Source organism: Humulus lupulus, chromosome 5 (genome assembly GCF_963169125.1).
Source record: "Humulus lupulus chromosome 5, drHumLupu1.1, whole genome shotgun sequence".
NCBI lineage: Eukaryota > Viridiplantae > Streptophyta > Magnoliopsida > Rosales > Cannabaceae > Humulus > Humulus lupulus.
Genome location: NC_084797.1, coordinates 149,703,252 through 149,775,340, shown reverse-complemented (window position 1 = coordinate 149,775,340; position 72,089 = coordinate 149,703,252). Strand labels below are relative to the sequence as shown.

General features: G+C 37.6%; 1 protein-coding gene across 8 annotated transcripts; it reads left to right on the top strand.

The window, feature by feature from the left end:
- Positions 1 to 18,415: 18,415 nt before the first annotated feature.
- LOC133777743 (phosphomevalonate kinase, peroxisomal) lies at positions 18,416 to 61,638 on the top strand. Of its 8 annotated transcripts, none has more exons than XM_062217474.1 (13): positions 18,416 to 18,638; positions 18,725 to 18,875; positions 19,099 to 19,208; positions 19,305 to 19,379; positions 19,470 to 19,579; positions 19,681 to 19,733; positions 19,961 to 20,323; positions 20,514 to 20,618; positions 20,914 to 21,141; positions 22,614 to 22,736; positions 25,565 to 25,594; positions 57,466 to 57,717; positions 61,229 to 61,638. In XM_062217474.1, exons 1-13 carry the CDS (start codon positions 18,631 to 18,633, stop codon positions 61,361 to 61,363), a joined length of 1,743 nt encoding a protein of 580 aa, XP_062073458.1. In that variant the 5' UTR covers positions 18,416 to 18,630; the 3' UTR covers positions 61,364 to 61,638. The 8 variants fall into 8 exon arrangements, with proteins under 8 accessions (XP_062073458.1, XP_062073457.1, XP_062073460.1 ...); XM_062217473.1 differs by having other exon boundaries at positions 61,217 to 61,638; XM_062217479.1 differs by lacking the exon at positions 61,229 to 61,638 and adding an exon at positions 58,001 to 58,253 and having other exon boundaries at positions 18,420 to 18,638.
- Positions 61,639 to 72,089: the final 10,451 nt, after the last annotated feature.

Sequence of the window (72,089 nt, the reverse complement as noted above, 5' to 3'; positions counted from 1 at the left end):
TGAGTTAAAGCAAATGCAAAGTCCATGGCCCTTCGTAGTATGGGGTATTGATTTAATCGGCTCCTTGTCGACAGGAAAAGGTGGGGTGAAATACGCAGTTGTGGTGGTCGACTACTTCACCAAATGGGCCGAGGTTGAACCACTCGCAACCATAACGACAAAGAAGGTACTTGATTTTGTCATTAAGAACATTGTTTGTCGATATGGATAGGCAAGAAAGATTGTCTCAGACAATGGCACCCAGTTTGATAGTGACATGTTCACAGACTTCTGTGAAAGGCATGGCATCATCAAGAGTTTTTCTTCAGTTGCTCATTCGCAAGCGAATGGGCAATTCGAAGCAGTAAATAAGACATTGAAGGATACTCTGAAGAAAAGGCTCAAAGAAGCTAAAGGAGCATGGCCAGAACAGCTGCCTGAAGTACTCTGGTCGTATAGAACTTCTCACCGAACAGCAACAGGTCATACCCCATTTTCCTTGGCATATGGGTATGAAGCTATGTTGCCTGTCGAGTTAGATCCGCCCTCGCATCGCAGAATCACATACGACCAAGACCAAAATAGCCAACTGTTGATGGAGTCCCTAGACCTGATTGAGGAGAAACGAGAGAAAGCCCAACTCCGAGTAGCTGCGTCCCAGCAAAAAGTCACTCGATATTTTAACTCCAAAGTAAAAGAGAGAAAGTTCAGCGTCGGAGACTTAGTACTTCGAAGAATTTTCTTAAACACCCGCGACCCAGCTGCTGGAGTACTCGGACCAAACTGGGAAGGACCTTACCAGATTGAAGAAGTCCTTCATCCAGGCACCTATAAACTTTCACGCTTAAATGGAGATCTCGTTCCACGTTATTGGAATGGAGAACACCTGCGCAAGTATAATCAATAAACAGTCCTTCTTAAAGGACTGGCTTGTATTAATTTTTACTTTTTACAAGTTTTGAAAAAGGGTTAGTCATGTTATATGGCTAATCGCTTATAAGTGTAAGATCTTTCAAAGATCACTCGTAAAGACATGTTTAGTCCATTTAAATACGAGAATTAAAAGGGACTATGCGCAGCCAGTCATTGTTGCCAAACTTTGTAATTTTTTACAAGTATTTGTTCATTACGTGTGTTATTTTGCTGTATTATTAGTTTTACATTTTATACCAAGCAGTAATGTTTGTACAGGTTGTGGTCAAGGCAAATGACCAAGGACCTAAAGCTCCTCGATCACTTGGGGGGCATATAAGGCACATAGAAAGCAAAGCATACCAAGAGGTATGTAAACACATGAACAAAATAAGTGAAAGCGTACTACGGTACTTAGAGTATTTTTCAAAATTTATATTTTGTTAAATCAAGCCAAAGTACTATGCTAGGTTCGGTCATGCGAACAGATGTTATAATAAAGCAAAAATATTATAATGTCAAAGGAATCCTTTTACACCGCGAGCAGTACTGCTCGGATGTAACTGTTTAAGTAAAAGTAAAATAGCTGCCCTTGCAGCAATAAAAAATATTGTCTTTACATCACGACCCATGGGTCGTGTAGTTAAGATAGCAGGGGAAAAAAAAGATTAAGGAGCTGGAGGGTCTTGAGGAACGTCTTGGTCGACGGCTGTGCCAGCTTCAGTGTCTGCACCATCTATCCCTGCTGCCAGGAAAATCTCTGGGGAGGCAGGCACTTCAGCCCTTTCTTCTTCTTCCAGGCAAATGGCACACTGCGACATTAAAGTCCTCCTCAAGCGTTCTGACAGATAGTTGAAGTTAGCCTCCCGGTTGTGCTTCCAGAACTCGTAGAAGCAAAGATGAGTGGCTTCCTTATATTTCTCCAAGTTCTTAGCTCCAGCTTCCTCAAGCTCTTTCACTCATTTTTCGAGTTCCTCCGCCTCCTGCCTGCTCGTGATCAGATCAAGCTCGAGTTGTACGGCTTGTTGAGTGTGGAGCTTTCCCTGAATTTTTCCCTGGCTTCGTTGGATTTCTTCAGGGCGTTCCGGGTTTCCAGCAGCTCCTCAGTCAGAGTAGCTTTTTGCTCGAGCAGTTCTTCTTTCTGCTGAGACAGCTATATTTTCTCCTCAAGAAACTCGTCATTCTGTTTAGTAAGCTCGTTGTTTTTAGCTTCGAGCGCTTTCTTAGCCTCGGCGAGCCTGGTATCGAAGTTCCTGCCCCGAGACACCAGCGCCCCAGCACGACGCCAGCCAACGGTTATGGTCATTAGTCCCTGAAGTCAGATAGAAAAAGATAAAGTAAAGGCAGGGAATCAAAAATAAATGTTACATTATCAGGAGTTGACTTACGATAACTATCTCGTTCAGACCTCTATTGAGAACTTGATCAGCCTCCATAGAGGTAGTTTCAGTAATAGTGGCCTAACTGCGTTTATGCTTGGAGAGCTTGTATGTTCTCTCCCTGGCAAAGCTGCCACGATACTGGCCAGGGAGCCTTCAGGCGGAGTGCGCAAGGTTTGGCTGCTAGGAGCCTTAGGAGAAGGCTGCTGGTCGACGGGTGTTGCAGGATTGGAAGATTGATTGATCGAAGGAGTTGAGGCCGGCTGCTCAAGTGGCGATGGAGGTGGTGAGTTCTCCTTCGAAGGGGCGGTGGCCGGAGGGTCATCAGTTCGAGCCTTCTTTGAGGCAGTTTTACTGCTCTCCCCCCGAGCCCTCTTAATGTTCTTCTTCTGGCCAAAAGAGGCGGCAGCAGCCCTGTAATGCTCGAACACATCCTTAGAGTCCATATCTACACAAAAGGAAACAACGCGGGCAGTACGACAAGATGGTCACACAGGGCCAAAAAATGAAAGTGAAGAGATTACAAGTAAAGTACCCGCGCTCCAACTATTGGTTGCTACATTATTTACTGAACTAGTTACTACCTGGAAGAAATCTGAATTTAAGATTGGAGCATTCTTAAAGTTGCCATCCCCGTCGAACTGATGACAGGGAATTGGCAAATTGTTTAAAAGCGAAATTACTATACCATTATCATCTTATGAGTCATCAGAGAGTTCGGCAGGCTCGGTGGCCTTCTGCTTTCCTTTTCCTTTGGGAGCCGAGGGCCTCTTTGCTCGAGGGGTGCTAGCAGGTTCCCTGATTGTGACCCCACTTGGTCTCCTCTACGGAGGAGACCGCTGAGGTTGCTGCTCAGGTTCCCCTTCGGCGCGAGCACTCCCTGTCGAAGGCCCCCTCGTCCCTGATTGGGAGGCCCAAAGGCCGGCCAACCTAAGGTTAGCCTCAGTAACCAGAGCCTTGACACTCTTTTCAGCATCTGACATGCCAGCTAAGAGTGCTGCCCTCGACACCATTCCCGGAGTTGGGTTTGGTCGCAGCCACGGGCCTGGAATACATCAAGAGTTTAAATATCTTGCGGAGGAAAACACCAAGAGAAGAATTCAGCTAGTGATAAGAAAGTTTTACCTCCACGAGCGAACGCCAAGTTGTCTGCGACCAGGTCAGGCGTAAGGAAGTACTTCTGGTGGTACCTCCCCACATTTGAGATGTGGGTCGTGTCAGTCAGGAAAGTGCGCCTGGTTTCCTGATGACACAGATGGAAGAACCCCGTGCCTTCTTGGTTGGGGTTGGACTTGAGGTCGAACAGGTGGTTGACTTCATGTAGCGACGGCACGGGCCATTTTTTCTGGCTATACAGGATATAGAGTGCAGCGAGCATTCTATATCTGTTTGGGGTAATTTGGAAGGGGGCAACTCCAAAATAGTTGGCCACCCCCTGAAAGAATGCATGAAGAGGCAAAGTGGCTCCTGCCTCAACATGAAACCGCGACCAGGCGCTGTAAGCACCTCCAGGCATATTAGCCCTTTGATCTGGGTTAGGTTTGACTAGGGTCACCCCTGTCAGATTGTATTTATTTAAGTAGTTGGCGATCATTCTAATCGTCACCCTACTTTTAGAGACTACATGCCACTCGACATCCGGCTGAGTAGCGTGTCGAGGGCAGGCATGCCTTTGCACATTTGGATCGGGGGCATTTTCGTCTCGACCACTGGTCGAGGGAGCATCAACAGTAGGCTAATGAGAAGTGTTGGAAGTTTTTCTTTTTCGAGCTTTGGTTTTGGTACAAGCCATGTTTTGAGTCAAAACTGGGGAAGTGTTTAGGTTAATGCGAGAAAAAGGAATATCTAATATCAATGTCGAAGGTTGTTTTTCGTCTTCAAGCAGTTGAACTAGGAGGTCGTCGTCAATGGGTCTTTCTCCTCCCCACGGGTCTTGCATATGAACTGCAAACAGACAAAGGAGGAGATAAGACGCACAGCCTGGAAGCTTATGTTGAAAGTTGGAATAACGTTGCTCGCGTCTATTGACCAGCAGCATTCTAACCGAAACACTAAGTTTTATGCTAGCAGTTTGAAAGCCGGATCAAAAAGTGAAAGTAAAAAGTTTTCTGAAAAGAAGCTTTTTCAACTCCAAAGGGGCGGGAAAAACTCACTTTTTCAACTAGCCTAAAAATCAAATTTTTATGTCGATTTTACGCCATAAACCTATGATCCTGACTATCAAACTGATTCCTAACTTATATAGAGAAAAAGTACACTACCCTATCAAGCATCAAACGGCATATACAAAATCCTCACAAATTTCTACTCAAGAACGCAAAAAGTTTCAGAGCACAAAAGCATCATACATGGCATCTCAAAAGGTCAAACGTCAAAGAAGATTTACCTGAACGAAGATTGGAGATCCTAAAAAATAGAAGCTTTGGGTTTGCAGGCGAAAAATCCTCGGCAGAGCGTCTAAAAACTTCGAAGTTCTGGGCTCTGGAATATGGTTCTTGAAAGCTCTTAGCAAAAAGATAGCGAGTAAAAGGTTGGAAGAAGAAGGTGGGGGTTACTTATAGAAACCGAGGTGTGCCAAAAAGGAGTAATCATGAATTACCTTTTTCGAAGCATGGGGGAGTGTAACAGCCATCGGAATGGTTTCTTGAAAACTGAAAAGGCTTGATTAGACGTGATTAGGTCACGGTTTTCAAAAATGCAGGAGGGCTCTAACAGATTTCGTGGGGCATATGAAAAGTTGTTTTCCTAAGTTTACTTATTACTGGTCGCAATAAATAAACTTGGGGGGCAAATGTTATCCAAAGAGCAGGCATGGATGACGTGGCAAACATTTTTAACACGTGGTTGACACCTGGCAGAGGTCCTGTTCGACCATCGACCAGGGAGATTCCCCTGGCATAACATTTGGATTTTATATACGACCAGCTTGGTCGTATACTCCGTATATTTTGAGAAGATCTTGTGCAATTGTAATCATATCCGAGATTATCTCCCATGATTATTGATTATCCAATTATTTAGGAAAGAATATCTGTAACAAATTCATGTAATCCTCCTTGAGCCTATAAATAGAGAAAAAATAGCTCAAGGGAGGGACCTTTTACCTTTTGGCTAATTTGAGTTTATACTTTACAAGAGAATTATAGCTATTATCTTCTAATTGTATTGTTATCCATCTAAGGCTTATGAAACTCAAAGAACCCTAGTTCTTTGATCACTCCTTTGAGAATAATATCAATAATAGCTTAAGTGGACGTAGGTCATTACCAATTCGTGGGGCCGAACCACTATAATTTGTTGTGTCGTTTACTGTTCTTTCCATTAGATCTATTTCAATACTTCTTGTCGCATCAAGCATTTGACTCCGTGTCAGTTGACCAAAACGAGGGTCAACAGAACATATAATCATATTTATATTCCACTGTGATTACGTCACTATAAATAAGATTAGCTATATGCTCGGGATTTAATAGAATTTTATATTAAACAAATAATCATGAAAATAAAACATGTGAGCAAAGTGATTGACCAAGTGAAAAAATGATTTCTATTCTTTTATTGATAATAAAATAAGATTACAAAGAATTTGGGTTTTAATTAAGGTATAAAACCCCAACAAACTCTCACTTGCACTAATTGAAACTAATGCCTTAATTCTACTAATCCCATTTCCTTGATATGCTTATCAAATGTAGCTTCTGGTAGTGTCTTTGTAAACGGATCCGCAAGATTGTCTTCAGTTGCAATCTTCATAACCTCACATCTCCCCTGGCCACATATTCTCGAATAATGTGATACTTCCTTTCTATATGCTTACTCCTCTTGTGACTTTGAGGTTCTTTCGAGTTGGCCATCGCTCCTGTATTGTCACAAAACAACAAAGCGGTTTATCCATTTCTGGAATAACACCAAGATCTGAATAGAACTTCTTTAGCCAGACTATTTTCTTAGCTGCTTCTGACGCAGCTATGTACTCAGCCTCCATGGTGGAATCTGAGATTGCAGACTGCTTTACGCTTCTCCAAATCACAGCTCCACCCCCAAGAGTAAACACCATTCCAGAAGTAGACTTCATGTCATCGACATCAGTCTGAAAATCTGAATCGATGTAGCCTACATGGTTCAGAACACCACCCTTGTAGACTAACATATAATCCCTAGTCCGTCTCAAATACTTCAGGATATGCTTAACTGTTATCCAATGTTCCGGTCCTGGGTTTGACTGATACCTGCTCACTACTCCCATTGCATCGCAGATATCTGGTCTAGTACACAACATGGCATACATCAGACTTCCAACTGCAAATACGTAAGGAACTTTTCTCATTGCATCTTCCTCTTCAGGAGTCTGGGGAGACTGCTTCTTTGAAAGATGAATTCCATGGCGGGACGGTAGACACCCTTTCTTGGAATTTGTCATTGAGAAACGTTCAAGCACTTTATCTATGTAAGCTGCTTGAGATAGAGCTAAGAGAGTGTTCTTTCTATCCCTGATGATCTGGATACCTAGAACATAACTTGCTTCACCCAAATCCTTCATCTGGAATTGAGTGCTCAGCCAATTCTTCACATCTGATAATTTCTTAGCATTGTTTCCAATGAGTAAGATATCATCTACATAAAGAACCAGGAATACCACTATTTGATTTGCCTTCAGTTGGTAAACACAGGGCTCATCAATATTTTGTTCAAAGCCATAGGTTTTGATTATTTCATCAAACCTAAGATTCCAGGAACGAGAAGCTTGCTTAAGTCCATAGATGGACCTATTCAACTTGCAAACTTTTCTTTCTTGTCCAGATACTTTAAATCCTTCTGGCTGATCCATATAAATGGCTTCGTCATGCTTTCCATTAAGAAAAGTTGTCTTGACGTCCATTTGCCCAATAAAACTTCTATTCACACATATTTCAAGAAATAGCACAACATATATAAAAAATATGTAAGATATGAGAAAAAATACCAAAAACAATCATATCTATATTTCTTTAGGTTTTTAACTAATCTATGATATCTTTGTCCTTGTTGGCGAGAGTCAAAAATACCACTAGTTAAATAAAGTTGTAAACTCATTTAATAATGGACACCACTATTAACAACCTACCATTCGATCAAAATAAGAAAACAAAATCTCTTATTTTATGAGCTAGACTCACGGTTTCAATAATCATAGATTTAGTCCTAGTAGTCATCGTAGGGATGAGTCTAGTAGAATTTGACATATAATTATCTATCTTTCGAAATCTAACATTGTCAAAATAACTAATGAACACCTTCCGTAGGGGGGCAAATCAAAGCGCCTTGAGGCCCCATTAAGTGTTAGAGAATATATTTTTATACTCAATGGAAATATGGAAAAACCAAAATACAACTCTATGCAAAAATACAATAGACAAGATAATATTGATTAAATAAGTATTACAACTCAATTGCTCAAAATACAAGTAAATAAGAAGATGTAGAGGAAGAAGATTACAAGCTCAATACTATAATGATACAAATAAATAAGAAGAACAAGAGGAACAAAAGAATGAAAATACAAACAAACTCTCACACAACCAAAGTGTAGAGTAGTGGGGATCACCAACTTGAACAAGGTTCAAAACTTTTGTCCAAAAGCTTATTTCCCCCTATTCTCTAAGCACTAAGGGATCTCTCTAGGAAATAGCTCTCTGGAATTATCAAGCCTCAAAGTGTATTTTCTAGCCAAGTGCTTTGTGGATGGAAAAATGGTGTGTCATACAAGTGAGCATTAGGCTCCTATTTATAGAGTTTGAGATACCCCTTTGAATTTCAAATTCCACCAACCCCCATGGCTGTTACCAATGTTTAATTGGATGTTTATGGAATTAAAATGGAGATTTGAGAGTTATTTGGGATGTTAGAACCGTTCAATTTGGAAAAAATTGAAAATTCACATAGGCTGTCAGCCTCACCGGCCGCGGCCACTGAAAGTCAGTGGCCGCGGCCACAAGCCATTTTCAGCACAAAAAAGTCATTTTTCCAAAACGTTCCAAAACGTCTCAAATCCTTTCCCACATGATTTTGTAACCTCCAAACACCTATTGGGAGTAAAAAACATGTCTCCAACAGTCATATACCATCATGACTTTATGAAATCCAATCTCAAATGTGTAACATATAATATACACATTATTGGGTAATATTTGGGAGTTACAAATTTGTAACTGATTTTGTAACTCCAAAATATGTCACATTTGGGCACACACATTAGTCTAATTTTGTGACTCTCAATAATATGTTACAAGGTGTGACAAATCACATTTGTGTGACAAATCACATTTTGTCACATTATTTAATCTAATATTATATTATATGAAATAATATAACATTAAGCTATTGACTATGTTAAACCAACGGTGGAGATCGAATAAAATTCTTAAAATAAGCTCATTATAAAATTAAAAATATTATTTTTATTATTTATTTTTAGAAAATTAATGACTATGATTTTCCTAAAAAAATTAAACAGATTAAAAAAAAATTAAAACCAAAGTCCTATAATTTCCTATTAATTCTAAAGTGTCACAGTGAAACAAATTCAATTAATTTAGAATTGATTTGTTGCTAATAAATATTTTGGTTTAACTAATATAATGAACATATACAATTAAGTCCAACTCAAGTAAATGGGCATTAACAATTGAGCTTGTATGGAGGAGGGCTGGGTCCAGTATATCGTTCCCACTACAAAGACCCCTTATCTTCCATACAAGGTCCAAAAGACAGGAATTTAAACCTTCGTTTTATTAATTGTTATTAATTGATTATGGCTACTATATTCATGCAAAGCAAATGGGCATTCACAAGTGGAATCACCCATAAGAGAGGAATTTAAACTTTACATTTTCTAATGGGCCCAAATAAAACCTATCATTTTATGAATATTTTATTTGGCAAAATACTATATATCTAACAAACATATGGGTCACTATATGCATCTAAGCCCAATTTCAAAAATACCACATATAGTGCAAACATACATATTATAATTGGATGGGCCTAATCATGTTACTATATGAGCAATTCTATGAATTTATTGAAAAATACCACAATTTATTTCATTTGCAAAAATACCACAATTAACTATCTAGAATTTATCAAAAAATTAAATTAATAATTTTTTTACAAAAATAAGTCAATTTAAATGAAATTTATCAACAATTAACAATAGTTAATTTAAATTTCATTTATCAACAATCAACTTTGTTTTAGGTTAATTTGAAAAAATATATATTAATTTAATTTAAATAGGATTTATCAACAATTAACCAAAGTTAATTTAAATCTCATTTATTAAAAAAATAGTTTATTAATTGGTTGAAAAAAATGATATTTTTCAAAATTTAACCAATTTAAAATTTTAAAATCAATATCTTAACTATTTTCCAAAATATCTTGTGTTGTTATAACTATTAGCTAATGTTTTAACTATTAAAAATAAATAACATATAAATAGTTATAACAATCCTAAAATATCTCAAAATAGTTAAACAAATTCAAATATCCATAAAAATATCTAACTAAGAATATTCAAATTTCAAATATTAAAAACTATAGAATAAAAAGATATTTATATTTTCAAATAAAGATTTAATAAAAAAAAATCAAGAATTTAGATGAAAATATCTTAAATATCTGATATCATAATTCTAATATTTTAATATATTAAAAGATTTAAAATTAAGGTGTTAGTCTATTTTTAAATTTGAATTTGAATATTTGTAGAAAATATCTAATTATTTAAATCTCAACTAACAAAAATATCTTATTTAAAAAAAAACAATTTAAATAATAAAACAAAAAAGATATTTTTGGTTTTGATTATAAATAATTTATTTCCATAAATTTTATTTTTCTTTAATTTAAAAAAAACAAAAATTTTTTGGATGAATAGTACCCGTGGGTACTGTTCACTGTGCTGGTGGCTGGTGTGCGTGGGCGCGCGCACACATGGGCAACCAAACCAAATTTTTCCAAAAAAAAAAATGTTGAGCGATTTTTCAAACCAAAACTATTTTCTAATTAATTTTTAACATATTTTATACAAAATAAAGCATATATAAAAATTAATAGCATAGAAAACACAACAAAATAATCTAAAAATTGCTAATAATCACATAAAATCAATATGCTTCGTAAAAACATTCAATTATTCAAACATATCAAATAATCCAATTTTAAACATGTTCATGCATGAAAATAAAGATTATCAAATGCTCTGATACCAGTTGTTAGGAAAACTTATACATAATCTTTATTTATTTTCATATATATCTAATATTAAACAAATTAATACGAAATTGCCTAAAACATGTTTCTAAAATTGAATTCAAAGAGAAACAAAGAATAGAATACTTACAGTATACGCAGCGGAATTAATGAGTCCTTCCTTCAGTTTCTCTAACTCTTGTATCCTCTCTGTCGCAGAGTATTATCAAGAAACTGAACCGATCTTCTATTTTCTTCACAATCTTCCAATGTATCCTTAGAACCACCTAGACTAGTGTGGCCAATTCTCAACACATGAGATAGATATAGAGACAACAAGAGGAAATAACAAAGAGGCTTAGAAAATGACTTGTGTTTAGAGATAATCTAAAACTATCAGAAAATCTGACTTGTGACTTATGTTTTGACTTCTCTCTAAGCACTCATTTTATAGACTCAATTAGGCTATTTAATTTAATTAAAAAATCAATAAAATAATAGTCCTTTTGAAGCCCTAGGTCAAAATTATCATGGGTTATAGGCCCGTGAAATTTCTCATTTGATTATAAGCCCATTGGACTTAAAATCAAGGCATGTATTATTTTCTATTGATTTAATTAATTAAATAATTATTTAAATCATTTATCAAATTAATTATTTATAATTTGAACCTTGATTTAAATTTATTTATTAATTTAGATACCAATTTATCTTAATTAATAAATCTGCCATAATTTCTCTTTTCTTCTCAAAATTACACAACTCTGTGAAACTATCCAAAATTGACCTGGTCAACTTTGATAATTCTAATTGATGATTAAATCAATTAATTGAGACTATCTAGATGATTTTATCCAATGTTCAATGAGGACCATGGGCCTATGAAATCAAGCTCCAATAAGTTATCATAAATCTAACAAATAAATTTACTAACTTATTAATTCCTCGTGACTCTACTATAGACTCGGAATTGCACTCTTGAATTCATAGAACGCTCTATAACAAATATAGATACGCTATTAATTATCCATTGTTACAACCATAATTATCACTCAATCCTCTATAGACGGTCTACAATGAGATAGGACTAAAATATTATTTTACCCCTCATTGTATTTTATCATTAAAACACTTAATTCTTTGTAAATGATATTTCAGTAAACTAATTTAATTACTGAAATGAGATCTCTATCACTTAACACCATGAACCAAACTAAAAGGAAACCATCGTCTCACTTCTTCATCAGAAGCTATAGATGTTCATATCTATGATTAACACTCCTACTCAATTATACTACCGAGTTCCCAAGATGTAAGTATGGGCTAGTCCGTAGGGTAAGCTGGTAACGAACAAGTCAAAGAACTCAAATAATACAATCAGTTAGAATACTAACCACTCAGAATTGAGATTGAATTGACATATGGTCAACTATATGATATGACTATAATAGATAATAACAGTATATTTACTTATCTTATCAACAGCCAATATCGCTCCTGTCCGATGTAACAAATACATCCGATCTTATCTACTTTGCTAATGTTCTGGAAAGAACATAACGCTGTAATGTGTAAGTAGATCATATCGTAGATTGGCAAGTCAGTGTAAATCCTGTGCACTGACTAATCTTAGAACTAACCACTTATTTTGAACATATAATCATATTTATATTCTACTGTGATTACGTCACTATAAATAAGATTAGCTATATGCTCGGGATTTAATAGAAGCTTATATTAAACAAATAATCATGAAAATAAAACATGTGAGCAAAGTGATTGACCAAGTCAAAAAATGATTTCTATTCTTTTATTGATAATAAAATGAGATTACAAAGAATTTAGGTTTTAATTAAGGCATAAAACCCCAACAGTATTTAGCATCATTATATGGGTATTATACTAATGAAATGCCCATGAATATTATAGTTGTGTATTCATTAGTTATTCTTCTACTTTATGATCGTGAAAATATGATACGCAAGTGCATGCAATCGATTCAAGTAATATAGATGATAGATAGAGTATCATTCCCACGAAGACTATTTTCCAATTACCAACAATTGTTCTTTTAATTTCTATTTGGCGAACAAAGTTTCAATGAATGAATTTTAATTTTAAAATTATAAATAATTATGAACAAAATTAACTAAAGATGGAAATCAATATTAAAAAGACCTAGGGTGTTAATTTCATCAACTTTTCATTCTACTAATTTTATTAATAAATTATAGAATTCTTCCTTCCTATTCTAATAGCAGGTTAACATAAATCGATTCCTATTCTTTTTCAAGATATAAGATCTCAGCCTAGATGCATGTTTTCTACATCTCTGTGATAAACTTAAACATATAGAAGACATTAAGCATGGAAACCTAATTACTACACAAGTCATACAGGTACTTTCGTCCAATATGCAACATATGTCTATATAATGATAGCATATTCAATTTTCATCTTTCGAATTTTGAATCAAAATCATAAATCAAGCAAATATTGATCAAGTATTTACTAGCATTAAACACACATTATATAGATTAGAATAAGGAATAAAAATCAATAGAACATCATAGTTAAATTAAATAGAAATCCAAGTGAATACATTAAACCCTTGAAAAGAAAATTAGTTCATGAAAAAGAAATAAGAGAAGAAAGAGAGGAAATAGAGAGAGGTCAAGAAGAAAGAGGGAGATAGATGATGATCTAAAATAGTCTAAAGCATTTTTTTTTATAGTGACAAGGTTGTTAAAAGAGTTTTATAGATGTTTTCATTTGTTACTTGATAATGCTCTAAAATATCTTTATTTGAATTTCAAATCACGTAACTCTAGCTTGTGTAATCTTGTAGGTCAAATATCATCATGTAAACGTCCGAATTTGACTTTTCTTGTGAAACAAGCTTTCGTAGGTCTTTGAATAAGCTTTCTAACGCCACCAAGAACACATAAATCGGATAAGTGAGTCGGAAGATATGGTTAAAATATCGAAACTATCTCAAATTCAAAATATCTCAGATTTTTCCAACAATTTAAGTTTGAATTCTCCTTTACTTCTCCAATCAATTCAAATAAATATCTTTTTATTGTTTTTCTCTTGATTGAAGATAATATTTCAAATAAATTTTGAAATATTTCTTAAATATCCAATTAACAAATGACAACCTGAAAAATACAACAACCACACATAAAAAAAAACTAAAAATATAAAATAATAATAATAAAACTAAATAAAACTAAGGCGAAAAAGTATTAAAAATCTATCCTATCACTTTACTTAATAGCTCTAGCCTTCGATTAACATTGTAATGCACTCAAAAGTATGAATAAAATATCTTGTCTTATTTTTCATAATTGTTATAATGCATTTGTAGAAAGAAGTGGGAGTTACACAAACTATCTAAAAGCGAGAGATCAGTACTATTCTCATCTGAAGACTCGTCGATTGGTACAGAGGGTTCGGAAGCCTTCTTCTTGCCCTTCCCTAAATGGGCCTAAGGAGCCTCTGCTCGCGGGGTGTTGGAGGGTTCCCTGATTGTCACTCCAGTTGTCGTCCTCCTTGGTGGTTGTGACACATCTGGGTGCTGCTCGGGAACTCCTTCATTAGTGGCACTCCCCGCAGTGGTTTCCCTCACATCCTGGTGAGGTGCCAAAAGCCCGACCAGTCTTAGGTTGGCTTCAGTGACCAGCTGTTTGACGCTTTTTTCCACGTCAGTCATGCTGGCCAGCAGCGCTGGTCGAAGCTCCAATTCTGGAGTAGGAGTTGGTCGCAGCCATGGACATGAAGAGAGCTAATTTTCTAAGGAAAACGCAGATAAAATAAAAGAAAATAAACGACCATGAGAACGAAGAGATTACCTCCTTGGGTGAAGGCTAAGTTGTTGGCAATCAGGTCGGTGGTTAAAAAGTACTCTGGGTGGTACTTTCCTACATTAGACTTGTAGGTAGTCTCACTTAGGAAGGTGCGGTTCGTTTCCTGGTGGCAGAGATGAAAGAACCCCGTGTTGTCCTGGTTGGGGTTAGATTTGAGATCGAACAGGTAGTTGATCTCGTGAGGAGAAGGGACAGGCCATTTTTTATGGCTGTAAAGGATATAGAGTGCGAAAAGCATTATATACCCGTTTGGAGTTATCTGGAAGGGAGCGACCCCGAAATAATTGGCCACTCCCTGGAAGTAAGGATGAAGAGTAATCCTGCCTCAATGTGGTACCTCGACCAGGCGCTGAAGGCGCCACCAGGCAGGTTTGCCCGTTGGTCGATGGTAGGAAGAAATAAAGTAACCCCAGAAAGTCCATACTTTCTGAGGAAATTACTTATCATCCTAGCAGTGATCATGCTAGGGGGAGCAAGGTACCATTCAACGTCTGGTCGAATGGCATTGCGAAGACGGGCCTGTGTTTGGATTTTGGGATCAGTGGTTTCGGCTCTACCACTTGTCGAAGGAATCTCAGCCCGAGAAGCAGGTCGATTTTCGGAAGGTTTTAATGTTTTCTTTTTCTGGGCAACATATTTTACTCTACCCATTTTTGATGGACTAGAAAGAGGTCTGTTTGGGGGAATTCGAGAAAAAGGGATTTTTGGAACTAACAACGACAGTTGTTCTTCATCCTCGAGCAGTTGGGCTAGCAGATCATCGTCGATTGGCCTCTCACCTCCCCACGGATCTTGCATGAAAATCTACGAACAGAAAAGGGGAGATGAGAATCTAATGGCCAAAAGGATCAATGTGTTTAAAAGTTGGAATAATGTTGCTCGTGTATAAAAGTGAAGCTTTTATACGACCAGCAGCATTCTGACAAAAAACACTACATTTTAAGCGAACAGTTTGGAAAATGGATTAAAAAGCAGAAGTGAAAAGTTTTTCAGAAAAAAACTTTTCGACTTTGAAAGGGCGGGAAAAACCCAGTTTTTTCTACAAGCTTAGAAATCGAATCTTTACTTCGATTTCACGCCCTAAAGTTATAATCCTAACTACCCAACTAATTCATCATCCCAACAAAGTGTTATTTTCCTACCAAACTTAGCACAAATCAATATACCCAATTACCCCGAAACCATTTTGCAAGAACTGACAGGAATATTCAAGAACTCAGAAATAAAAAATAAAGGGGAAAACAGGCACAACATAGCATAACAGAAAAGAAAAATTGATTAGAAGACTTTCTTGGATGAAGGATCGATAAGATTTCAGAAAATCGGGCAAGTTCACCGTGGATCAACAAACTTTTCTGGGTTTAGTTTTGCTTTGTTCTTCAGAGTTCTTGAAGGTAAAGGGATCGGTAAAAGGTAAAAAAATGAGAAGGATAGGCTATTTATATTGATCGTGGCACTGTAAAAGAGGTAATAATGGGAATTACTTTTTCAAGACATGGGGAAACACAATAGCCATCAGACAACTTTTTGGAAACTGAAAAGACATGATTGGTTGCCTTTTTCGAGAAGGCATGGGCGACTCTGACAGATTTGGTGGGGTATGTGAAGGATCAGTCTCCTAAGTTTACTTTATGCTGGTCGCAGTAAAATAAACTTGGAAGGCAAATGTTTACCCAAAAATGATTCCTGATGACGTGGCAAGAATTTACTACATTCGATTGGCACGTGGCAGCGTTAAAGTGAAGGGATGTTGTTCGACTATCGACCAGATGTCTATTGCCTCATCAAATCTCACGATTAGATGCAACCAGCCTGGTCGCATGCTTCAGTTTATTTCCGTTAAAGATATGTAATTTTGTAATAACTACATTTATGATCTTTTTTCTTTATTGCCTTGATACGCTGATATTAAGGATAATTAAGGCACATTGGCCCATGTAACCCTCTTGAGCCTATAAATATGCATGAGAGGGCTCAAGGAAGGGACTTTTGACTTTTGACTCTTGAACATTGAACCTGAATACTCAGAGAGAGAACATAGTGTGATTATCCACCGAAAAGTTATAATTCTCCTAAGGCTGGTGAAACTCAAGAACCCTAGTTCTTTGATCACGACATTATGATTCAACATCAATAAGAACACTAAGTGGACGTAGGTTATTACCACGCAGTTGGGGCCGAACCACTATAAATTTTTTGTGTCACCTTCTTCCCATTTGATTTTATTCTTAATTTCCTTCTTGTTTCTTTGTCGTTATTTTGACTCTGTGTCATTGGCCAAATCAAGGGTCAACAAGAAGGTTTTAAGAGAATCCAGTAACACCCTAAATAAGAAAATTAGTTCATGCTAAACATAATCAAATCCATCAAACTAAATATAAACATCACTACAAGAGAAAGTAAAAGAAGAAGAAGAAAAAGAATGATAGAACTAGTGGTCTCCAAGCTTTTGCCTCCACAGAGTGTTTCCTTCAGTCTCTTCTTAGGGTTCCTCTATTTTAAAAATCGTCATCATATTACTTATATAGTTGTTTGTGTTTTTAATGTGAAATTCCACTTTTGCCCCTACGTAAAATATCATGATTCTCACTCTGATCACCTCAAGCGTCACGACCCAATAATGAAGCACTGCGACCCGTGTCCAAGAATCGAAATCTGTCTTGTCTCTGCCTCAACAAGCGTCACGGCTCTAATGCAGGTGCGCTGCGACTCTAATTGACCAATCAATAGCGCTGCGACCCTCAACTTCTCAGGATTTGGCGTCTCTGTCTAATCGCAACACCACGACTCTAATGCTTAGTGATGCAACTCAAATACCTTTATTTTTTTCCACCAAATCACATCTTTTCGAGGCCAAACATGGTCATTTATCAATTTTTCCATAAATCCTGAAATATTATCATACACAGGCAACAAAAGTGTCATATTGCACAAACATAACTAAATAATCTAAAAAATTCCCTAAAATAACTCTCTAAAACACTATAAAAACTACTCTATCAACCCCCAACACCACTTCCTCCTTGGCACGAGAACAATTAACAATGAACTCAGTGGTTGTAAATGAGAGATACTAACCAACCCCACTATGGTTCAAAGTGAACCAAAAGTCATGGCAACCAGAAATGCAAGCCTCACTTCACAAAACCTAATCTGGTTGAGTTTCGAGAACAAATATTTGTGGCAACTGAGGCCTTGGTACCATACAAATGATCAACACGCACGACCCTTGAGGTTCCTGAAGTGCAACGTGAGATTCACTGAAGTGCTCAAGAAGGAAAGAATAATAGTTGTTGATTACAATAACCAGAGTTTTATTAGTTTGTTGTATTTTTAGTTTTTATAAGTTGATTTGTATAAGTAACCACCCTTTAGAACCATTCGATCTTGTTGTGCGTAAAAATGAAATAAGTAGCTTCACCTTAGTGTTGTCTTCATCAAGTATTATGAGGGTTTTCTTGAAGACATCCTAAGTGACGTGAGCATTGTTATTAAGTGCTCTGCAACAAGGAAATAGTGTATTCATTAAGCGTTTACTATAAGAATGACTTGCATAGCTTGTTAATTAGCCATTAAAATTACCTTCACCCCATAAGTAGGGGAAATTTATTATTAAGTGTCCTAAGCTGTATAATTAATGTGAGCATCGTTGTTTGGTGCTTCGAAAGTGTTATTTGGTATTTGGTAGTACTCGGTAGGCCTAGCGAACTTAGTCCTTCGTGCATAGAGCTCGAGCAAGGACTTGGAGGCAAGTATATTAAGCATGGGTTCTGAAAAACTCAAATTAGGGGCAAATTAAACATAGACCATTTTTATTTTATCTAAATTTTGTTTAGGGTCAAAGATGGAGTTGGTTGTTTTTTTTTATTGAAACATTTGGTAGTAGTTAGATTAGTGTCTAGCTTTTTTTTCCCCACACATATGGGTTTGGAAGTATTCGAACCCTTCTACTCCACACCTTGACAGGGAGTCAAGTCAAAGTGGCCAACTGAGCCAAGCCCTGAAGCCCAATTGGTGAGTTGGTTGCTGGAAGGGTCAAAATTACCCCCAACGTCAAAACTAGACAACTGCAGCATTTTAAGTAAATTTGAAGTAATCTAAAGAGACTGTGCTGTGCCTTGTCTTCTCTACTACCTGCAGACTCTCGGAATCTATTACTAATTCTCGTATTCATACAATCATTAAAAAAGCTCCAATTCTTCATTTCAACTCTCTTCTCCATTTTCCCATTTTTGCTTCACAGATTTACCACTTCGACAATGGCGGTGTAAGCTTTTTTTTGTCTCCTCCATTTTCCTTTTCAATTTAGATTTCAAATCATAAAAGAAAAATAATGGCTGTCTTTCGGTGCAGGGTTGTTTCTGCTCCTGGCAAGGTTTTGATGACTGGGGGATATCTTATTTTGGAGAGACCGAATCCAGGGCTTGTTCTCAGTACAAGCGCTCGTTTCTACGCCATTGTTAAACCTCTTCTCGAAGAAATTAAGCCCGATAGTTGGGCCTGGGTGAGTCTAATATTGATTAGCTGTGGCAATGGATCCACAATCTACTTCTTAATTTTCTGCTATGAGTGATACTAAATAATCAAAGCCCTATGATGAATTTTACATCTATTGCGATTTTTGACTCACTGGTAGCCTGAGTTCTGCAAAGTTTTAGGACTAGCCTTGGTTTCGGTTCGTACTGTGTATGGCTTCCCTTTGTTCAAGAGTGTTAAATTGTTTCCAGGCATGGACAGATGTGAAAGTGACATCTCCTCAGCTTAATAGAGAAAGCATGTATAAGTTGTCAATGAAAAATCTGACGCTTCAGAGTGTTTCAAGGCAAGTTTATACTGGGTAATGTTAAGTTTGTATTTTATTTGCTTAATCAGTTTTTTTTTTTTAAAAATCTAGACATGGCTATATATCTCATTGCCATCTCACTGGTTATAGGATCACAGAGAAAACTGGCTCTGGTTCAAAGATGTCAACTTTGAATGATCATCCCCCACTCTGCTTTGTTACTAAGTGCCGCTAATAGAATTATCATTCAACTAGCATTAAATTGTTAATTAAATCATGAAGATCTCACTCGCTATATCATGATTAAAAATTCAGGGAGTCGGGGAACCCTTTTGTGGAGCAAGCAGTGCAGTACTCTGTGGCAGCTGCATATGCTACAGCTGACAAGGACAGGAAGGAAGTGTTACAAAAACTACTACTGCAAGGTAATTTTTACTTTCTTCCCCCCCCATAGCTTACCTTTTTACCAACTGGAAGGTTATGAGAACACCAAGATTCTGATATTTCATCTTGATTTTTCATGAAGGTCTTGATATCACCATTTTAGGTAGCAATGACTTTTATTCATATCGGAATCAGGTAATTACCTTTTCAGTGTTCTATATATTACATGGTTTTCTTCCTGTCAGTGCTTGGTATGGTTAATGAACATGTTTTCTTGATATTGTCAAATCCATAATTTACAAAATCATCGGATATAACCTTTGAGCACATTTCAACATGCTGCTAAAATTTATTAGGGTGCTTTTTCTCTAAATTATTTTATGAATCTAATTGAAGATGTTAATGAGGCTTGTTGGTTGTAGATTGAAGCACGTGGACTCCCTTTGTTGCCTGAATCATTGGCTGCTCTTCCTCCTTTTGCATCAATTACTTTCAATTCTGGGGAATCCAGCGGAGAAAATAGCAAGCCAGAAGTTGCAAAAACTGGATTGGGTTCATCTGCTGCTATGACATCTTCGGTGGTTGCTGCTTTGCTTCATTACCTGGGAGTTGTTGATCTTGCTCACGTGAAGGGCACTGCAGATCTGGATGTGGTGCATATTATAGCTCAAACTGCTCATTGCATTGCACAGGGGAAAGTTGGCAGTGGATTTGATGTTAGCTCTGCAGTTTATGGTAGCCATCGTTATGTCCGTTTTTCACCAAAAGTAATCTCTTCTGCTCAGGTCTTTATCTTGTCTCCTCTTTCCACAAACAAACCTGTTGCTGCTCATTAATTTCATAAGGGAATATGTCATTGTTACAAATTTTTTGTTCTAACAAACATTTATATGAAAAGATACAGAATTTAAAATGCAATTTCATCCTTTTAGAATAACAAACATCACATGTAAATTTCTAGTTCTTATATTGCAGGTTGCCATAAAAGGTGCTCCCCTGGGAGAAGTGGTTATCGAAATTTTAAAAGGAAAATGGGACCATGAGAGGACAAAGCTATCCTTGCCACCATTAATGAATCTTGTAAGCATGCGTTTTATACTATCCACTTGTTGCTATTTGAGGTGTATTTAATCTATTAATATTAATTTTCAGTTTGCCCATGATGATGTACTACTTTTTTAACTCTCTAAATCAGTCTTATTAGTTGGAACCGTTACTCATGTTTATCTAATTGATTGCTGTAAAGGGATTTTGGTTGCATTTTGGATCCTGTGATTTTGGTTTATAGCATTGATGTGCACCTTTGAAAGCTTTTTGCTAAAAAGAGATGCAGCTCTTGTGAGTCTTGTCCCTTAAGTGATTGGTGCTTTTACAGTTACTTGGAGAACCAGGAACTGGAGGATCATCTACACCATCAATGGTAGGTGCTGTTAAAAAATGGCAGAAGTCTAACCCCGAAAAATCACAGGAAACATGGACAAAGTTGTCAGAGGCTAATTCTGCACTTGAAACACAGTTAAATACATTATGTAAATTAGCAGAAGAACACTGGGATGAATATAAGAAACTAATTAACAACTGCGGCTCACTTAAACCTGAAAAGGTATGAATCGAGCTGCTCTTTTTTCTTTTCTTTTCTTGTCATTTTTTTTGAAACAGAACTGAAAATATTGATAGAAATCAATTTTATAGCTGAAATTCCCACTGGCTGAAACTTTTCTGGGGAAATTATATTTGAGCAAAAAAATTTACATTTTCATCTTGGTTGGTTCCATTAACCTGAAAAAAGAATTAAAAAACAAACAAACTTTGTCTTCAATGGTAACCAAGTATAGCTTTTATGAAATATATAGCGCTTCTTGTTTATTCACATTTGGAAACAAATCTGTCCTGAGAATGCTTGGACACAATTTTTGACAATTTAAAGGTTGTTAAAAAGTAAACATATATGAGTCAGAATGTTTTAATTCTGAAGTTCAACACCTTGAGTTTTAAAAAGAAATATTGCTGCTGGTACCTCCACCAATTTTCTTTTGTTTCACTTATTGCAGTTATTTTCTAACCTAATGAGAAACAGTTTATCTCCACAATCATGATTTTTGGTTTATAAGGCTCGAAAAGAAAATTTGTAGATTTCTTTTTCATTTTTTGTATTTTTTTTTCTTTTCAAATAGAGATGCTACTTTCAAGTATCGGTAACCATATGTTGTGGTGAAGAGTACTGAATTCTCAAATATTGATTGGTTTTTGTGGTGGGCGTCACTTAAAATTTTGCCGTGAAAATATAGTAACATTAACTCTAATGTAAATTACATACTTAAAAGCTCTCTGATATATACAATTTCAGTGTATATACATATATTTTGCATTTAGGTTTCATTAATAAAATGCAAATCACGTTTGTGAAGAGATAATATTGTGCCCACCGGGTATGTTAAAATGGTCATCTGAATGCAACAATCTCTATTTGTTTTTTTTTTTTTAAAAAAGAAAAAGAAAAGAAAATTAACAACATTATGATTTAAGTAGTGTTATACAGTGCTACATTTGTATTTTGCCAGTTCATTTGGATGTGTGTTTTAGTTTTGATTTTAGGGGTGACAGAAAGGTATACCCCTTTGTGCTGGTTTGTGCTTTATCTGCACTTCATTTAGTTATATTTTCATCAGAACTATTTTCATTGTTGTATCAAAGTTGTTTCCTGATAATTGAAGTACACCAGAGATATTCTTAAGAATGAAAAATGAGATGAAAGATGGTCACATTAATTGTTTCTACCGTTGAATAAGAGGTTACAAAAACTTTTGGGGCAGCATTCAGACTAAATTTATTTACTTGATGATTTTAGACATCCAAAACTGCCTTATGATGATTTATAAGTCTTGTTTGAATTTCATGAAGCAAACTATATAATGTTATTTTCAGGGAGATTTTTTTCATCGTCCTCTATTTAAATGTTAGAAAGTTTTTTTGTTGATTATGTCAATATCATATTGGATGTTGCATGCTGTTTGTATGTCAGTTCATTCTTACTGAAACTTAGTTGTCCTTCAAAAAAATTTACACATGTGATAGTGGATGGAGCAAGCCACTCAACAAAGTCAAGAAGTCATTGCCAAAGTTTTATTAGGCGCCAGAGTTGCTATGCTTGGGATCCGGTATCATATGCGTCTGATGGGCGAGGCTGCAGGCATTCCGGTATATTGATCTGTCTTTGATTGGATTCTAGTCAGTTCAATTGTTACAGTTAGGGTTTCAGTATAACTTTTATATTTATTATTCCACTTTTAACTGTTTTAGTAAGAAATCACCAAACAAAAGTGTACAACTTTATTCATGTTAAACTTTCAAGTCAGCAAACAGCACATATACAAATGGATACACCGTTACACACAAATGTCATATATGTCTTGGTCCATAGAACATATATGGATGGTGCTTGATTTTTTTTTTCCACAGAAGATGGTATTTAAGTACTTAATTGCATAATACTATAATGCTGTTGAAAAGTTTTTGGAACTTAGTGTGTTCATGATAACGGGGCTGAGGCAGAGGTCCCTGCCATGAATAGCATGTCCATGTAATATCTTTCTCTTTTGAGTGACAATAATCTTTTGTGAGAGAAACTAGTGCACAGTATATGGAATGATCTCTCAAGTTATATGACAATTGAAAGGATGCTATACCTAGTAATTTGTTAAAGTTTTGGAAAAAAAAAAGTGTACAAAAGTAGTTAAATGTACTCGTTTATGTACATGATTGGTGTTCTGAGCTCGCTCACAATCCTTATAAGTTCTTGTAGACAGATATGTTAAGGAAATCAAATCAGAATAAAATAAAATCAAAATGATTTGATTATAGCTGTAATATACGTATAGTTTTATGTACTTTTCTTGTTTATATGATTTAGTATTTATGTCATTTATTCTGTACAACCCTATAAATGTATACTATTCTTCACATAATAAAATAAGAGAATTATTTTCTTAGTTTTTAGACAGTGTCAGCACCACCCATGGTATTCCTTCGCCAAAAGTGAGGGTTCTCAATGTTATTGAGAGGTGGTCTTTTTTGACCTCTGTCACTTTAAAAAAAAAAAAGACTGTGTCAGCACCATAGTAGTTCAGCATTGGTTTTTTTTTTTCAATCTTCTTTCTTTCTACCCTTTTCTCATAAAAAAATAAATAAATTAGGGTTTGGTGCTCTTGAAGTTCAATCTTAGAAAACCTTTTTTGGAGTGGTCTTTCTATTGTCACCTCCTGCACAGGGAGATTGCTCAACCCTCGACCAGCAAAACCCCAGCGTCCGCCCTCCAAATCATCGATGAGTAGGCCCCACACGCGGGACTGTTCACGCGCGATATTGTTGTCGTTTTTTTTCTCTTTTTCTGGCAGTTCTGGGCTCCATCGGTTGATTTCTCTACTGCACCACTTCCCAGTCATCTCGTCCAACATGACTGCTCCATCCGACTTCTCTTTCTCAAAAATTCAATCTCAAACTCAATCCACCAGTGATGGTAATACTTCGGCCAATACAACTCCACCGTCATTCAACAAAGAACAAGTTGAGCACTTATACGAACTCCTCAATCAGTCCTCTTTGGGTTCCACTTCGTCCTCTATTCCCAATTTAGGTTCATTTTCTGTTGCTCACTTCGGTAATTGCTATTCTGCTTTAACTTCCTCAGTAGCATCTTAGGTACCATGGATGATTGATTCAGGTGCATCTGACCATATGACAAGTCATCGTTTATTTGATTCATACACTCCATGTCCTACTAAATTTAATGTTCGAATTGCTGATGGTATACATTATCCTCTGTTGCAGGCATAGGCACCATTGGATTATCTACTGGTCTTCTCTTTAAAATCGGTTCTTCATGTTCTGTCTTTGACATGTAAATTGATTTTTGTTAGCAAACTTATGTTTGATAATCATTGTGTTGCAAAATTTGTGTCCAATTTTTATCAATTTCAAAAACTATCATCGGGGAGAATGATTGGCCGTGCTAGGATTCATGATGGACTTTATTTCTTTCAGAGTCCACATTCATCGAGACACCCAAGTTTTTCTTATTTAAAACATTTGTTTCCCTCGTTATTTACTAGTAAAAGTTCAGTTTCTTTTCACTGTGATATTTATCAACTTGCAAAGCACACAATTTTTTTCCTCCAAAATCCTATACTAACGAAGTATAGGATACCACACCACTGTGTGCGAACTGTACCACTATCCAGCGACAACAATTGGAAAAAGAACGAGTCTTTGAGTTTCTTACAGGGTTAAACAACAATGTTGATGAAGTACGAGGCTGCTTGGTTGGTCGTTCTCCATTCCCTAACGCTGAAGAAGCATTCTCTAAGGTTAGATGTGAAGAAGCACGTCGTCGCATCATGCTCACTACTCCTGACGTGCCTCCCATAGAAAGCACTGCTGTTGTCTCAAAGTCTGGACCACCACCATTTGCCCGATCCAATCCCGACCCTCGGCCTAATCGTAAGGGTGATCATTGTCAGCGTCATGGTCACACTTGATCCACCTGTTGGGAAATTTATGATAAACCACCAAATTGGACTTCTCGTCGCCAGAATGACAAAAATGCCTACCAAACTCAGACTGAGAGTAGCACTGATCAGAGTATCACTGCTGCCCCTTCATTCAATAAGGAACAATTCGAACATTTATATACACTCCTCAGTCAATCTTCCATGAAACCCAAGTCTCATAGTGCCTCAGTTGCACATTTTGGTAATTTCTCTTCCGCTTTCCAAACACCATGGGTCATTGATTTAGGCGCAACTGATCAGATGACAAGTTTGCCTCATTTGTTTGATTCTTATTGTCCATGTTCTACTACCTCTAGTGTCACGATTGCAGGTGACTCTTACTCACCTATTGTAGGAATTTGCACCATTAAATCAATATTTTATGTTCCTTCGTTAAAATGCAATTTAATCTCTGTTCACCAATTAACTTCTGATAATTGTTGTCTTGCTAAATTTGTGTCCAATTCTTGTCAATTTTAGGATCTATCATCGGGGAGGATGATTGGCAGTGTTAGGATTCGTGACGACCTTTATTTCTTTCAGCATCCAATAAAAGAGCAACCTTCCTTGCATTGTTTGACTTCAAGTTTTATTTCTGTTTCTGATTCAAATTCTCAAACTATTATGTTATGGCATTGTCGACTTGGGCATCTAAGTTTTTTATATTTAAAACATTTGTTTCTTTTGTTCATTAATAAAAAGGTTGCTGATTTTCAATGTGATATTTGTCAACTAGCTAAACATACTTGTGCTTCGTTCCCTAAAAAAAATGTATACACCATCTAGCCCTTTCTCTCTTCTTCACAGTGACTTATGGGGACCCTCAAAGGTCACTACCTGTTATGGTAAGTGTTGGTTTATTACATTCACTGATGATCACACACGAGTCACTTGGGTCTATCTACTTAAGCATAAATCCGAAACTTGTCAGGTCTTCCAAAACTTTCACAAAATGATCCAAACACAATTGCAAACATTTATTCAAATACTTCGTACCGACAATGGTACCGAATACTTCAATACCATCATCAGTCCATATCTTCTCCAGAATGGCATTGTTCATCAAAGCTCGTGTGTAGATACTCCACAACAGAATGGGGTAGCCGAGAGAAAAAAATGTCATCTCTTAGAAGTAGCCCGTGCTATTATGTTCAAAATGCATGTTCCAAAATATCTTTGGGGCGATGCAGTTCTTACTGCTAGTTATCTCATTAATCGTCTTCCCAGTCAGCGTCTCCTGTTCAAGATACCTTATTCTATTATTCACTCTCTATCCACACATCTCTACAAACACTCTGCCACTCAGTTTTTGGCTGCACTGCTTTTGTACATGTTCACTCCCAACACCGAAGTAAACTTGATTATAGAGCCATAAAAACAGTTTTCCTGGGTTACTCCTACCCAGAAAGGCTATCGTTGCTACTGTTCCGTCACCAAGAAATCATACATCTCAAGTGATGTAACCTTTTTTGAAATTTCTCCATACTTCACTCCCACCTCGCTTCAGGGGGAGAACAACCATCACGAGCAAGAAGCTCAGTGGTCGTGGGGTTTAGAGTTATCCCTTTACACTCCATTCCCTTCAGAACCAAGAAACCCTCCGTCTCTTGGAACAGAAATCGATCACTCTTCTTAACGCCCATCTTCTAAGGAAATCTTGGAAATAGTAAGACTTCCTCCTCAAGATCAAAACATGCAAAAGCAAATTCGGGTGTATTCCTGAAGAAATAAACAAGTTATGAATCGTCACAGTCAAGAGTCCGATCTGGTGATAGAATCAATTCCTTCAAATGATCCAGGTACTTTCCCTTCAAACAGTCAGTCAGATCTATAGACATTCCTATTGCATTAAGAAAGGGAACTAGATCTTGCACTCAACACCCTATTTCAAAATTAATTTCTTATTCAAAATTATCATCTCCATTTAAAGCTTTTACCTCTAGTCTATCAGATGTTGTGATTCCTAGGAACATCAACGAAGCATTTGGTACTCCTCAATGGAAGACAACCGTTCTTGAAGAGATAAAAGCACTTGAATGGAATGGAACTTGGAGATGAGTGGAGTTACCACCAGACAAGAAGGTAATAGGGTGCAAATGGGTGTTTACAGTCAAATATAATGCAAATGGATCTATTGAGAGGTACAAGGCTCGATTAGTTGCCAAGAGTTTTACTCAAACTTATGGAATTGACTACACTAAAACATTCGCTCTAGTTGTCGAACTCAATACTATCAGAATATTGCTCTCGCTAGCAGTCAGCTTGGATTGGGAGTTGCATCAACTTGATGTAAAATATGCATTCTTGAATGTTGAGCTAGAAGAAGTGTACATGAGTCAACTTCCAGGTTTTGAAGAATCTGCCAATACAACTAAGAGTTTGCAAGCTAAAAATATCTCTCTACGATCTAAAACAATCTCCTCGAGCATTGTTCAATCGCTTTTTGAAAGTAGTCAAGGGGCTTGGATACATGCAAGGTCAGACCGACCGTAATCTTTATCAAACACTCAGGAAAAGGGAACATGTCAATACTGATCGTGTATGTAGATGAAATAATTGTCACTGGAAACCATACTGAAAAGATTAGTCTGATCAAAGAAATGTTGGCAAAGGAGTTCGAAGTCAAGGATCTTGGTGCACTCAGGAATTTTTTGGGAATGGAATTTGCTAGGAGTAAAAGGGGGATTTCTGTGTCCCAAAGAAAATACACTCTAGATCTCTTAAAGGAGATAAGAATGCTCGGTAGCAAGCCCAGTAAAACTCCAATCGAGCTCGGAGACAAGATGAAAATATTTGGAGGAAGTCCAATTGACAAAGGGAGGTACCAACAGCTAGTAGGGAAGCTTATCTACCTCTCACATACTAGACCCGATATTGCCTTTGCGTTAAGTCTGGTCAATCTATATATGCATGAACCATGTGAAGGACATCTCAATGCTGTATATAGATTTCTGAGGTATCTCAAGTAAACACCAGGAAAAAGTCTTTTTTTCATAAAGACAACCGAGAGGAAGGTTGAAGTGTTCACAAATGCAGATTGGGCTATCATCAGATGATGATAGAAAGTCTACATTTGGGTATTGTACTCTTGTGTGGGGTAATGTGATAGAATGTTCTTAGTTGAGAAGTAGACTATCTATTCTTGAACACAAATGTATGAAATCTCTCACAGAAAACCTCCTTATTGATGATGAAAATTACAAAACAATCTAGCTTTTGAGATGCTAATATCTCCAAACGCAACCTTTCGAGAGGGCTGCTCTCTCCTAGAGTCTATTCTCTTCTAACTTCCTTCCTTTACAAATGAATCTCAACCCCTACTTATAGAAACTGAACAATCTAAAGAAAATGCCAGCTAGGATCTAAGAAGAATTAATACAACTCAGCCCCCTTACAATATAAAATACAGCTAGATAAAAATAAACAAACACATTGAAATAATACTGATACATTGAACTAAAATATAGAGTAGTCCTGGGCTTATGTGTCCCGTGGCCCCCCCAACCTTCACTTTGCTCTCAAGGTGAAAAGTTGGAAACTAGTCTTGAATAGTGAGGAAGGGCTCCCAAGTAGCTTCAAACTCTTGATGAGAACTTCCGAAGGAACAGATGCAACGACAGTGGGAAAGCAAATATCTAAGACAGCCCCGAGTTCCACTTGAAGCTCTAACTCAGCAGTCAACTGTGGTGGTATAGTTGGTGTGGCTGATGATGTCCCAATGGCTCGACGGAGCTGGGAAATGTGGAAGACAGGATGAATGCGAGCCTGGTCTGGTAATTGTAGCTTGTAGGCGACTAAACCAATTCACTGTATGATGGGAAAAGGGCCATAGTAACGGGTGGACAACTTCTCATTGGAGCGTTTGGCAAGGGACCTCTGGCGGTGTGGGCAGGGTTTGAGGTAAACATGGTCTCCTACAGCAAACTCGGCTAGCCTCCTCTTCAAATCAGCTTGCATTTTCATTCTATGCTGGGCGCGGAGGAGATGCATTCTGAGGTCATCTAAAATGTCATCTCGGGCTAGAAGTAGTTCATCAACAGCAACTATGGCAGTACCTCTTCTACAAGGTATGAGTGGTGGTGGATCTCTCCCATAAAGAGCCTGAAATGGGGTACATTTGAGTGAAGTATGGTAGGAGGTATTGTAGGAGTACTTAAGCCCAAGCAAGCCATTTTGACCACTGTTTTGGTTGCTGGTAAGAAAAGCATCTTAAGTAAGTCTCAAGGCAGCGATTTAAAACTTCCAATTGGCCATCGGTTTGTGGATGATAGGCTGTGCTTTTCTTTTAAGTTGTACCTTGTAGCTTAAAGAGGTGCTCCAAAATAAGCTAACGAAAATCCGGTCTCAATCGGACACAATGGATTGAGGGAGGTTGTGCAACCAGACCACTTCTCGTGTAAATGCTTCAGCGACTGTGGGGGCAGTAAAGGAGTGCTTCAGCTTGAGAAAATGGGCATATTTGGACAAGCGGTCCACTACAACAAATATAGTATCCCAACCTTCTGACTTAGGTAGGCCTTCGATGAAATCCATTGTCACCTCGTCCTAAACTTGGGCTGGAAGGGATAAAGGCTGAAGAAGACCTGCTGGGGAAGTCGTGAGGAGTTTATTTTGTTTACACGAAACATTGCTGGACAAACCTGTGGACATCCTGTCGTAATCCTTCCCAAAATAATTCGGCAGCCACTCTTTTATGTCTTTAGCTCTCCGGAATGGCCACTGAATGGTGGTGTGAAATTCCTCCAAAATTTGTGGAATTAAGGTGGATTTCTTAGGTATGACCAGTCGGTTCTTAAAATAGAGAATGTCGTTGCAGAGCTGGAAATGGTGGTGGAGCTTGCTGTTGCTTTTTAAATCCTGTTGTAATCAAGAGGATTTAAAAAGCAACAGCAAGCTCCATGGTTACTCAAGAGTCTAAAGTTGCTGTCTCAACTTGCCTTGACAAAGCATCAACCACTTTATTATGCAATCCTGGTTTGTACTCTATTTCAAAATTCATTCCCATCAATTTTGACACCCATTTTTGATATTCTGAGCCAATTACTTGCTGCCTAAATAAGTATCATAGACTTTGCTGGTCAGTACGCACAACAAATTTGCTTCCCAGCATGTAAGCCGCCACTTAGCTACTGCATACACGATAACCATCAGCTCCTTTTCATAAATTGATTTCTTCCTAGCTTGAACCCCTAAAAACCTGACTGAAATAAGCAATTGGGCGTTGATTTTGAAGAAGTACAACCCCTAATCCATGCCCTGAAGCGTCAGTTTCAATGACAAAAGGCTGAGAAAAATCTGGAAGTGCCAGCACGGGTACAGTCGTCATAGCTTCTTGTAGCTTACGAAAGGCTTGTTTTCGGGTTCCGGGCCCCATTGGAAGTTATCTTTGTTTAACTGATCAGTTAAAGGTGCTATTCGGGCATAATTAGCCACAAACTTTCGATAATACCCTGTGAGACCCAAGAATCCACGTAGACCTTTAAGTGTTGTAGGAATTGGCCATTCTAGCATAGCTGAAATTTTTTTGGGGATCGACTTCCACTCCTTGCTGAGTTATAATGTGCTCAAGATACTCTACCTGCCCCTGCCCAAATGCACATTTTTTCTGGTTTGCATACAGTCAATGCTTGCAAAGGAGTTCGAAAATTTGAGTCAAGTGTTGCTGGTGGAGCTCCCATGTCTTGCTGTAAACCGGTATGTCGTTGAAAGAGACGAGCACAAATTGACGTAGAAAAAGCCGGAATACGTTGTTCATTAAGGATTGGAATGTGGCGGTGCATTGGTCAACCCGAAGGGCATCACGAGGAATTCGCAGTGGCCGTCATGCATGTGAAATGCTGTTTTGTGCACATCCTCTTGTCGAACTCGGATTTGGTGATATCCCGATTTAAGATCCAATTTAGAAAAAAATTAAAGCACCAGTGAGTTCATCTAATAACTCATCAATAACAGGTATTGGAAACTTATCTAGAATTGTAACTTTATTAAGAGCGCGATAATCGACACAAAATCTTCAAGAACCTTCTTTTTTTTTTTAACAAGCAAGATCAGGCTAGAAAATGGACTGGTAGTTGGCTGGATTATTCCCACAATAAGCATCTCTAAAATTAGTTTCTCAATCTCTGATTTTTGAGAGTAAGCATAGCGGTATGGCCTCACGCTTATGGGTGCTGTTCCGGGTTGTAGATTGATTGCGTGCTCATGGGAATGATTTGGGGGAAGTCCTACAGGAATATCAAACACATTAGAAAATTCAGCAAGGGTTTTAGTAAAAAATTCTGGTACCTGCAGTCCTGTATTGCTGTTGTCTTGACGGATGTAGTTGAATTCTAGAATGATGCCTTGCTTCTCCATTTGAAGAGTCTTGGCCATGGTTTTCAGGGACACCGAAGATATGTCCAGCGATGGGTCTCCTTTAATAACTACCGTACGTTTGCCCATTTGGAACTCCATTGTCTGCAGTCTCCAATCAATTCGAGTCATGCCCAGCGTTGCCAGCCACTGTAGGCCCAGAATGATGTCCACACTTCCTAGAGGCAGGGGCAAAAAATCATCCGTTACTTCCACACCTTGGAAGTAAATATGCAGGTTCTTGCAGATGCCTTCACACTTCATGGAATCGCCATTTCCCAATGTAACTCCATAAGCTTTTGTTTCAGAAATTGGAAGTTGTAATTGAGCGAACAAGGTCTTAGAAATAATATTATGAGTGGCTTCTGAATCAAGGAGGATTATTACTTCTTTGGAGCCGAGGGTCCCCTTTATTTTCATGGTGGTATTTGTAGATAGTCCAGCCACGGACTGGAAGGAAACAACCACGTTTTCTTGCACTTCTGTGGAGTTTAACACCAGATCTTCCTTCCTGTCTTCATCAGATTCTTGGTCAGAAATATTGTCTTCTATTTCTTCAGGTACAATTAACACTTGCAGCGATGGCCTGGGGACCACTTGTCATCACATCTAAAAAACAACCATTAATACAACTCAGCCCCCTTACAGTATAAAATACAGCTAGATAAAAATAAACAAACACATTGAAATAATACTAATACATTGAACTAAAATTTAGACTAGTCTTGGGCTTATGTGTCCTGTGGCCTCCTAGTGTAAACTAACTTAACTGGAGGCTTATCTGATAGACCCGAGGTCCGATTCACTTACGCTAGGAGGGGTAAACGGGTCGATGGGTCGGCTTGAGTGTGTTGGCTTGGCTGTTTATGAGTGTGGGCAGTATGGTAATTTTTGGGTTAGTTAGAGTTGAGCTGATATAGCGTCTGTAGGAGGAGAGAGAGGGCATGCTAGATTTGTATTCCTTTTCTTGCATCAGGAGAGACCCAGGCTCTCGGTAACCTGTGGGACTTGTACTTGGTGTTTGGGTCCTTTGGAGATTTGAATAACAACTCCCTCATTCTATTATTGTCTGTGAATTTGGTACTGTTCTATTGCTTCTAACATTTTGTAGGTAGTCGGGTTTTATCAAGTGGTATCAGAGACGGTCCGGTTTTATGGATCCGGTGACTCGGATGGAATCCCGAGTTGATTCTGTGGGGATGTGGGGGTATTGAAGGAAACTGTTCAGACCCATGCTCACGACTTGACTGTGATTAGAGAGAAGCTTGACTTGGTCCTCAAGGGCCAAGCCTTCATTGCTACAGAATTGGCTCACTGTGGTTTCAGCCCAGGTTATTGTGGACCGCCGGAGGCTCCACTTTCGTCGGGGTCGACGCAGGGCAGCGACAACGGTGGTGGTCAGCGTGAGGGGATGGAAGGTCGACGTTCAGACTTTCGGGCTCGTAAAATTGAATTACCTGTGTACTCAGGTGGGGACCTGGATGAGTGGACCTATCGAGTTGACTGTTATTTTGGGCTGCAGCGGCTGTCAACGGCGGAGCAACTTGAGGTGGCAGTGATGTGTTTGGAAGGGGCAGCTCTGTATTGGTTTCGTTGGGAGACACTTCGGCGACCGATTGGCACTTGGGATGACCTCAAGACTCTGCTCATTCACCGATTTCGCCCAGCTCATGAAGGCTCAGTGTTTGATCGCTTCCTCAGTCTTCAACAAACATCCACGGTGCAGGAGTACCGGCGACAGTTTGAGATGATCGCCTTCGCCATGGGAAACGTCTCGGATTCTATTATGGAGTCTACTTTTGTAAAGAGCTTGAAGATGGAAATTTAGGGCCCATTAAGAATTTTGGAGCCCACTGGTTTAGTTAAAACCATGGAGTTAGCTGAAGCCATTGAGGCCAATCAAACCCTAGTTAGAGCCCATCGTTCCAGGCCTAGCAAGGGAAGCCTAAACCGCCCATTAGGAACATTGTAAGTGGCTGGGTCGAAGGGAACGTTCTCCTCATCTTCGTCCAAAGCTTCTTCGCCGACAACTCCCACAACCTATCGTCGCTTGACAGAGGCGGAAATCAAGGATCGGAAGGCTCGCGGTGTATGCTTTAAGTGTGAGGTAAGTAGTAGTGGTAGTGGTTAGTGGTAGTGGGGTCATGAATGCTAGTTTCCCGAACTCCAGATCATTTTGTTGCAAGATAAGGCCTCCGTAGATGATAGTGATGAGGACCCCATTGATGAATCATTGGGTATACCACCTCCGCCCACACCAGAAGCCAAGTTGGTGGAAGTCTCACTCAACTCAGTGGTCGGACTGACGTCGCCAAAGACGATGAAGCTCCTTGGCAGCATCCATGGACACGAGGTGGTGGTCCTTATCGATAGTGGGGTCATGCACAATTTTATCACTTCCGAGCTTGCATCCAAGCTAGCTCTTCCTATTTCTACTACTGAGTCGTATGGTGTGCAAATGGGCACGGGTCAGGCTATCCGAGGAGAAGGCATATGTCGCGGGGTACCACTGATTTTGCAAGAGTTGGACATTCTTGTTGACTTTCTTCCTTTACCTCTCGGCAGTACAGATGTCATTTTGGGAATACAATGGCTAGAGACCTTGGGTGGCACCTATCATCATTGGAAAGATCATGTTATGAAGCTCAAGGTAAATGGGAAGGCCATCACTCTCCATGGAGATCCTTCCTTACACAAAATTCGGGTTTCCCTCAAGTCGATGATGTGGCTTCTTCAGCATGAGCGATAAGGGGTTTGGGTCAAGCTGGGTAGCGCGGTGGTGACTGCTGACTCTCCTCCAGTTTCGGAGTCCATGATGAGCATTGTGCAGCAGTTTTGGTCGGTGTTTGAGGTGCCGACATCCCTGCCACCTTTACGAAGCCATGATCATGCTATTTCCTTGCGAGAGGGTGCCCCACATGCGAGTGTTCGACCGTACTGCTATGCTCAAATTCAGAAGGTTGAAATTGAGCGATTAGTGGGGGAAATGTTGGCAGCGGGCATAATCCAACTGAGCACCAGTCCCTTTTCCAGTCTAGTCTTACTCGTTAAAATGGACTGCAGTTGGCTTTTCTGTGTTGATTACCGGGTACTGAATCGAAAAACGGTGGCCGATAAGTTTCCCATTCCTGTTATTGATGAGCTCCTCGATGAATTGCATCGGGCGAAGGTGTTCTCCAAGTTGGATTTACGATCGGGTTACCATCAGATTCATGTGAGGGTTGCAAATGTGCACAAAACGGCGTTCTAGACACATGAAGGCCATTACGAGTTCTTGGTCATGCCCTTTGGCCTTACCAATGCCCCCGCTACATTCCAGTCACTCATGAACGAAGTGTTCAAGTCATATCTTCGTCAATTTGTGCTCATTTTCTTTGATGATAGTCTGGTCTACAGTCCAGAGGAAGCCACTCATGAGGAGCATTTGACTATGGTTCTGCACACCTTGGGCGATCACCAGTTGTACGCCAACTTGAAGAAGTGTTGGTTTGGCCAGCGGCGTTTGGAGTATTTGGGGCTTATCATTTCAGGCGACGGGGTAGCGGTGGACTTGTCAAAGGTCCAAGCTATGATAGATTGGCCACTGCCCACTACACTTAAGGAGCTTCGTGGGTTCTTCGGTTAACAGGTTACTACCGGTAGTTTGTAGCAAGGTATGGGGCCATTGCTCGCCCTCTTACAGACCAGCTCAAGAAGGACAAATTCGAGTGGACAGAGGCAGCCACTCAAGCGTTTAATGCCCTCAAACAGGCCATGATTTCAGTACCGGTTCTTGCTCTTCAAGATTTTTCTAAGACTTTTGTGGTCGAGACTGATGCTTCGGGGTTTGGCATTGGAGCGGTTTTGATGCAGGAGGGTCGACCCAAAGCCTACTTCAGCCAAGTCTTGAAACCACGCGCCCAACTCAAATCCATCTGCAAAAAGGAACTCATGGCCATCGTTCTTGCTACTCTTAAATGGCGATCATACTTGTTGGGATGCAGATTTGTAGTGCGCACGGATCAGCAGATCCTGAAGTTTTTATTGGAACAACGACTGGTAACTTCCGACCACCAGAAATGGCTGGTCAAGTTGCTTGGCTATGACTTTGAGATACGGTATTGTCCGAGGGTCGAAAACCGAGCGGCTGACGCATTGCCCTGTGTGGGAGCCACGGAGTGCACTGTGCTTACTTTCAATTCCTGGCTGGATTGGGATATCGTAGATAGGGAAGTGCAACAAGACTATTTTTTGTCTGGCGTCTTGAACGATTTGGCAGCTGGTAAAGAAGTGGTTGGCTTTACAATTGACAGGGGGCGGTTGATGTACAAGGACAGGTTGGTTTTGGCTGCCACTTCATCCCTTATTCCTCATTTTTTGAATGATTACCATCGCTCACCAGTTGGAGGCCATTCGAGGGAGTCTTGCACTAATCAACGGTTGCGGGGAGACGTTTATTGGCTGGGCACAAAGAGGGCGGTCAGTGAGTTTGTGCGGCGGTGTGAGGTGTGTCAACAGAATAAGCATATGGCCATGTCTCCAGCTGGGTTATTACAACTGTTGGGGTTACCTGAACGGGTGTGGGAGGATTTGACTATGTACTTCATTGAGGGGCTGCCTAGGTCGGATGGGGTGGATACTATCCTTGTGGTGATCGATTGTTTGAGCAAGTACAGTCACTTCATTCCCCTCAAGCATCCCTTCAATGCTCGCATTGTGGCTGAAGCATTCCTTCAGAATGTGATCAAGTTACATGGAGTGCCATGCTCCATCATTTCTGATCGGGATAGGGTGTTTCTGAGTCATTTCTGGGCAGAGCTTTTTCGCTTACAGGGTATGGAGTTGCGACATAGTATTGCGTATCACCCATAGACGGACGGGCAGTCGGAAGTGGTCAACCGTTGTCTTGAAACTTATCTCCGCTGTTTTGCTTCGGATAGGCCAAGGACGTGGGCCAAATGGTTGGCGTGGGCTGAATATTGGTACAACACTACCTTCCATTCCTCGTTGGGCTGTACACCTTTCAAGGTTCTCCATGGACAGGAGCCTCGTGCCTTAGTGCGCCACTCAGCAGGGTCTACTTCAGTCTTGGCTGTGGATTAGTGGCTGGAAGAGCGTGACTCTTTTCTGGATGATTTGAAGATGCATTTACTGTGTGCTCAGCAGAAGATGAGAGCTACCGCTGATTCGTCCCGTCGTCATGTGGAATTTCAAGAGGGGGATCGGGTGTTTGTCAAGCTTCGACCTTATTGACAAAAGACTTTAGCAGTCCGCAAGAATGAGAAGTTGGTAGCGCGCTATTATGGTCCATTCAAGGTGTTGCTTCGCATCGGGGCAGTTCCCTATCGCTTGGATCTCCCCACTTCCTCGGCTGTCCATCCAGTTTTTCATGTGTCACAACTCCGAGCTGCAGTGGGTTCAGCCCACTCTTCTCCAACTTTGACTGAAGACCTTGAGCTCATTGTAGAACCGGAGAAGGTTTTGGATGTTCGTCGTCGTTCCACAGAGTCCGGCCAACAAATCGAAGTGCTCATCCACTAGCAAAACTTACCCTTGTTCGAGGCTACATGGGAGTCGTTTGACACCATTCGCTTGAGGACAAGGTTAAGGATTTTGGGAGGGTAATGATAGACCCGAGGTCTGATTCACTTATGCTAGGAGGGGTAAACGGGTCGATGGGCAGGCTTGAGTGTGTTGGCTTGGCTGTTTGTGAGTGTGGGTGTAGAAATATCATTGTAAATACATTTTGTACAGCTAATTTTAGGTTGTAATTGACAGCTAAGTTTAGGTTGTATTTTTTCCTTATATATTGTCTAGCTCTTTGTATTCAGCCTATATATAGGCCATACTATTCATCAGTAAAATCAGATTAGAAGTATTATTCACACAACTACATGGTATTGGAGCATTAGTAGTCTAAAAATTGGAAAATCTTTCCAATTTTTTTCTGCCCTCTTTTCAGTAAAAAAATTAGGGTTTTGCACTCTTGAGCTCAACCTCAGAAAATAATTTTAGGGCAATCTACTACTCGCACCTCCTACACAGGAAGCTTCCTGCACCTCTGGCCAGCAAAACCTTGAAGTTTGGCACTCAGCAAAGCCGCGCGTGAGCCTCACGCGCCGCCTCCATCTCCGGCCCATCTCCCACGCGCATGTAGGCGTGTGCAGCACCCCGACGACGAGCTTTTCCGGCGACGTCCTCCTCGGCACTCCTTGCTGCATTTCCCTGTTCTTATCAATGGCTGTTATAGCCAACTCCTCATCTAAAAGTCAATCTCAAAAATATCAGCTTCTCAAATCAATGGCTGCTCCTCAACTTCTCCAATCAGCCAAATCTACTCCTCAATCAACTGCTCTTGTCACCAATTCCTCTCATAAAGTCATCCATTTTCAGACTTGGAAGTCAACCACTCCTCAAAGGAAAAAATCGATGCAACTCTAACACCTCTTGGGCAGTGTATGCAGCAGCCAAATCTATCTTCCACCGAGGCAAATGTCAGCATAATGTGTCATCAAGGATCTACGTCTCACACATTTACTGCAACCTGCAACAAAGGTACTTGGATTGTTGATTCAGGGGCTTCCGACCACATGACAGGTGATTTACAAGTCTTTAGCACCTTCAAACCATGTGCTAAATCCCACACCGTTAGAATTGCCGATGGTTCTCTCTCAAAAGTGATAGAGACTGGCTCTGTAACATTATCAGATGACCTTCTCCTTTCATCTGCTCTATTTGTCCCAAAACTAATTTGCAATCTTCTTTCAATAAGCAAACTTACTCGAAATCTGAATTATGTCACTAAATTCTATCCAAATCTTTGTGAATTTCAGGTTGAGGGCTCGGAGAAGGTGATTGGCAGTGCTGAAATACATGATGGGTTCTATATTCTCAAGGATTCTCCTAAAAGTAAACAAGTTCACAAATTCAGTTGTGGTAACCATTCCAATTTAGATTTTGTTTTCAATTCTGTCTGTTTCGAATGAAAATTTTGCCATGTTGTGGCATTTTCGACTAGGATATCCAAATTTTGGTTATCTTGAAAAACTATTTCCTCGGTAATTTGTACACAAAAGACCAAAATTCTTTCATTGTGAAGTATGTCAACTTGCTAAACATACTCGAAACTCTTATCTCAGTCTTCCTTACAAACCTTCACAACCTTTTTTTGATGATGCATAGTGATATTTGGGGACCCGTGTAACAAATATTAATAGATCTAAATGGTTTGTATCCTTTATTGATGATCATACTAGGACAACATGGACATTCCTTATGAAAGAAAAATCCGAAACTACTATTTTTAAAATTTTCCATTCCATGATTCAAAATCAATTTCACCGAAAGATCCAAATCCTGAAAACTGATAATGGAAAGGAATATTTTAACTCCATTCTTGGTCCATACTTGTTAGATCAAGGTAGTGTTCACATTAGTTCATGTGTTGATACTCCGCAACAAAATGGAGTGGCTGAGCGAAAAATAGACATTTTCTTGAAGTTTCTAGATCTATCATGTTTTCAAATCATGTTCCTAAACAGATTTGGGGTGAAGCCTTACTCACAGCCACCTATCTCATCTATCGTATGCCTAGCCGTGTACTACAATTCAAAGCTCCCAGAAATCTGTTACTTGCAACATTCCCTCATATCTCCGCCTTCTCCTCCGATCTTCCATTTAAAGTCTTTGGATGTACAACTTTTATCCATATTTATGATCACAAAAGAACAAAACATGATCCAAAGTCTCACAAGTCTCTTCATCTTGTATTCCAACACTCAAAAATGGTACAAATGTTACTCCCCAATTACAAAAAAGATCTCTAAGACTACGGATGTCACCTTTTTTGAACATCAATCTTTCTTTCCCAAATCTGGTATTCAGGAGGAGCATTCACAGGAATATCAACTTTAGGAAACTCTTCAGGATCATCAAGCAGCATTTCCTCAACCCAATGTTGTGACACACAAACATCATAGTGCTCAGTCTTTGCCCTCTTCGCCTATCTAGCCAGATCAATCAACTGGTCCTTCATGACCTTCTTTTCCTATCCAACCAGATCAATCAACTAGTCCTTCCTTGCCTTTTTTTCCTGTCCAACCAGATATCAGTCCAGAAAACACACCCAACCCGTCCTTCTCTATAGTCAATCCAACCCCACCTTCCTTAGAAAATCCAAATACTCCTTCAAACTTACAACCACCTCAAACTCAAGCACATTTTGATATAGGTAACAAAGAACTTCGTGTTTATAGTAGGAGAAAAGTTGGAAATATAGAGGTCAACATGCAAGACAAGAACTGCTCAAACACTCATCAAAGCCCTCTCAACCTCAAAAATCATGAAGGTAAGGATTCCGTGACTCATGAGTTAGTTTCCCCTACTATTGATGATCTCGACCTACCTATTACTCATCGGAAGGGTGTTAGACCTATGTACTGAGCTTTTGTATTTTCTTGATTTTGTTTAGATTCCCACATACATTTATGAAGCCTTGAAAGATCCTAAATGGAAGACCGCAGTCGATGAAGAAATGAATGCTCTTGAGAAAAATGGTACTTGGGTTCTCACTGAGTTACCTCAAATATACAGTTGGTTGCAAGTGGATTTTCACCGTCAAATATAATTCAGATGGGAGTATCAACAGATTCAAGGCTCGATTAGTTGCCAAGAGATTCACTCAATCATATGGTGTTGACTATCAGGAGACCTTTGCTCTTGTAGCCAAACTTAATACAGTAAGAGTTTTATTGTCACTTGTTGTAAATTGTGACTGGTCCTTATATTAGTTGGATGTGAAGAATGCTTTTTTGAATGGGGATCTCGAAGAAGTCTATATGGAAATTCCACCAGGGGTGAAGAAACACTCCAGTGGTCGAGTAGTGCAAACTTCTCAAATCTCTTTATGGCTTGAAACAGTCACCTCGGGCATGGTTTGACAAATTTGCAAAGTTAGTTGTCAAACATGGATATACTCAAAGCCAGGCTGATCATACTCTATTTTTCAAGTTCTCTTCAACTGGGAAGCTAGCAATTCTCATTGTCTGTGGATGACATAATCTTAACTGGAGATGACTTTGGAGAAATTTCAGATCTCAAAAGACTTTTTGCCTCCAAATTTGAAATCAAAGATCTAGGAACCCTCAAATACTTTTTTGGTATGGAAGTAGCCCGATTGAAAGAAGGAATTGTTTTATCTCAGCAAAAGTATATCCTAGATCTTCTAAAAGAAACTGGAATGATTGGGAGCAAGCCGGTTGACAATCCCATAGATCCAAACTTAAAAGTTAATCGAAGAGTGGATTCAACTCCAGTAGAGAGGGGGAGCTATCAAAGATTAGTAGGAAAGCTAATCTATCTCTCTCATACCAGACCTGATATCGCCTTCCCTGTCAGCATTGTTAGTAACATATGCACAATCCTTGTGAGGAGCACTTGGAAGCAGTGTATTCGTATTCTAAGGTATCTGAAAATGACACCAGGTCTTGGTTTGCACTTTAAAAAACACAACCGAGACTTGGAAGTTTACACAGACTCTAGTTGGGCTGAAGAGTTGATCGATAGACGATCAACTAGTGGTTATTGCACCTATGTATGGGGTAATTTAGTTACTTGGCGTAGTAAAAAGCAGTCTGTGGTCTCAAGGAGTAGTGCAGAGTCAGAATATCGTGCTTTGGCCTTAGGTATTTGTGAAGGGATGTGGATCAAAAGGCTCATGAATGAATTGAGGTTTGACTCTTCTGAGTCCTTTAAAATGTACAGTGATAGTCAAGCAGCAATTAACATTGCTAAAAATCTAGTTCACCACGATAGAACTAAACATGTTGAAATAGACAGACACTTCATTTCTGAGAAGGTGAATTCAAAGATTATTAAGCTCAACTACATTCCTACAAAGAAACAGATTGCTGACATCCTAACAAAGGCCCTACCAAGAACAAGTTTTGAAGAATTTAGTTCCAAGTTGGGTTTGTATAACATATACAACTCAGCTTGAGGGGGAGTGTAGAAATATCATTGTAAATACATTTTGTACAGCTAAGTTTAGGTTGTAATTGACAGCTAAGTTTAGGCTGTATTTTTTCCTTATTTATTGTCCAGCTCTTTGTATTCAGCCTATATATAGGCCATACTATTCATCAATAAATTCAGATTAGAAGTATTATTCACACAAAACTACAGTGGACAGTGTGGTAATTTTCGAGTTAGTTAGAGTTGAGCTGATATAGCGTCTGTAGGAGGAGAGAGAGAGGGCATGCTAGATTTGTATTCCTTTTCTTGCATCAGGAGAGACCCAGGCTCTCGGTAACCTATGAGACTTGTACTTGGTGTTTGGGTCCTTTGGAGATTTGAATAACAACTCTCTCATTCTATAATTGTCTGTGAATTTGGTATTGGTCTATTGCTTCTAACATTCAGCAAGTAGTTGGGTCTTATCATTATCATAATGTGGTAACATGGCGAAGTAAAAAGCAATTAGTGGTTGCAAGAAGCAGTGCAGTAGCAGAATATAGAGCCATGACCCATGGAGTGTTCGAAGGAATATGAATCAAACGCCTACTAGAGGAGTTGAAGATTGAGTATGAAGCCCCTATTCAGTTTTACTGTGATAATCAGTCTACCATCATTATTGCACATAATCCTTAAAAACTCGGAGGAAAAAATAAAATTAATATTTTGATAGAATTAGAGCCTTTAAATAGGCAAATACAGGGTATATGACATATGTCAATATTCTACAAAATATTCTAGATTATTCTAATCCTAAAAGTGAGGAATAAAATTATCTAAATTGGGAAATTAATATCTTTGTTGATAATTACAAATAATTTATATAATTTCAAATCTTTGTTGATTTGGTTTTGATTTTCAACACTCTTCCTCAAGTTGGACAGAAAATATATTTCATGGACAGCTTGCCAATTAAGTATTCGAACTTCTTGGTTGGTAACCCTTTAGTGAGAATGTTTGCAATCTGATTTGTAATGGGAACATAAGGCATACAGATGAGTCTGTTCTCCAATTTCTCTTTTGTAAAATGTTTGTTAATTTCGACATGTTTGGTTCAATCATGAAGAACGGGATTGTGAGCTATTAAGTTAGCTGATTTGTTATCACAGTAAACCTTCATTGGTGATTGAATTCCCATCTTTAGTTCTTAAAGAAGTTTTTTAATCCATATTATCTCACAAATGCCAAGTGCAACTGCTCTAAATTCAGTTTCAGCGCTACTTCGTGCCACTAAACTTTGTTTCTTACTACGCCACGTAACTAAGTTTCCTCCCACAAAAGTGCAGTAGCCCGAGGTTGATCTTCTGTCAGTGACGCTTCCTGCCCAATCAACATCTATGTAAACTTCTACTCCAAGAGTATCATTCTTTCTAAACAACAACCCTTTTTTCTGGAGTACCTTAGTACCCTCTTGACTGCATCAAAATGTTCTACTGCAGGAGAATGCATGAATTGACTTACAACACTTACTGCAACGACAATATCTGGTCGGGTGTGAGACAAGCATATGAGTTTTCCCACTAATCGTTGATACTGCTCTTTATCCACATGTGCATCTGAATTTTTAGGCTGAAGCTTTATACTATATTCTATTGGTGTTTCAGCAGGTTTACATCCAAGTAGACTTGTTTCTTTTAACAAATCCAGAACATACTTGCGTTGTGGGACAACAAGCCATTCTTTAGACCTTGCAAACTCCATACCAAGAAAATATTTTAGGCTTCCAAGATCTTTGACTTCAAAATCTTTTGACAACAATTTTTTAATCTCTGCAAGTTCTGTGTAGTCATTCCCTGGCAAAACTATATCATCAACATAGACGATAAGCACTGCTATTTTTCCACTTCTCGAGTGTTTGTAGAACATGCTGTCATCAGCCTGACTCTGGTTATAGCCATGTCTTTTTACAGCCTTCCCAAAACGTTCAAACCAAGGCCGTGGTGACTGCTTAAGGCCATTCAAAGATTTTTTTAGTTTACATACCTTTCCATTTTCAAATTTTCCTTCAAATCTTGGAGGTAACTCCATGAACACCTCCTCTTCTAGTTCACTATTTAGAAATGCATTTTTAATGTCAGGCTAGTTATGATGAACTGCTAGAGAAAGTAAGATGCGGACTGAGTTTAACTTAGCAACAGGAGAAAATGTCTCCTGGTAATCTATGCCATAGGTTTGAGTAAAGCCTTTCGCCACCAGCCTCGCTTTGTATCTCTCTATGCTGCCATCTGCTTTGTATTTACAGCCGACTGTTTTCTTCCCTTGTGGTAGATCGACCACTTCCCATGTCATATTTTTATGGAGAGCTTTCACCTCTTCTAAAACTGCTATCTTTCAATCCGGATCATCTAATGCTTCCTGGATGTTTCTTGGTACAAACACATGAGAAATATTAGAAGTAAATGCTCTATGAGTTTCTGATAGTCTATGGCAGGATAGGTATTTTGCAATAGGATGTTGGGTACAGGACCTAGTTTATTTTCTAAGTGCAATAGATTGATATAGAACAGAAAGAATAGGATTATTGGAATTTTTAGAAGAATCACCTGAGGTATCCAAGAGACCAGTTTTTGGAGGAGATGATTGGGGTGGTGGAATAATCAATTGATCTTCATTAGTTTGATGAAATCGTTGTCTAGTGTAAACACGAAGTTCAAGATTATTTGGTGGTACTTCCGCTTGTGTCTCAACATGCGGATGACTTAAATCATCAACATTTTCATGGGTTGGAACATTGGAAACATCATTTAGAATCTGGTTGTTGTTTTGGTAATGAGTAAATCCTAGGAATAGGAGTAGTGGTATTTAAATCCCAAAACTGATCTTCATAACTTTTCTCCCCCTCAAGATGAGTTTTTCCAAAATAAGGTTGTTTTTCAAGAAATATTACATCCATACTGACATGAATTTTTTTTGTTACTGGATTCCAGCATTTATATCCATTTTTATTTGAAGCTTACCCCAAAAAAATGCATTTTTCTGCTCTAGGATCTAACTTGGAGCGAAATGGTGTAGGAATATGAACAAAAACCATGCAACCAAATATTTTTAAATCAAGTTTAGAGGTTAAGCGACTTGCTGGAAAATTCTTTTGAAAACAACTCAAGGGGGTTTGATAGTTCAAAACTCGGCTAGGCATCATTCTATTTATTAAATAACATGAAGTTAAAACAACTTCACCCCACAAATACTTGGGTACTGTTACAGCATGTGTATAGTTGTCAATTAGTTATCAATTAGATTAATTGTAGAGATCTTAATTGACATAGTTTCCTAAGATAGCTATACTAGTTTGTATATAAATATGTATCATTTTTCAATGAAAAGTAAGAGAATACAATTCTTTTCATCTTAGATAACATGGTATCAAAGCAGAGCCGGGTTCTGGGTTTGAGATTCGAAATTAGAGTTCATCACAAATTGGGGTTTGCAATTATGAGTTTTTTGGCTGGCAAGATAGTGCCAGATCTCCTCTCTCCAAGATGTCTTTAGTCGCCTTTTACGCACAGAAAGTTCTCCATGGTGCTTTAGTCGGTCGGAATAATACTTATGCTCTTGGGAGATCAAATAATCATACTGGCAACAAGGGAGGTGGCTCGCACGGATTTGAAACTCGAACGTCGGACTTTGGAACCATTATGTGCAACTACTGTAAAAAGCCAGGCCATACGAAGTTTGAGTGTCGAAAGCTTCAGTACAAAAATCAGCAAAAACACTTGGCCAACGTTGCCTCTACTGATGATACCTCTGAAAAATCAGTCTTTATTTCTGCCGATGAATTTGCCAAGTTCTCACAGTATCAGGAATCACTCAAGCCTTCATCTTCTTCTGTCAGTGCTATTGCTGATTCAGGTAAATCCAATGCGTGTCTTGTTTCCTCATTCTCCAAATGGATTATTGATTCTGGTGCCACAGATCATATGACAGGTAATTCTAATCTCTTTTCCACTTTTCAATCACATGCTTCCACTCATCCCGTTACTTTAGTTGACGGGTCGTCTTCTTGTGTTCGTGGATCTGGCACTATCAATCCTACCCGTTTGCTTTCTTTGTCCTCTGTCTTACATTTACCTAATTTATCATTTAATTTGCTTTCTGTCAGTCAACTCACTCGTAATCTTAACTGTTGCATCTCATTTTTTCCCGATTATTGTTTATTTCAAGATCTTATGACGAAAAAGATTATCGGAAAAGGACATGAGTCTGGAAGCCTCTATGTTCTTGACCCACTGCCACCAACTTCTATTGCTTGCTCTAGTGTCACTTCCGCTTACGAGGCTCTTGTCGATTGGGTCACCCATCTCTTCCTTTGCTCAAGAAACTTTGTCCTCAGTATAGTAATGTGTCTCCGTTAGATTGTGAGTCGTGTCAATTTGCCAAACACCATCGTCTTAGTTCGAGTCCTAGAATTAATAAACGTGCTAGTGTCCCTTTTGAATTAGTTCATTATGATGTTTGGGGTCCTTCATCTATTTTGTCTAAACCTGGATTCAGATATTTTGTTACTTTTGTGGATGATTATTCTCGTGTAATTTGGTTATTCTTAATGAAAAATCGTTCAGAGTTGTTTTCTATATTTTGTGCATTTTGTACTGAGATCAAAACTCAATTCAATGTTTCTATTCGTACTTTGCGAAGTGATAATGCCAAAGAAAATACATCACATTTATTTCACTCATATATGGTTCAAAATGGTATGCTTCATGAGACTTCTTGTGTTGATACTGCATCTCAAAATGGCATCGCAGAACGTGAAAATAGACATCTTCTTGAAACTGCACGAGCCCTGTTATTTCAAATGAATGTTCCTAAACTATTTTGGGCCGATGCCGTTTCTACAGCATGTTTTCTCATTAATCGCATGCCATCTTCTGTTCTTAATGGTGAGATTCCTTATAAGGTCATTTTTCCCAATAAGTCATTATTTTCAGTTAATTTTAAGATATTTGGTAGTACTTGTTTCGTTCGAGATGTTCGTCCGCAAGCCACTAAATTAGATCCAAAGTCATTAAAATGTGTATTCCTTGGTTATTCTCGTCTTCCGAAAGGGTATAGGTGTTATTGTTCCAGTCTTAACAAATATCTCGTCTCAATTGATGTTACCTTCATGAAAGACACACCTTACTTTCCATCCACACCTATTTCTACTAGTCAGGGGGAGGATGATGATTTGTTGGTATACTCTATCACATCTTCTGATCCTGTCTCAGCCACAAACACAACTCCAATCAGGCCTCCTATTACGTAAGTCTACTCCAGGCGTCCACCTCCTGATTCATGTCCTACACCTGCTCCTTCGTCATCAGATCCGGTCCAAAATGATGATCTTCCTATTGCCCTGCGCAAAGGTAAACGTCAGTGCACTTACCCTATTTCTTCTTTTGTTTCTTATAATCACTCGTCATCTTTATCTTGTTCTTTTATTGCTTCCCTTGATTCTGTCCCTATTCCTAAAACGGTTCGTGAAGCCATATTTCATCCTGGTTGGCATAATGCAATGATAGAGAAGATGAATGCTTTAGATGACAATGGTACTTGAGATTTGGTCGATTTACCTTCAGGGAAACGGACTATTGGATGCAAATGGGTATTTGCCGTTAAGGTTAATCTGGATGGGTCAGTTGCTCAATTGAAAGCTCGTCTTGTCGCTAAGGGCTATGCTCAAACTTATGGAGTGGATTATTCTGACACTTTTTCCCCGGTTGCAAAATTGACATCTGTTTGTTCGATTGTTCATTTCAATGGCAGCAACTCATCACTGACCTTTGCATCAACTTGATATAAAGAATGCGTTTCTTCATGGTGATCTTCAGGAGGAGGTGTATATGGAGCAACCTCCTGGTTTTGTTGCTCAGGGGGAGTATGGCCAAGTTTGTTGTCTTCAAAAATCTTTGTATGGTTTGAAATAGAGTCCCCGGGCTTAATTTGGTAAATTTAGTCAGGCTGTTGAAAATTTTGGCATGATGAAAAGTAAGTTAGATCATTCTGTGTTCCACAAACAATCAGAATTTGGTATCATTTTGTTAGTTGTGTATGTGGATGATATTGTGATTACTAGAAGTGATATTGTGGGAATCTTATCTCTCAAGTCTTTTCTTCATACTTAGTTTCATACAAAGGAGTTGGGGATGCTAAAGTATTTCTTGGGTATTGAAGTCACAAGGAGTGAGAAAGGTATTTTTCTATCTCAGAGAAAGTATGTTCTTGACTTGTTAACTAAGACAGGAAAATTGGGAGCAAAGCCTTATAGTGCTCCAATGATGCCGAACATGCACCTTACAAAAGATGGAGAACTATTTGAGGATATTGAGAGATATAGAAGGTTGGTTGGAAAGCTGAATTACCTTACTATGACTCGTCCAGATATTGCATATTCAGTCAGTGTTGTCAGTCAGTTTATGACATCCCCAATTAGGCAGCGTTAGAGCAAATTTTGTGTTATTTGAAGGGAGCACCAGGACGAGGTATCTTATATGCAAATCATGATCACTCTCATATTGAACGTTTTTCAGATGCAGATTGGGCATGTTCCAAAATGGATAGAAGATCCACTTTAGGTTCTTATGTTTTTGTTGGCGGAAATTTGGTTTCTTGGAAGAGTAAGAAGTAGAATGTTGTGTCAAGATCCAGTGCAGAATCAGAATGTAGGGCTATGGCCCAATCTGTGTGCGAGATAATATGGATTTATCAGCTCTTGATTGAAGTAGGTCTTAAAACTTCAGTACTCGCAAAATTATGGTGTGATAATCAAGTTGCCCTTCACATTGCATCCAATCCTGGATTCCACGAGCAAACTAAGCATATTGAAATTGATTGTCATTTTGTCCGTGAGAAAATTCAGCAAGGTTTGATTTCTATTGAGTATGTGAAGACACGAGAACAATTAGGGGATCTCTTCACAAAAGCGTTGAATGGGGTTTGGGTTGATTATCTTTGTAACAAGCTGGGCATGATTAATATTTATGCTCCAGCTTGAGGGGGAGTGTTACAGCATGTATATAGTTGTCAATTAGTTATCAATTAGATTAATTGTAGAGATCCTAATTGACATAGTTTCCTAAGATAGCTATACTAGTTTGTATATAAATATGTATCATTTTTCAATGAAAAGTAGAAGAATACAATTCTTTTCACCTTAGATAACAGGCAAGTTCATAGAAAACATTAGAGCTAGACTTACTTCAAGTAAATGACGATTTTACGTTCAGCAATACCGTTTTGTTGAGGGGTGGCACGACATGTGGACTGGTGAATAATGCCTGTAGACCATAAGAAAGGTCCTAAGTATTGATTAAAATACTCAGTGCCATTACCAGTTCGAAGAATGCTTATTTTACTTTGAAATTGGTTTTCAATCATTTTATGAAAGTCTTTAAACAAATATTCAACTTCAGATTTAGCATTCATAAGATAAACCCAACACAACCGAGTATGATCATCAATGAAAGTGACAAACCATTTTTTTCCAGACAAAGTTATAACCTTTGAAGGTCCCCAAACATCACTGTGAATTAGATAAAAAGGACGAGACATGCAATATCCAATAGGTTTATAAGAATTACTATGACTTTTAGATAAATAGCCATGTTCACAATAAAGAGACTTTAAATCCACACTTTTAAACAAACTAGGAAATAAGTGTTTCAAATAGAGAAAACTAGGGTGCCCTAACTGTTGATGCCGAAGCATTATTGTTTCATAAGTAGAACTAGTACTACCACCTTGAGCTTGTTCGAACTGACGACAATCATCAAAATAATAGAGGCCATTGATTATTTTAGCAATGCTAATCGTCTTCCCCGAAATCTGGTCCTGAAACTCACAGTAAGAATCAGAGAAAACAACACGACAGTTAGAGTCTTTTGATAGCTGGCTAACAAAAAGAAGGTTGCAAGACAATTTAGGGACATGAAGAACAGATTTTAATTCAATATTATTGGATATTTTTACAGATCCTTTTTGCGCGATTGGTGAAAAACTACCATCTGCAATGCGAACTTTGTGATGTCCAGAACAAGGAAAATAAGAGTTAAAAAATGTAGAATTATTTGTCATATGGTCGGAGGCACTAGAATCAATGATCCAAGGTGCAAACATTAGAGAGCTAGAAAGAGCATTCAAATTTCTACCTGATTGTGCCAAAGCAACATGAGGAGTACTAGATTGTGGATTAGAATTTAGCAATTTCAGAAGTTGTTTAAGTTCTTGCTGAGAATTTGGTTCAGATTGGAGGCTTCGTGTGCAGCTGTAGGACGGTTCTTCTCTTCGCCACCTCTAGTGCTCTTCTAATCAGCTGGTTTGCCATGTAACTGCCAGCATGTTTCACGAGTATGTCTTGGTTTGTTGCAATAATCACACCAAACACGTGCTCGACCATTAAAAGATGGCTGCTTTTCAGAGAAACGAGCAGTATTAGCATCAGAAATAAGGGCAGAATTTTCAAGTGGTTCACTTGTTTTTTTTTCCAGCATGACATTCTGGCGACTTTCTTCACGCCTAACTTCAGAGAACACTTTGCCTATTTGGGGTAAGGGCTATCTACCATTGATACGTCCACGTACCTCATCAAATTCGACTCTAAGTCCAGCAAGAAATTTGAAGATTCGATCATCCTCCATTTTTTTATGATGGTGAGCGAGATCCCTAGCGCTCTCCTGTTCATAGTCATCAAACAAATTGAGATCCTGCCGCATTCTCATTAGAGAATTAATGCACTTTGTCACATCATCATCTCCTTGTTGTGAACTTCCAAGTTTCAGTTGCAGTTCAAATATTTGGGACTGATTTCCCAAATCTGAATACATCTGGGTCACCTTATCCCATAATTCTTTTGTTGTGGAAATACACATATAATTAGCACTAATATCTTCATTCATAGAATTGACTAACCAAGGCATAATCATGGAGTTTTCAGCATCCCAAACATCATAGTTGGGGTTAGTTTTTTCAGGCGCCTTAGTGTCTCCAGTTAGATAACCAATCTTGCCTCTCCCACGCACATACATCCTCGCATATTGTGACCACCACAAGAAATTTGCCCCACTCAATCGTATGGTAGTGATCTGAACAAAGTGGGCTATTTTAGTGGCTGCGGTTTGAGAAGGGGCTGTTAGAACAGTAGGGATGACAGCAGTGATTTTAGAAATTTCAGACATGTTTTTTTATGGCTAACTGAGATCTAAACAAAGGCTAAAATGGCTTGGAAAGTACCTGGCTTTGATACCATAAAAACAAAGAGGAAAAAGTTTGATGATTATTTTGATAGAATTAGAGCCTTTAAATTGGCAAATGCAGGGTATATGACATCTGTCAATATTCTACAAAATATTTTAGATTATTCTAATCCCTAAGAATGAGGAACAAAATTATCTAAACTAGGAAACAAATATCTTTGCTGATAATTACAAATAATTAAGACTATATTACAAATAATTTATATAATTCCAAATCTTTGCTGATTTGGTTCTGATTTTCAACAATCCTATACATTATGACTGAACTAAACATGTAGAAGTAGATCGTCATTTCATTAAAGAGAAGATTGATTTCCTTTTAAACAAACTTGAACTCATCAATATCTATAATCCAGCTTGAGGGGGAGTGTTGACAGAGAGGAAATCGTATCCTATTGATTTAGTTTCCTGATTTTATGTTGTTTCCTATTTTATAGGGATTTTCTTTATTCTGTATTAAAGGGGTTTGATTTTGTACATATCCTATATAATATCGATTCTAGGTTGTAAATAAACACACGTAATTAATGAAAAATTATTTCTCCTCTTCGCCTTTATATTATCCATCAAAGTTTGTGTTGATACCCCTCAACAGAATGGTGTCGCCAAAAGAAAGAATCACCATTTGTTGGAAGTAGCCCTTGCCCTCATGTTTACCATGAATGTTCCAAAGTATCTTTGGGGACCACATACTTTATCAATCGTCTACCAAGTCGTCCCCTTCAGTTTCAAACACCACACTCAGTACTTCACCTATTATAAAATGGTGAGGAGAAGAAAATGTATTCTTCTTTTCTGTATATTTTCACAAACTAGAACTTAGGCTTATATATAGTTTTACATATCAAACTATCTTTAATACAACATAAATACAATAAAAGAGAATTCCTATAGACTTTAGGAAACTGAAACATCCTTCTGTAACGTTTTGATGTTATTTTCTGACTGTTAACACCTATCTTATCCCCATGTTTCCACCAATACTCTTCTTGTCAAAACATTTGGTTGTGTTGCTTTTGTTCATATCCATGCTCATGATCGCAGCAAACTTGACCCTAGGCCTATTAAGTCAATTTTATTGGCTATTCTCCTACTCAAAAAGGCTATCGGTGCTACTGTCCTCTCACCAAAAAGGCATGTCTCATGCGATATTTTTTTTTGAAGATACTCCGTATAATTCGCCCCTCGCTTCAGGGGGAGCATCCTTCTCTAGTGCAAGAAGCTCAGTGGTCGTGGGACACCCTAGAGTTAAAGTTACTACTGGATCAACCTACTCCAACTCCTCTTTCTCGTCCTAATATTTCAGTTGTCCCTGTTTCTACTCTAACTCCTCTTCCTAATCCAACTCCTTCGTCTCGTCCTAATATTTTAGTTGTGATAGCTTTTTCTTAGTAAGAAATCTAACTTTCAATCTCACAACCCCAATTGCTGAAATCCCTCAAAGAAATCTTTATTGATGTGATAACAAAAGTACAATTTAACAAGCTTTCAAGGGCTTGTACTCTCCTATTCCAACCTTTTGAGAGGGTTGGGCTCTCCACAATGAGTCAGACTCTTAATTTCTCCACTCCCAACTCTCTAATCCCATGACCCTAATGCATTTATGTAGCCATCTCAAAGACTAACCAACAATCCTATTATTACATGACACTTCAGCAATCTTTCTAAATAACTAGTAACCTATTATTACATGACAACTAAACTAAAAACTAATTCACTTAGCCTTCTTCCTTTGATAAGCAAATCGGACCTGGGGCTTATCAATACCCCGCAAAACCTTCCCCTTGTCCTCAAGGTGGAATGTTGGAAACTGAGTCTTGATGGTAGTGAAGTCTTCCCATGTAGCTTCGAAATCCGGAAGGGACTGCCATTTGATAAGCACTTCAGAATCTGCCGTAGTTCCTGCCTCATGTCGCTGTTGTAATACTGCCTCTTGTTGCACACAATGCTCCGAGTCTGTTGTAAGCTGTTGGGGAAATGTTGGGTGACGAGTGGTGGTTTCCAATGGCTCGACGAAGCTGGGAAATGTGGAAGACGGGATGGATGGTAGCTTGATTCTGTAGCTGCAACTTATAAGTGACCTTGCCGATCCTTGTAGGATTGGATAGGGACCATAGTATCTTGCTGAAAGTTTTTCATTTTTCCTCTTGGCCAGGGACTGTTGTGTGTAAGGTCTGATTTTTAGCAACACTTTGTCACCTACTTCGAATTCTTCCGAACGTCTTTGTAAATCAGCTTGAGCCTTCATTTTTTGTTGAGCCTGTAGGAGATTCATCCAAATGCTGTCCAATATCTCATCTCGAGATTCCAATAACTCCTCAATAGTTGATGTGATAGTCGTGTTCTTTTTATAAGGAATAATGGTTGGAGGTTCTCGACCATATAGAGCCTTAAACGGAGAGCATTTGAGGGAGGTGTTGTAAGATGAATTGTACCAAAATTTTGCACAGGCTAGCCACTTGGACCATCGTCTTGGTTGTTCATAAGTGAAACAACGCAAGTAGGTTTCAAGACACCTATTAAGGACATCAGCCACGGTCACTACTATATATGGATGTTTCAGTTTTAGAAAATGGCCATGCTTATTCAAACTATCCACTACAACTAGTAAGGTGTTCCATCCCTCTGATTTTGACATCCCTTCTATGAAATTCGTTGTTATCTTGTCCCAAACTTGTGCTAGAAGTGGAATTGGTTGCAGCAGACTTGCTGGTAATGTGGTGAGAAGCTTGTTTTGTTGGCAAACGGTACAGTTTCTGACATATTTCTGAATATCAGCTTGCATCCCTTCCCAAAAACAGTTCTGCCATAATTCTTTTATAGGTTTTCAGCTCCCCCGAGTGACCTCCAACGGTTGTGTTATGAAATTCGTCTAAAATCTGAGGCAGTAGACGTGATTACCAGGCGCTTTTTGTAGTATAACAAGCCATTACATAGTTCAAATTCATCTAATCATACTCTGTTTGTTAAGCATTCTTAAAAAGGAAAAGTAACCATCTTAATAGTATATGTCGATGATATTATTGTTGCTGGTGATGATATCGAAGAGATGAATTTGATCGAGAAAATGATGGCTAGGGAATTTGAGGTTAAGGACCTTGGTGCATTGCAATATTTTCTGGGTATGGAGTTTGCAAAAAGCAAAAAGGGTATTTTCGTGTCTCAGAGAAAATACACTCTCAACCTCTTGAAAGAAACAAGTATGCTAGGAAGCAAGTCTAGTAAAACTCCTATTGAACTTGCGAACAAAGCAAAAATGTTCGAAGGAGATATAGTTGACAAAGGAAGATACCAACAGTTGGTTGGCAAGCTTACTATCATTCACACGCTCTACCAGACATTGCCTTTGTTGCAAGTCTTGTAAGTCAGTATATGCATAATCCTTGTCAAGAACATCTTAATGCTGTCTATAGAATTTTGAGATACTTGAAGCAAACACTAGGGAAATGACTATATTTCAAAAAAACAAGTGATCGAAAGGTAGAAGTATTCACAAATGCCGATTGGGCTGTTTCAATCGATGACAGAAATTCCACCTCTAGTTACTGTGCTCTCCTATGGGGTAAACTTGGCGAAGTAAAAAGTTGTCCGTTGTTGCAAGAAACAATGCAAAAGCAGAGTACAAGACTATGGTTCATGGAGTGTGTGAAACTGTTAGGAAACTTCCCTGCAATTTGAGATTAGAGCAGAAATATGGAATAAAAGAAATGAAATCCAGCTTTGGGAGAGATTCCTAGCTCTCGTAATCCAGGCTATTTAATACAGAAGTCGTTTTTTCCACAACTTTCGTTGCCACTCTAATTCGATGGTAACCCAATTTGAGGTCCAATTTCGATAAGACAGTAGCCCCATGCAACTCATCAAATAGCTCATCAATTACCAGAATGGGAAACTTTTCAGCCACTGTTTCTCTATTCAAGGCTCGATAATCCATGCAGAACCTCCAGCTCCCATCCTTCTTCTTGACCAAGAGAAACCGGACTCGAAAATGGGCTAGCACTAGGATGCACAATACCAGACTGCAACAACTCTGTCATCAAACGCTCAATTTCATCCTTTTGAACTTGTGCGTAACGGTAAGGGCACATCGATATTGGACCAGCCTCTTCTCCAAGTGTGATCGTATGCTCGCGAACTCTTCTTGGCGGTAACCCGGAAGGCATATTGAAGACCCCTAAATGTTGCTGCATGACCCTCGACACTTACTATGAAACTACACTCTCTGTGATCATATCATCTCGAACCAAGGAACTCAGCTACACCCAATAGCCCTGACCCTCTTGTTGGATTGTACGCATCATTACTTTTGAGGCAAATTTGGGATTTCCAAAGATTTGGGTCACCTTGTAATGTGACTAATGCACTAGCCACCTCAAATTGCATCATCATGGTCCGCCAATTGACCTACATATTTCCCAAGGTTTCTAGCCACTTAATGCCCAGAATGACATCCGCTCCTCCCAAATCCAACGTCAGAAAATCTATTACTACTTGTAAAGTACCCAAATCCAATTTAACTTGAGAGCAAATCCCCTCAGCTCACACCTTGTTCCCGGTTCCGAGTAGTATTCCATAACAAGTAGTCTCTGTTAGAGGCAGTTTAGTTGCCCGAACGACTTCTGTGGAGATGAAGTTATGCGTAGCACCACTCTCTATGAGCACCGTGACTTGTTGCTAGCCAATTTTTCCAGCCAACTTCCTTGTATGAGCTGAAGAAATCCCCACTAAGGAATTGAGAGAGAGTGTCGTTAACGTTTCCTCTGGGCTATCTTCAAATGACGAATCTGGGGTTTGTGGTGGAGAGTCAAAATTGGGAGATATTTCTTCCTCATCCATCATCAACATCACTTGTAAAAATTTTTGCTCACATTCATCTCCCCTACGGAATTTTGTCACATTTGAAACAAACTCCCCGAGCTTTTTTGTCTTGATACTCTGCTTTTGTTAGCCGGTGCATGAGTGGCGGTTTGGTTGGGGTTGTTGTTTTGACCGGAGCTGTGGAGAGCGAAGCTGCCATCGAGCAGCTAACCAAACGAGTCGTCGATGAGCTTCTAGAAGAGAATGATGGTAGGGCTCGTGGAATCGTGAGAGAACTAGGGGTGGTCTTCGCAATAGCTGCCTTCACACTTGGGCCCAATGTCTACAAGTGGTGCCCTTCTTCTATGTGTTAGGCTCTCTAAGATTTGGGCTAGGCCCACTGGTTTCAAAATGTGTAGAGGCCCCTTGATGTCTTCCTTCAAACCCTTGACAAAACTTTCTTCCAGAATGTGTTCGGGTACCCCAGTGACCTGAGATGCCAATGTCTCCCAGTTCACCAGATAATCTTTGACAGTGGTATTCTGAACCACCGACAACCACTCCTCCGTCGTTGACTAGACTGGTACTATACAAAATCTCAACAGCAACAATGTTTTCAACTCCATCCACGAAGTTATCGGCCTCCGTTGGTTCTCCCACTAGAACTAGGAAAGTGCATCTCTTTCCAATCCAATTATAGCTACCTCTAACGTATGTGCTTCAGATAATCTATTCAGCAAAATATACCTCTCGACCCTAAAGATCCACCCATCCAGATTGTCGCCGGCGAACAATGGGAGCTCCATTCATGGGGGTCGGTAATCCCGACCATATGCATGATCGAAATAGGGCCACAGGTCGGTTCTCTGTTGACTGTGGCTAGGAAGAAGGGCACTGATCAGTTGCGGTCGGTCTCGACGTTGACGAGATCTCCGCCTCCATTGCCTTCCACTGTCGGTCATTGCTAGCAGCAGTTGTCTCTGTTCTTGGCAGCCCTGAAGCTTGAAGGGGCTGATTCATGTGACCCGGGATGAAGTCCATTTTCTTCTGAATTGAAGCAAACTCAGATTTCAGCGTGTCCATTTTAAGTGTTGGAAGTCAGATCGAACCCCCATGAGCTCCGATCGAAAACCCAGCTGTAAGTTCTCCAACCTTTCCTCGATGACTTCCATTGACACATCTTTCTTTGGTCCCATCGGATGACGGTCTCTGATACCAATTTGTTAGGAAACTTCCCTGCAATTTGAGATTAGAGTAGAAATATGGAATAAAAGAAATGAATACTCACTGTGAAATTGCTACCGTGGAATTTTACTAACTAGCTCTCGGTAGACCATAAACCTCTGCACCCCCACACACACAACCCTCCTCACATATCTAACTCTCAACCATGTGTGGCCTTCTCTCCCTTGCCTCTTCTTGTGTACATGTATGTGATAGGAGGTCTATCAGAAACCATTTGGATAAAAAGATTGCTTGAAGAGTTGAAGATAAAATATGAAGATCCCATTCAACTCTTTTGTGATAATAAACCCACTATTTGTATTGCTCATAATCCCGTTCACCATAATAGAACAAAGCATGTAGAAGTGGATTGTCACTTCATTAAGGAAAAAATCGATGGAGGAATTATTAGTATCAAGTATGTGCCTGCTAATCAACAATTGGTTGACATACTTACAAATGGACTAACAGAGCAAGTATTTGATTTCCTATTAGACAAGTTTGGAGTCATCAATATGTACAGTCAATCAAAATGATTTGACTATATCCATAGTATATGTATAGTTTTATGTACTTTCCTTATTTATATCATTTAGTTGATTTGGTATTTATGTCATTTATTCTGTACAGCCCTATAAATGTATACTATTCTTCTCAAAATAAAATAAGAGAATTATTTTCTTCATAGTTTTTAGAGTTCTCATTTTTTATTTTGAAGAAGTTAATTGCTTATTTCTACTATTAGTTTGTTACTGTTCCTAATAGATTCCGTGGCTTTCAAAATTTTAGATTGAACCAAGTTCACAAACACAACTTTTGGATTCTACAATGAATATGGAAGGTGTATTGTTAGCTGGAGTTCCTGGAGCAGGTGGGTTTGATGCAGTATTTGCTGTTACTTTAGGGGAATCAAGCAACCATGTCATAAAGTCATGGAGTTCACAGAATGTTCTCGCAATGTTAGTCAGAGAAGATCCTCGTGGTGTTTCTTTGGAGGCTACTGATCCTCGAACCAGTGAGATTACTTCATCCATTTCCTCGGTAAGTATTTGATTAAGGAATAATATTTTACATATTCTTAAATCGTGTTTGATACAAAATCAGTTGGTGAAGGTCACAGAAAACAAAAGATGAAGATAAATTATTTTCACCAAATTTTTTAATCCATAAATGTTGCCCAACAAAGAAGTTATTCATAATTTAATTTGATGAAAAATAAGTTGTACAATAAAGAAGTCGATATTTGTAAGTCAATGCTTTCTTTTTTTTCTCACTTCAAGGTCAAACATGTTAATAACCAATTGTTTCTTTAATTTATATCAAGGATGTAACTAGACCGCTTTAAGGTAGAAAGTCTGTCTTGATGTGGCTGTATGCTGTACAAATGGCGAGCTTGGTTTAATTCAATTTGGTTTTATTGAACCTAGAATGAAATTGTGTAACTTCTTCAGTTATGATTTTTGTTATGATTCTATATTATGGAGGAGTAATATTAAGCACCAAGACTTTTGTATATGATCATAAATTGATTCCAACAGCTTTTAGATGGTGGCAAACTCACATTTAACTTTGTTTAAGGTGTGTGTTGTGGCCTTTCCGAAATAACATGACTGAGCCAGCGAATTTAATGAGGGAGACTTGTTGTATTTTTTAAATCTTGATTCCAAAAAAAATAAAAAAGAAAGTTGTATTTAAAAGTATATATAACTAAATTTATAAGTTGGAAAAAAAGAAAAAGAGGGGGCTTTTAGCTCTCTGCTTTGTTCTGTGCTTGGAAAATAGTAACCCGTAAGTGCTTAATTATGTGACTAGTTTATCAGTTTTATGGTCGATTTGTTAAGCAGATTGAGTTGCAAGAGATGTAAAAATTAATCAATAGAATTTTAAAAACAAAAATTAAACATTTTTAATTTGAATTCTCAAATGGTAGATAATGATACTAAGACATAGATGACATTTGGTTTTGAATTGCTTGTTTTCTCTTTCTTACACCACTCGTGACTGGTTCTAATAGTAGAAAAAACTCATGTAATATGGTCATGATCCACAAGTTACTTGTAAAGCTTTAAACAGTATTTGCTAAATTATATTTATGATCTCTAAATCTGGATTTTATAACAAATACATGTCCCGTATATATATTGGTTTTAAACTTGATATAGTTAACATGAAATGAAATAAGGTATTTTTTTTTTTAGGGTTTATACGTTTTTAGACCTTGTGTTTTGCCTTAATACTGTTTGGACCCTGTGTTTTAACAAATTATTTTTTGGACCTTGTGTTTTGTAAAATTGTTCAAATAGGTCCTTAAACCTGATTTTGATGAACAAAAAATTGAATATAACAATACAGTTCTTAGGCAGAATGACTGTATTTTTGTTCTGAATTGTTAGTTTGATGAATTATTTGTGATTTTAGTTCAAAAAATATTGATCAAAATCGAGTTCAGGGGTTTATTTGAACTATTTTAGAAAATATAAGGTCCAAAAAGTAATTTTTTAAAATACAGGGTCCAAACAGGTAATGAGCCAAAACACAGGGTCTAAAAATACATAAACCCTTTTTTCTATAAGATATTTTTTCCCCATAAGTTTGATAAATATGGGATTTTTAATCTTGTGCATTTTTTATATATATATTTACATTTTATGGAATTTTGTTTTATAAACTTTTTTTATGGTAACCGGTTACTACCATATTAATTTTTAAAATAAATAATTTGACACTACTAACCGGCTATCATAAATAAAATATGGGTAAACAAAAATAATATTATTAAAATATGGAGAAAAAACTATAAAAATGTTGAAAATTTGTTTAGTAAAAATTAATTGCAAAAATTTATTAAATTTACAAAATAATTTTGTAAATAAAAATTTATTTTTTTAGTTATAATATTAGTTCTATAAATATTTGTTACAAAATATGTATTTTTTAATTACGAATTAGTCTTTAAATATTGTTTATAAAAATATTTTGTTGCAACTGTTTTTTGTATATATTATTTCCGAAATTGTCACTACGTATTTATAATTTCACCACTCCAAATTTTTGTAAAAAAATAAATAAATATTTTCGTAATTATTTTTCACAAACGTATTTAAAAAAAAAAACTATGAATTGCATGTATTTTACAAATTCACCTTATATTTGTATTGAAAAGTTAATCATAGTTAGGTCTTCCATTCATTATCAATCAAATTTAGTTGACAACTTACAAAGTAAAATGCAAAAGTAAGTACGATATAAAATAGATATATCTTTAAAATATTTTTAAAAAAGTATAAAAAATAGCACTACAGATGCTTTATTTAGAAATTATTATTCATCTTTCAAACATGTTCTAATAATATCTCTCTTCTCCCATTTTCTCTACTCACCTCATACTTTCATATTTGAAAGGAAAAATGTCATTGTGGCCTCTTAATTTTTTCTAAATATTCGATCAGCCCATATATTTTGTTAAATGACAAACCAGACTCTTATTTTGTAAAATGAAACAAAATAACATCTTGGGTTTGATTTTGGTCAAATATTTTTTTAAATATAACCAAAAGGCCCTCAAATTTTATTAATTAATAAATTAAAAACATATTTTTAAATGAAAAGTAACTTAAAAAACTATTTTAAATAATGATAAATTAGTGTAAATATATTCATTTTTTTCAAGCCAAAAAATTAACAAAAACAAAACTAATAATATGTTCATTTTCTCACCATCATAACTAAATGACAACGCAAAAAATACATAATCTCAAATCTCAAATAATTATAAAAATTCAGAACTCAGATCTATTAGTGTTCATATTCTCATCATCACAACCAAATCACAACAAAAAATCTCAGATCTCAAATCTAATTTTACCAAAATAGTTATAAAAATTCTAAATTCAGATCTATTTGAGTGAAGTTGAGGTGGAGATGTTATTCTTCTTCCTTTTGTTTGTTCTTCTTTTCAGTAACAAAAATTCTTCTTCTTTTTCTTTTCAAAACCAAAATCATAAACACTAAATTTTCAACACAAAAAATCTAGAGAAAAAAATAGAGAAACAATTGGATTGTATAATGTAAAATAATATATATATATATATATATGGTTTTGGTGATGTATTTTGAAGAATAAAGTGGAGAAGCTATTGGGAATGCTTTTAACATCCAATTGGACTCTAGCCTATCCGTGAGTACTCGGGTAATTGTTACGTTTGTGACCCAAATTCTAAAGGCTCAACCCAAGAAGCTTTATCATTTTAGGGTTTCCTTTTTGTGTATACTCTCTGAGTTGCATGTATACTCTTTGAGTTGTATTCTTGAAACCCTCTTGTTTCATTTTTTGACCTAGTAAATTTTTCTCCTCTGACCGTGGTTTTTTTCCCTTTGGAGTTTCCACGTAAATTTTTGTGTGATCTTTATTTTTCTATTCATTGTCTATTATTATATTTCCTACCAAGTAGTATCAGAGCCAGGTTTAATTTAGGCAATGACATATGTGAAATATGATATCCTGGTTTTGGATCGCAACATTAGATTTACGCTTTGGTAGGTTAAGATGCAGGTTGTTCTTGCTCATATGGATTTGGATGATGCATTACTAAGGATTGACAAAATGCCCTCATCACTGACTAAAGAAGAAAATGAGCCTAAGGATAAAAAATCTCTATCGCATATTCATCTTCATTTGTCTAATTAGATTTTACAAGACGTTTTGAAGGAGAAAAGTACTGCGACATTGTGGTTGAAATGGGAGTAGTTGTGTATGACAAAAAGCTTGACCAGCAAAATGCACATGAAGCAGCATTTGTATTCTCATCATTTCTCAAAAGGTACATCTCTTGAAAATCATTTATTTATGTTTAAGAAGATTGTATCTAACTTGGAGTCTATATAGGTTCATGCTAGGGTTGGTGCCCTAAAAACATGTGAAAAGAAACTCTTATTGATTTAAATAAAAGTATAATTTTATTATATTTGATTATTGAAATTATTGCTTGAATAATTTATATAAATAAATATCAGAAAATTACAAATTCACTTATGAGAATATGATCATGTATGCGTACGAGAAAATTAAAATCATATATAATGAATAAAATAGCTAGATATATTAAAGTATGTAATCTTTAATTAATGGTTTCTAGTGTGGTTTACTAAGCATATAGTTGGATGCAAATAATCTAGTTTTAGATTAATCATGTAGATAAACATCTTGGTAAAATGTACTTTATATAATTACGATTATATATGACAAGACCGATGTGAATTAATTTCTTTATAAAATTTACCGTTTGCCATAAATATTTAATTCACATATGAGAAGATGATCATTTGTTGATCAGTCTAAACCCTGAGTAGTCATGAACTCATGTTCATGTTTATTGGATATTTTGATTCATTCATTAAGGTCTCTTAATATAATGATGCTATTGACTTTTGTTTTGGAGATTCAATATCTTGAATGGCTAGGAACATGATTTAATAATAATAGAATCCATGCTTTCCTAACAGAACAAATATTGGTTCCCTTAAGGGTTAATTATGGGACATAATAAATATTGAGCTCAAATCTATAATATGATTATAGATTAATTATTCATTGGTGAATTAATGGTACTTAAGGAAAGAGAGGTAATTAGAAGGGTAAAACAATAATTCTTGACCAGCTCTAATTAGTGAACCAATAAATGGAGGACAGAACTACATATATTATTATATCAATGGACTGCAAAAGATTACTTTGTAAATATAATTCTATAATTACTAAGAGTGCAATTCCATATTTATAGTTGAGTAATAATGGATTTAACAAATAAGATTATTTAATTAAAGAGTTTATATTGAAGCTTAGTATTATAGGTTCATGGCCCCTCTGTCTCATCTGTCCTACACTGTCAAGGGTAAATATGTCATAGGCAAGATTAATGGAGAAAATGACTAAATTGCAAATGCATTAATTTTCTAGGGCTAAGTGATAATTATGTGTAATTAATTATTATTTAATTAATTAATTAATTTTTATTTGAAAAACTTTATATTAGTTGAAATTAATATTATTCAGTGTTTGAATTAATATTATAGATAGTTAAATATTATCTTAGTATAAGATAATTATTCAAACTGGTAAATTAAGATAATGTTAATTTTGGATTAATTGATATTTATTTTAAAATAATATTTATAATAATTTTGAATGAATATATTGTCTTAATTTTAATTAAACAAACAATGAGAAAAATTAGGGACACATGAGTGTGTGTATGCTTGCACAATGAGTGGCGCCACACTCATGTGCCAAGTGTCCGTGGGATTTAAATTTTGAATTTTAAATATTATTTGTTTATTTAATTATTTAGTTATTGTTTTAATTTGATTAAAATAAAAATCTAACATGTTAATTTTTAATTAATTAAATTAAATTAAAAGAAAATAAAATTATTTTATTATCTTTATAAGTTTGAAAAAGATACGATCTTTTAGCAGACGTATCAGTCAGAAACAATCAATAGATTTTTCTAAGCCTGAAAAATTCTCTAGAACTCTCTAAAGTCTTCTCTTCTCCAAACTCTCTAGATGTCATGTGTTGAGAACATCTAGAGAGCTTAAATAATAAAACAAGTGAATCTTACATACCCACACACTTTCTTATGTGTTTGAGGAATGACTTGGAAGACTGTGGTGTGAGTCTTTCCGTGGATATGAAGATCGTTTGATTATACAAAAAGAGTCAAGGACTCACTCTTGATAGGCTACAAGAGGTTTTTTTTTTTTTTTTTTTTGTAGATTTAATGTATAAATATATGTATTGATCTTGACTCGGTATTAATAATTTTTGAAACCACCACTCTCTTTCACTGCGTCCCTGATTTTATTAGAATAATATCAACAATTGGTACCAGAGCGATCTACATATATCTACATATATGTATACATTAAATGTTGTGTGAGTTTCTTGCATTCTTTTTACATGTATATTGAATGAATGATTTTGTTTTATGAATGTGTGGTTGAATGATGAATCGTTAATTATATGATATTATTGGGTTATGAATTGATTTTTAAATTTCTTAGATCTTGTGTAAGCCATTTATGGGGCATTTGAATTTTTTTGTAATTTTATTTGAGAAATATATTGTAAAAATTCTGGTCACAAGAGAAAATAGGAAAAGAAAGGGACTCGAGCCGCATGGCCTGAGCCCATGCCCTGTGCCTGCCGCCCAAGCCACATGCCAGCACCCCATGGTTCACGCTTGCACGCACTCCTTGGCCCCTCGAGCCCTTGCGCCTACGCGCGTTCCTCGGCCCCCGAGCCCTTCACGCTTGGGCATCCTCTTTGGCTGCTCTGAGCCCTCACACCTGCGTGCGCCCTTGGCCCCGAGCCCCTACGCTTATGTGCTCCTCAGCCTGCCCAGCACCTGCCAAGCCCATGCAGCCCTTGCTGCCAAGCCCCTAGCGTCGCATCCCATTGAGTCCCATTGAGTCGTCCCTAGCTTGTGCATCAAGCTAGGTGCTCAACAAATCCATAATTTTTAGCAACTATCTTTTATTTAATTATTTTTTTAAATTGTTTGAATTTCAAAAGTTTAGTATCTTGTTTTGTTTTTATTAGAAAAATATAACATATTGTAGTTTGTTAAGATTTTTTTTTAAAAATCTAATGTTTAAATGATTATTTGAATTATTTAAATTCAACTAAATTAAAAAGATAATAAATGGTTATTTAATTAAATAAATTAATTAGAAAATTAGTTTCTAATTAATTAATGGGTCTTATAAATTCTTAAAGATTATGAAGATGGGCCTAAGAGATGAAGATTAGAGTTTTTGTAATTGACTAGAAGCCTGCTTTGTAATTTTTTAAGGGTTGTAATCTTAGAAATACTCAATAGTTACTCGACTCATCATTTAATGTTTATTTATTTAAATAAATGTTGATGTTTGATTGATAACATGATCATGCATTAGTCCATTACATGACATACATAAAACTCGATGCAATTTTAATTAATCATGCATCTCGTTTGTAGAAACATGATTATCTAGGATTGTCTTGTATGTTTATGTGAATTTTTTTAGTGAAATCAATTGCATGTAACCTACTAAGTCTTAAACTAGTTAAAACTTGGTAAATCACAACATAATAAAGTCAATAGTTAATATAGGCCTTTTAGGATAACCAACTTTATTTAAAAAGTGTTTTTGTAAAGTTTGATGAATGTAATGGGTAATTATTCTAGATCACTTTAATTATAGAAACATGTTCTTTTATAATTGTATGATTTTATAATTAATTACATTCATAATGTGACAGTCAGAATCCCGTGATCCGTAAGGGGAAAGACCGGGTAAGCTGTGCAATCCCACACCGCCTGGGGAAGGTCAAGTGTGATGATTCTAAGACTCTGTAGGTATGTGACTACACAGTTGAAGAGGGCTTAAATGGATTGATGGGTACTACCTATATCAACAAGATGCATCTTCTTTTCGGTAGCCCATCACTTGAGAACTCCAAAGTTAAGCGTGCTTGACCTGGGGTAATCTAGGGATGGGTGACCTCCTGGGAAGTTTTCCCAGGAAGCGTGCGAGTGAGGACAAATCACGTTGGAAAGACTCGTGTTGGTTTGTAGGGCCAGTCGTCATTCCAGAAAGTAGCCATAGTGACGCGGGGTGTTACACATAAGGTTATAAATAAACTAGTATTTAATTTTTGAATTAATTGATTAGTTTATTAAACACATACATTCTAAAATAGTGAGTGGGAGAAGGTTGACATCTCAATGTGACACATGGTTTCCATTGTTAGTACAACACCGTGAAATATGATTAGGGTCTCGAGGCGGCTTTGTTTTCGTCCCCCTAAGGAAGGTTTATGGTCATATTAAGATCAAGGTTGACCTCTTACGAAGATAGGAAAGAGTGGTGTATTTTAGGTTTGACCGACCCTAAGACGACACTCTCTAAGTTAAGTCATAAATTATGAAATAATGGGTTACACTCACAAAGATACAATTAAGCTTTTGAAGTGGATAATTGTATCTTGACCAAACTAGTGGTACTTTATTTTAAAAGAGAAAATATGAGTTATTTTGAGTTTTAAATAATAAATATAAGAGTGTCTTATAGATTGTTTGAAATTAACTTGACCGACCGTAAGTCGACACTTTAATTGTCGGGTAGTTTTATCATGGAATAGTAAATGCTAAGATTATTTTTTAATTGTTGCATTCATGCATCATGTTTACTTTCCAAAAGTTAATGATATTTATTATTGTTATCTAAGGTGAAAAATGAATTGTATTCTCATTATTTTCATTGAAAAGTAATACACATATATATACACAACTTGGAATTTATCTTAGGAAACTATATAATTAGGAACCTAGAATTAAGATAATTAGATGACTAATATACAACTCTAATTAGACAACTAATATACAACTAACACTCCCCCTCAAGTTGGAGCATAGATAATAATCATGTCCAACCTGTTACATTGATAATCAACCTGAACCCCATTTAAAGCTTTCATGAAGATGTCTCCTAGTTGTTCTCCAATCTTCACATTTCCTGTAGAAATCAGACCTTGTTGAATTTTCTCACGAACACAGTGACAATCAATTTCAACATGTTTAGTTTGTTCATAAAACACAAGATTAGAGGCAATATGAAGAGAATCTTGGTTATCACACCACAATTTTGCTGGTACTGAAGTTTTAAGTCCTACTTCAGTCAAGAGCTGATATATCCACATTATCTCACACAGACTGTGCCATAGCCCTATATTCTGACTCTGCACTGGATCGTGACATAAAATTTTTTCTTCTTACTCTTCCATGAGACCAAATTCCCTCCAACAAAGACATAATAACCCGAAAGTGGATTTTCTATCCATTTTGGAATCTGCCCAATTTGCATCCGAAAAATATTCAATATGAGTGTGCCCATGATTTGTATACATGATACCACATCCATGTGCTCCTTTCAAGCAACACAAAATTTGCTCTAACGCTGCCCAATGATGAACTGTTAGAGATGACATAAACTGACTCATAACGCTTACCGAATATGAAATATCTGGACGAGTCACGACAAGGTAATTCAACTTCCCAACCAATCTTTGATATCTCTCAAGATCTTCAAATAGTTCCCCATCTCATGTAAGGTGCATGTTAGGAGTCATTGGAGTACTACAAGGCTTTGCTCAATTTTCTTGTTTGAGTTAACAAATCAAGGACATATTTTCTCTGAGATAGAAAGATACATTTTTTACTTCTTGTAACTTCAACACCCAAGAAATACTTTAGAACCCCCAAATTCTTCGTGTGAAACCGAGTATGAATGAAAGACTTGAGAGATGAGATTCTTGTATTATCACTTCTAGTAATAATAATTTCATCCACATACACAACTAAAAAAATAATACCAGCCTCTGATTTGTTGTAGAACACCGAATGGTCAGACTTGTTTTTCATCATACCAAACTTTTCAACATCCTGACTAAATTTTCCAAGCCAAGCACGAGGACTCTGTTCCAAACCATATAAAGATTTTCGAAGACGACAAACCCATTATACAAAACAAAAGAAGAAATAGGATAATTAAAATGGCGCTTACCTTTGCATAATGCAATAGGAAGATTATCGCTCGGGACTGGATTTGATGACGAAGGAGCAGGTGCAGGACATGAATCAGGAGGTGGACGCCTGGAGTAGACTTGAATAATAGGAGGCTTAGCAGGAGCTGGGGCCAGGATAGGTGTAGAGGATGTGATAGAATAGACCAACAAATCATCTTCCTCCCCCTGACTAGTAAGAACAGGTGAGGACGAAAAGTATGGTGTGTCTTCCATGAAGGTAACATCAATTGAGACAAGATATTTATTAAGACTATGAAAATAGCATCTAAAACCTTTCTGAAGATGAGAATAGCCAAGAAAAACACACTTAAATGATTTGAGATCTAATTTAGTGACATGTGGATGAACATCCCGAACAAGATAAGTACTACCAAATAGCCTCGGATTAATCGAAAACAATGACTTTTTGGGAAAAATGGCTTTATAGGGAATCTCACCATTAAGAACAGAGGATGGTATGTGATTAATGAGAAAACATGTTGTAGAAACTGCATCAGCCCAAAAAGGATTTGGAACATGCATTTGAAACAACAAGGCTCGTGCATTTTCAAGAAGGTGTCTGTTTTTACGTTTTACTACACCATTTTGGGATGTAGTATCAACACAAGAAGCTTCATGAAGTATGTCATTTTGAGCCATATACGAGTGAAATAAAGCAGATGTATATTTGTTGGCATTATCACTTCGCAAAGTACGAATGGAAACATTAAATTAATTTTTAATGTCAGCACAAAATGCACAAAATATCAAAAACAACTCAGAACAATTTTTCATTAAAAATAGCCAAGTTACACGAGACTAATCATCCAAAAAGTAACAAAATATCTGAATCCAGGTTTAGACAAAATAGGTGAAGGACCCCAAACATCATAATGAACTAAAACAAAAGAAACACTAGCACGTTTATTGACTCTAGGACTTGAACTAAGACGATGGTGTTTGGAAAATTGACACGACTCACAATCTAATGAAGACACCTTACTATATTGTGGATAAAGCTTCTTGAGAAATGGAAGAGATGGGTGGCCCAATTGACAATGAGCCTCAAAAGCTGAAGTGACGCTTGAACAAGCAATAGAAGTTGGTGGCAGTGTATCAAGAATCTAGAGTCCTCCAGACTCATGTCCTTTACCAATAATCTTCTTCATCATAAGATCCTGAAATAAATAATGATCGGGAAAAAATGAGATGCAAAAATTAAGATTACAAGTGAGTTGATTGACAGAGAGAAAATTAAAGGATAGATTAAGTAAATGTAAGATAGAGGACAAAGGAAGCAAAGGGGTAGGATTGATAGTGCCAGCCCCACGAACACAAGATGGTGACCCATCAGCTAAAGTAACGGTATGGGTGGAAGTGTGTGATTGAAAAGTTGAAAAGATATGAGAATTACCTGTCATATGATTTGTGGCACTAGAATCAATGACCCATTTGGAGGATGAAGAAAGAAGACACGTATTGGATTTACTTGAGTGAACAATAGCAGTGACAGAAGAAGATGAAGACTTTAGTGATTCCTGATACTATAAGAACTTGTCAAATTCATCGGCAGAAATAAGGATTGATTTATCAGAGGCATCATTAGTAGATGCAATATTGGCCGAGTGTTTTTGCTGATTTTTGTACTGAAGCTGTAATGTCCCGAATTTGTTATTAAGGCTGAGTGCCCTGATTACTGTGCTTGAGGGCCTAATTGGAGTTATATGTGTGATTCACAGACTATACGTGGGATTATGTGACATAAATGATTTGTGTGATAGTGTGACTAGATATGCATGATTATGTGTATAAAATTTGCATGTGGGCCCATTTCTGTAAATTGGGGCATGTTTGTAATTTTAGCCCATTGAGGGCATAAATATAATTATGTATGTGTTATAAGTGAGACCCCAGTGTTATGGGGATATATTTGAGATGCGTGGTCCGAGACGATCCTAGTGAGCGGATTAGCAGAATAGTCACAACGAGGTCTAATACCCGGCTCAAGGTGAGCCTAGGGATATTTTGGGAACATAGTACATACTCGAGGTTGAATGGATAACGGGTAGTTATTTGGTGATCAATTGGGCATGTCGGGATTAATCGGGGAATTATAGGGCTACTTGAGGTTTAGTTGGGAAAATGGTGGCAAATGACTATATCGCCATTGGGGGCAATAAAAGGTAAGTTTTGGACTTAGGGGTTTTTTTGGTCTTTTGCCAGCTTTTGGTTGGCTTTAGTTGGGGTTAGAAGACTTGAGAACCATCAGAAAAAAAAAGGATAAGATTCTCTCTCACTCTTTCTCTCTCTCCCACGTTAGGCTCTCTCTCTCTCACTCCCATAGAGGAAACTTTGGTAAGCTGAAGGAAGAAAACCAAATCTTTGAGGTTTGGGGTTGAGAACTGAGGAACCAAGCTAGGGAGAAGATTGGAGTTAGCTCAAGGGGGTTGAATCCTTGCTTAGGTAAGCTTTACAAACCTAACTTCTCTGTAAATTTCTGTGATCAAGTAAGGTTTTTGGGGTTGTTAGATTAAGTATGAATTTTGATATTTAAGGTAGTTTTGAGCTAGATTATAGGTCATAAATGTTGTATATGCTGCAGTGAACTTGTTGGGAGTTTGATTTTAGGAAAAATGAGGTTTTGGTAGGGAAATTAAGAAGATTCTTGGATTGAAAATGGTGAAGATTTCTGGGTTCTGGGCTCGAGCCGCGACCCTGTTCTTCAGGCACCACGACCCGTGTGTGCGAAGAGGCTAAGAGCCTCTGAAATTTTGCTCAGGCGCCTCAGGGCAAGTAGGGCGCATTGTGGCCTATGTCCCCCAGAAGAGAGCCCCAAGGCTCTCTGACTTGTAGCGCGTTGTGGCCCTAGGGGGCTGGGCCGCGGTTCTAATTAAGGGAAATGGCCAAAACAGATTTGTAAGCTCGGGAACTCAAATCTTAAGGCTCGGGAAGGATTCTACTACCCAAGTTAGTAGAATCCAAGGTCCCGGAGGCTAGTATGTTATTCTGAAGGCTTTTAATTGATTTAGATTGTGATGAATATTTATCATTACGTGGTGACTAGGTTTTACCACTAAGGCTCAAGATTAGGGATCGTGCTCAGGATCGCCTTGGCTTGTCAACTCGGGACACAAGGTAAGAAAATTTTCTGTGCCCGTAGAACTATATTGTGTTCAGTGTTGTCAGTATTGTTTGTAACTATTACATCATACGTGTGTTTTTGACGGAACGACAAAGGTCGGGAGTGGAAAAGGCTAGGAACGGCAAGGGCCGGGAACGGCAAAGGCCGGGAGCGGTGAAGGCCAGAATCGGTAAAGGTTGGGAACTACAAAGGTCGGGATCATCATTAAGCATGTTGAATGCAGGCCTCCAAGGCGAGACCCTATAAGGGTGTTGTACTCACTCGCTTGGTTAAGACCGTGGACTTGGTGCCTGGTAACACACTCTAATCGGCAGAGGCCGTTGTTGAGCTGTTGTGTTGTTGTGCTGTTGTGAATTCAAATAGGAACTTGTAGATTATTTGACGTGTTTGATTAGTTATGCATTTGTTAAAATAAATTATTATATGTTGTGCTATAAAGTTTTCTTGCTGGGCCTTGGCTCACAGGTGCTCTATGGTGCAGGTAAGGGCAAGGAAAGGGTTAATCAATCATGAGTTGGAGGGCATGGAGCGGTGTGTACATGTTTGGCCTACTTGGCCACCACGGCTGGGATTGTGTTTGAGGAATATGTTATAAACGTTTAGTTTTGTTGCTTAGGTCAACTGTACACTAACTTATGAATTGTAAATATATTTTAAAACAATGTTTTGGGATCTCAATCTAACACTTTTATAATTTTAATGAATGTTCAAACCATTTTATACTTAAATTTCGTTAAACGAGTATTTTCTTGATTTAATCATACTTTTTGATCTAAAACCTCGATTAGCGAGCTAATGACACATTTTAAAACCACATGGTAGCAACTCTAGGGTAGTAGGCCATTACAGAAGCTTTCTGCACTCAAATTTTGTATGGCCTGGCTTTTTACAGTAGTTGCACATAATGCCTCCAGAATCCGACATTCGTGTTTCAAATCGTTGTGAGCCACCACCCTTGTTTCCACTATGATTAGTTAATCTCCCAGGAACATAATTATTATTCTGACTGACCAAAGCACTGCTAACCGGGACATATGGAGGAGGACTTTCTGTGCGTAGAACATGACTAAAGGCATCTTTTAAATAGGAGATGTCAGAGTTAGAGAGAATTTGTGAAGCAGACTCAAAATCAGAAGAAAGGCCAGCCATAAAACTCATGATAGACATCTTCTCCCATTGGCTTTGTTGAACCTTCACATTAGGGCTAAAAGGCAGCAACATATTAAGCGCCTCATACATCTTTTTGAATGCCATAAAATAGTTTATAAGCGACTGTTCTTGTTTTTCTACACGGTAAAAGACTTGGCAAATTTCATACATGCGGAAGAGATTCCCTTTGTCAGAGTATAAAAATTCCAAACAATCCATTGGTTCCTTAAAAAATTTAAAGTGATTGATCAAGCCAATTATCTCAATATCAATAGAATTACGAATCTGAAGGAACAAATGAGCATCCTCTCTGAGCCATGTCAGATCATCTTTCTCCTTCAAATCGTTTTTAGGAGGATCTTTAGCCAAATGGCCATCTTTGTCTATGCTTTGGAGATAAAGGCAAATAATCTTACTCCAATCCAAATAGTTTGAACCATTTAGCTTATGATCCATGATTTTAGACATCACTGGCACCACATTCGTCACAAGAGAATACCTATTTTTAGCCATCAG

Excerpts from the sequence above, each read along its gene's own strand:
- LOC133777743 (XM_062217473.1), top strand. Across the intron at positions 19,580-19,680 it reads ACAAAAACTACTACTGCAAG|GTCTTGATATCACCATTTTA; the intron begins GTAATTTTTACT and ends TTTTTCATGAAG. Across the intron at positions 22,737-25,564 it reads GCGAGGCTGCAGGCATTCCG|GATCTATCATCGGGGAGGAT; the intron begins GTATATTGATCT and ends TGTCAATTTTAG.